At 42.7% G+C, this 72089-nt stretch overlaps 1 protein-coding gene and 1 long non-coding RNA gene across 3 annotated transcripts; both read left to right on the forward strand.

Moving 5' to 3' along the window:
- Positions 1-7868: 7868 nt before the first annotated feature.
- On the forward strand, positions 7869-38506 carry LOC112252759 (stromal cell-derived factor 1). Its single transcript, XM_024424301.2, has 4 exons — positions 7869-8024; positions 14878-14995; positions 15982-16065; positions 35608-38506. The coding sequence occupies exons 1-4, from the start codon at positions 7958-7960 to the stop codon at positions 35633-35635; spliced, it is 297 nt and encodes a 98-aa protein (XP_024280069.1). The 5' UTR covers positions 7869-7957; the 3' UTR covers positions 35636-38506.
- Positions 20690-29415, forward strand: LOC112252760. 2 transcript variants are annotated; one of them, XR_002953887.2, is made up of 8 exons: positions 20690-21243; positions 21513-21570; positions 22141-22233; positions 22381-22442; positions 22626-22714; positions 25395-25458; positions 25596-25725; positions 25952-29415. It is a non-coding gene; the product is annotated as an uncharacterized LOC112252760 (long non-coding RNA). The 2 variants fall into 2 exon arrangements; XR_002953886.2 differs by having other exon boundaries at positions 22141-22224.
- Positions 38507-72089: the final 33583 nt, after the last annotated feature.

Here is a 72089-nt window from a genome sequence, read left to right on the forward strand (position 1 = left end):
CTTTCGGTGTCTACTACAGTCACATCAGAGCAACAGCTGATAAACACAAGGTTGTGTTCCCGTGCCACAGTAAACACCAGAACACGAGGGTCCTGTCATACCGCTGCAACACTTACTGAGCCTAAACAATGCCTTTGACCACTGTAGTGGTGGTCCATATGGTGGTGCGTGTGTTTGTGTATTGTTCTGTAAGGTTAGGTCGCATTACTTTCCAGAGGATGCAGAGAGGAAGAGAGACAAAGACACAGCAGAGCCACTATGGAGCCCTGTAAGAGCCCCCACTGGGCCAGTTGCCTGAGTGCTCCCTAACACAGGGCTGCTCTATGGAAACTGGCCTCCCTGCTACATTATGTGCAGTCATCCATAAATCAGTCATCTGAATCACATGGGCACTTTAATTAAGAAAATACAGACAGGTATGATAAGGAATGGTTTGAAATGGTTAAGCATGAGACATTCTCTCTTTATTTGTCAGGAAATACAGAACGTTTTGATGTGATATGAAGTGCGTGTGGTAAGATTGACCTCAATGGATGTTTCAAATATTTAGGCGAAGTAGTCATTTCTGAGATGAAATACAAGGAATCCACATGTCTGTTTGATGTGTGTGTGTGTGTGGGGGGGTGTCTGTGTGTGTGTGTGTGTCATTTGTCTGTCGATTAACGATTGGTTGGCAGTGTTTAAGCTACAAGAGGGCAGTAAATCTGTGTGTGTGTGTCTGCTAAGTCATTTGTTACAGTTTTCTTCAAAGACATGACAGATGCTGTACCTCTGCCCCGCTGTCAAACATACAGAGATTTACTTCCATCTGATGCACACACACACACACACACACACACACACACACACACACACACACACACACACACACACACACACACACACACACACACACACACACACACACACACACACACACACACACACACACACACACAACACACACTCTTGTATACATAAACTTGTGGGGACACATAATTCAGTCCCATTCAAAATCCTATTTTCCCTAATCCTAACTCTAACCCTAACCTTAACCCCAAAACCTAACTTCAACCATAACCCTAAACCTAAGCCTAGCTCCTAACCCTAATTCTGATCTTAACCCTAAACCCCCTAGAAATAGCATTTGAAATTGTGGGTGTAACCGGTGTCAAATGGCTTGTTAGTTAGCGGGTTAAGCGCTAATAACGTTTCAATTGGTGACGTCACTCGCTCCGAGACCTTGAAGTAGTTGTTCCCCTTGCTCTGCAAGAGCTGTGGCTTTTGTGGAGTGATGGGTAACGGTGCTTCGAGGGTGACTGTTGTCGATGTGTGTAGAGGGTCCCTGGTTCGAGCCCAGGTAGGGGCGAGAAGAGGGATGGAAGCAAAACTTTTACATGGGAACTAACAAAATGTCCCCAGTTGGTCAAAATTTTGTTCTGGTCCACACAAGTATAGTTAAACAATCCACACACACACACACACACACACTCAAAGGAGATGTGTCTGTCATGTAATTTGAAAGCACCGTAAATAACGACTCACACTAAGAGGAAGAGTTGGACCCCTGGAGTGAGAAATACCACAGAACACACATACCGACCGCAAGACACACTGACACCCCATCAAACACACACCCTGATCTCTAGACAGTGACACGTGGTGCAGATAAAACACAGACCTGTAGCGTTACTCATCTGCTCAGAGTTAAGCACAGTGTGGCAAACACGTGCAGATACGCACACGCATACCCACACAAACACACGCACACACACACCTCATTGAAACATCTGTCCTCGCTAGTAATACAAATACGTACAAATATATCCTGTCCATGAGTTTACAAGTTTAATGATGAGCTCTTGTTCCATCTTTCATCACTCTCTCCTTTTCCTCTTCTCCCGTCATCTGTTCATCTCTCTCTACTGTTCCGAAAAGCTTGTTTTATGTAAGCTTCTGGTGAACCTGGCTAACTACCAGAGACACGGCACTGACTGATGTACACATCTTGTGCCAACCTGTGTGAACGCATCATTTGTAAACCTCTATCAACATTCTCACAGAACCTTAGGGCACTAGTCTCACATCAGGGTGTGTGTGTGACACTTGTGTCACATTAGACAATGCCAGCATGATTTCCTGGCATCGGGTCGGGTATCCACCCACTCTGCCCAGAGAGGCGATGACATTTCACTTTCTTATGCTATAAAATACATTTTACCAAGACAAATATGATTCTTCAAGTTCTGAATCGGTAACATATCATAAACATTATATAAAAAAATTCTGAATTTCGTAATCTAATACATCCAATAATAATTACAGAGTTTAGTTAACAGAGCGGTGCTGCTTTCTCGCACGACTTTTGAGGATTTTACATGTTGTAGCGGCCTTCTGCAAAGTTGTTTCCGCGGGTCGCAAAAACCAAAACTAAAATGACATGAGCTGAGTTAAATTTAAAATACTTTGAAAATAAAAATATTGCGGTATGCACAGTGCTCTGTTGACATTTCACATAGATACACTTGTATTTGTGGAAAAATCTTCGAAAAAGGACAGGACTTTCGTATTACTATGAATAGCGTATACTAAAATATGGAAATACTACATCTCAAAATCGATATCTATCTTACCTCAATATTGTCTTACGTCCTCCAGATATTTGGACAAAATATCTAATTGCGAATGTTTGTCCAGATATTGCAATTGCGATTAGGAATTGCGATTTTCAAAACTTGGTAATTCTACCAGACATGGTGAAAGATGAGTTCAACGGTGAGCATGTCAGTTAGCCTTTATTCTCTCACAGAATCAAGCCAAGCTGACGTAATGCTATTTTCCTGATTTTTGAAGAAGAAAAAAATCTGTCCCTTTCTCTGTTTTAGTCATCCTAATGTTGGCCACACTACAAGTGTAAAAACTTCAATAACTTTTGAACAGATTATGATAGAGACATGAGGTTTGGACCATTTGTTTTCGTAGAGGAGTATCAACACCCACTGGTCAAAATATGCATTTTGTATTAGACACCCTACTGAATGTTTTGTTTTGAGAAGTAATTATACCTCTAGTTACAGCACAGAAAGAATGCTCTGTAACAGTTGAGTTAGGAGACAGTGCCAAAGTTGATAATGTAACTTATACCAAATACCAAATACATTTAAACAGAAGTCCATTCACCTTTAGGATTACAATAAATTCTAATTGCTTGGAAGATGTTGAAAGATTTAGATGTGCCATTGGGAAATGTTTTCATATTTCCTCCTCATAATTTAATGAACATGTCAAGGTTTTAGAGTTCAGAACCAGCTGCATTGGGTTGAGTGGAATGTGTTAGCTTAGCTTAGCTTAGTGTGTGTGTGTTAGAGGTCGACCGATTATGATTGTTCAACGCCGATACCGATAATGATTATTGGGGGACCAAAAAAGCCGATACCGATTAATCAGACGATTTTATTATTTATTTATTTGTAATAATGACAATTACAACAATACTGAATGAACACTTATTTTAACTTAATATAATACATCAATAAAATCAATTTAGCCTCAAGTAAATAATGAAACATGTTCAATTTGGTTTAAATAATGCAAAAACAAAGTGTTGGAGAAGAAAGTAAAAGTGCAATATGTGCTATGTAAGAAAGCTGATGTTTCAGTTCCTTGCTCAGAACATGAGAACATATGAAAGCTGGTGGTTCCTTTTAACATGAGTGTTCAATATTCCCAGGTAAGAAGTTTTAGGTTATAGTTATTATAGGAATTATAGGACTATTTGCCTCTATACCATTTGTATTTCATTAACCTTTGACTATTGGATGTTCTTATAGGCACTTTAGTATTGACAGTGTAACAGTATAGCTTCCGTCCCTCTCCTCGCTCCTCCCTGGGCTCGAACCAGCAACACAACGACAACAGCCACCATCGAATCAGCGTTACCCATGCAGAGCAAGGGGAACAATTACTAGAAGGCTCAGAGCGAGTGACGTTTGAAACACTATTAGCGCGCTCTAACTAGCTAGCCATTTCACCTCGGTTACACCAGCCTCATCTCAGGAGTTGATAAGTCATAAATAGCGCAATGCTTGACGCACAACAAAGAGCTGCTGGCAAAACGCACAAAAGTGCTGTTTGAATGAATGTTTACACGCCTGCTTCTGCCTACCACCGCTCAGTCAGATATTTAGATATTTGTATGCTTGTATGCTTAGTCAGATTATATGCAACGCAGGACACGCTAGATAATATCTAGTAATATCATCAACCATGTGTAGGAAACTAGTGATTATGATTGATTGTTTTTTAAAAGATAAGTTTAATGCTAGCTAGCAACTTACCTTGGCTTACTGCATTTGCGTAACAGGCAGTCTCCTTGTGGAGTGCAACGAGAGAGAGGCAGGTCATTATTGCGTTGGACTAGTTAACTGTAAGGTTGCAAGATTGGATCCCCGAGCTGACAAGGTGAAAATCTGTCGTTCTGCCCCTGAACGAGACAGTTAACCCACCGTTCCTAGGCCGTCATTGAAAATAAGAATGTGTTTGTTACGTTCCCCAGATTATGTGTTGTAGTTTGTGTATTTGCATGTGTTTATTTCAGGAAATGGCTTCCTGAAATCCCTCAAGCAGCTGATTGGCCGACTCCAGGGCTAATTGGAGTGCCGACCCCGCCCCCTCGTCAAGACACAGCTGTCTCCAATTACCCATTCCTTCAGAAGCTATATAAAAGCCAGTGTTCTGTTCAGGAGGGAGAGATTTTCTGGGAGGTCATTGCAGAGAGATTGTTTGTGATAGAGAGATTGTTTGTGATAGAGAGATTGTTTGTGATAGAGAGATTGTTTGTGATAGAGAGATTGTTTGTGATAGAGAGATTGTTTGTGATAGAGAGATTGTTTGTGATAGAGAGATTGTTTGTGATAGAGAGATTTTGTGATAGAGAGTTTTTGCTAGAGAGTTTTTGCTAGAGAGTTTTTGCTAGAGAGTTTTTGCTAGAGAGTTTTTGCTAGAGAGTTTTTGCTAGAGTTTTTGCTAGAGAGTTTTTGCTAGAGGTTGATTTGCTGGGAGGTCATTGCAGAGAGATTTTGCTAGAGGTTGATTTTGCTGGGAGTTCATTGCTGGGAAGTGGTATGTTCTGTGAGTTTGTTGCTCAGATAGAGCTTATTTGATGTCCTTTGTTTCTTAGTTTGTTTGTTTGAAATTGTTTAATATTCTGTTTCATTTGTTCCCAGGGGGGAAGGGGAAGGCACCTAGGGAGTGCTTAGGCAAGAGGCCCGCGGGCATACATATACCCGTAGTATATTCATTGTCTATGCACAATAGGTAAGACCTGGGCGGACCACCCCCTGTATTTTGGTTAGGGCACCAGGTGGTGCTAAATTAGGTAAGTAGTCGGTAGGCAGGTAAGATAGGAGGGGAGGGGGGGGGCTTTGAGATTTACTTTCTTTGCTTTGGTTCCGTCCAGCCCCTTTTCCCCATATTACCGTGTAAAGGAATAAAGTCCTTGTAAACGGTGCCACATTCTGCCTGTTGTCATTCTTACTTGCACCTACAGTCCATACCTTTTTCACTTCACGGAGAGTTTAGTTGTAGCAGGGTGTTGTGTTCCTTCTTCATAGAGGTGTGAGTAACAGTGTTCTTAACTGACTTGCCTAGTTAAATAAAGGTAGAATTGCCTAGTTAAATAAAGGTAGAATTGCCTAGTTAAATAAAGGTAGAATTGCCTAGTTAAATAAAGGTATACAAAATAATAATTTATCGGCAAATCGGCGCCCAAAAATACAGATTTCTGATTGTTATGAAAACTTTAAATGGCCCTAATTAATCAGCCATTCCGATTATTCGGTCGACCTCCAGTGTGTGTGCTTAAATTTACGAATTTGCTTAGAATGACAATACACGTTAATGTATTTAGAGAGAGACGTTAGGTCACTAACAGACACTAGTCATTATATGATAAACACTGTCACTCCAAAGAGACACAACAACAGCCCATGGACTCAGGACAGATAATGGCAAGCCCCTATCTGACATCACAGAAGTGTTCAGGTCTAGTTAGAAGCCATCAATTGCTCCTCCAATGACTGTTTCATCAGTGGTCAGACATAAAAACTAAAAAGTGGTCAAACCACAAAGACATCACACACACATCACACTAACTGCACACACAGCATCTTCACACTTTACACCGCACACGCACTGCACCCACTGGCTTTCACACATATCACAGTCCCTCTTGCTCAGCTCTCGCCTTTCCGCCTTTCCGTCTCCACTCACAGACAAACGCACATTAAAAAGACATACTCTCTCCCCCTCTCTCTCGCTCAGTGTCCATCTGTGTGAGATAAGTCAACATGAGAATGCGTGATATTGCTCTCTCTGTATTCAGATCTCAGTGTACACAGCACTCCATGGCCTCCCTGGTTCAATTTCACAGCCCCAAAAAATCTAGTGCCGATTCAGACAGGAAACCCGAGTATTGGCATCAGCTGATTTTGGAGCAATTAGATTAATCACTCTACCACTCATCATCACTCTTCATCACCATCATCATTCATCACTATTGCAGACTATTTAGTCAATCAGGTTCTGCACACACATTCCCTAATGGCTACCGTGCGCAAGCTATGCGCTGGTGTTCCTGGTGACATGATATTGCTGTGACATGCGCTACTCATCATGCATGTCTGTTTTCTGCTTCCCACCACCCACCCCAGCCTTCACCTGTTTGGTCTCTGCTTTAGTTTTGGTCAGGGGGATTTGTACAGCGTACCTTGCTCACTGCCTGGAGTTATGATGCACGAAAGAGCAGAGCCTAATGCCAAGACTAATGTATTGCATGTATTGTAATATTTTTCTAATAAATGGTTAAACTAAAACATAGTGTTTCCTTTCTGACCCTCCACACTCACACACTGTACATACTGTTGTCTCCATGGTACCACTGAGAGTTCTGGGGTTAAGGGAACTCAAACACACAAATACATGTGCACGCGCGCGCGCGCGCACACACACACACACACACACACACACACACACACACACACACACACACACACACACACACACACACACACACACACACACACACACACACACACACACACAAAGATACACACACACACACACACACACACACACACTTGCTCTGGTGGGCTAAAGCCAAATGTCTGGAAGTGGACTTCACATCTGCATCCTGTTAAACTCACTAATAAAACACCTCCAAACACAACACAAGAAACACACACATTCTCACCTCAATCCTAACTGGAAGTAGTTCCAGGCTGAGGTAAAGACAATTGTTTAGGGATTCACTTAAACTGAGAATAGCCCAGATATTTCCTTTCTAACATGATCATGTGTTCTTTCTGTGGTTACTATATATTCTCTGTCTATTCACTGGCACACGTGTTGTAATATAAGTCTGGGGCTTGGTGTGTTTTCCATCTCCATGTTTTGTATGTTAGTTAAATTGGGGTGATGCAGGCCTCTGGGAGAAGTTAACACACCGTGACCAAATATAAACGTGTACAAATTAATCCTGCCATTGCTCTGAACGCAGCAACCATATAAAAGTCAGAGCAGAATGCATAGCTAATTTTTGAGTCACTTTTTTTATTCTCCGTATCCCACTAGGCTTAACAAATGCACTGTCCCACTAAACACTATCAATTCCAGTTCCCAAAGTCAAAGATACAGAATTTGCCATCATGCCACCAGCCTGAGGTTAAGGCAGAGGAAGTTTGCCCAGATTTCCGTACCACTTTGATTTAGATCCAGAGATCTAGAGGAAACTCGGTTTTCAGGGGGTCATATATCAAATCCACATTCATTTCCACTTAATTTGTTCATCGTCAGACACTCCCACTTTCCCGTTGTCCCCATTGCACCATACATAAATGCAACAATCCGACACACTCGCCCACTGTCACAGTGTGCTCTGGACTCTACACTGAACGGATTACCGGTATCGTTATCGTAAATCATGGATTTGAAACTCTTGGCGGTTATGTCTGTGCTTGCTGTGGCGACATACGTTCCTTTCGCACAAGGTAGGCTACTTTGGATGAGTTTAGCTATGATATCTGTTATTCGTTATTCAAATAAAGCATTGTGTGGAGGTTTTCTATAGCCCCGCAGGGCGGTTCTGTGTGTGTCCATGTTCTGCGGCTGTTTTAGTGAGACGTGCAGCTGCTGATTTCTGCTAAATTTGTCACTCATAATAATAATAATAATACGTTGTTCAATCGGTCTGCCTAGTTTTACACCATGCTTGAGCTACATCGAATTCGATAATGCATGTTATGGGGGTGTTCACAAACGCGCTTTGGTAATGAAATGTTCCTTATGTTATAAAATACATTTTACATATACAAATATGGTTATTCGTGTTCTGAATAGTTCAGTGTGGTCTTTCTCTAACATTGCATTAACAGTGTATCCCAAAAAGTCGGATTTCGTAACATATTACAACCGTGCAACTTTATTACAGCAACTTCTTACGTGTTGTGGTGGTTGTCTTCAAAGTTTCACGTGTCGCAAAAAAATCTAAATTAGCATGACATGAGCTGAACTAAATGTATTTGAAGTCTTTGAAAATAAAAAGCTTGCTGTACGCTCAATGCTCCGTTGACATTTCACAGAGATATGCTTGTTTTTGTGGGAGATCTTCAAAAAAGAACAGGAATTTCGCATTAATATGAAATGTATATACTAAAATATGAAAATACTACATGTCATGTCTCAAAATCGATATCTATCTTGCCTCTATATTGTTTTATGTCCTGCGGATTCTAGAAAAAAAGGACAAATTTAACAGGAAAGTAAGCCTGCCAAGTAGCCTTTATTCTCGCACAGCCTCCAGCTAGGGCTCCACGATTGGACAAAATATGTAATTACGATTTTTTTTTGGCCAGATATCGCAATTGCGATTATGAATTGGGATTTTCAAAAACTTGTGTGAAAATGTTGTAATTCCTTCAGACAAGTGTCAGGGTAGAGAACATCACTTCTAAAATTAGATCATATGAATGAATACATGCTGTGCTAACTGTGCTATACACAACCAAATTAAACAAATAATTTCTAACATTGTTATAGGCTACATATGATAATATATAGAATTATTATACTTACATACTAACAAACATACATTTTTAACTTGATCATCAAAATATAGAGTGCTATAAGCGCAGCAGTTGTTCATTAATGAATGAATAACATTATGAGTTCCTATTTCCTATTTTACCATTATGAGATCTTAAATAACCTAAGTGAATTATTTATTCAGGCAGCCATAGGCTGCAGATGCAATAGGAAGCTTATGATTGTGTAATTATGTAATTTCAATCATTATAATTGACATTTTAAGTCAAAGTGCCTTACAAACATTTAACACGGAGCCTACCAATTTCAAGATGCAGCCTCTGTCCAAAACATTGGAATCTGGTCCAGTTATTTAACGGGACATATTTCAACTTCACCCTTCATTTTATTGTACATTGTTGGGATAGCTACTTGGGAGAAATATGTCCAAGATGGAATCTTGTATCTCCTGTCCAGCTTGTTTATCATTCTTTTGACGCCCTCTTTGCAGACTGTGTAATAAGGACCATGTCTTTGGCTATGTGATAGGTATTAACCTCTGTGATTTCTAAATGTCTATCGGATGTTTCTCCCTACCTTACACTTGAAAACGCATTTGCAATCAATGCTTGTTTAAGGCAGGTGGTTGGTCGTGGCAGAGGGACTTTGCTGCTGTCTGGCGTTTTTTTTTTATACCATGCAATCTTCTTAATGTAGGGGATGGTTATTCTTCTTCAAATGATTGAATACATTTGCCTCATGTTGCCTCTTGTTGTTACCACAAATTACATGCTGACCAGCGTGAGCATTGCAAAAATAAATGTACATACATGTTATTCAGTCATTGCACCCACACTGCTCCTGCACGTCAGCGTGGCCATGCTCTAAAATATAACTATTTGTGATGCTCGATGTGCCTCAAGTCCTGCCTCTCCCATCTCCTCATTGGTTTTTAGGAGCATATACCCATGTGCCATCTCCTCATTGGTTTTTAGGAGCATATACCCACATAGGTAATTGAAAGATGAACTGAGGTCCACACTCCAGTCGGTTGTGGTAATGCACCTTTTAAAGTTGGTTGCCAACCACCATATAAAGTCCAAAGGAGAAGAAGAAGTCTGAAGGAGGAAAGATTACTAGAAACAAACTCGGTTCACCCATTTATCTGTGGATTAATTGTCGGAGTAGAGGACCTTGTGCATTTCAGGTAAAATAACAACCCAATGTTTATATCCCAGGAGAAATTAGCTAGCAACAACAAGTTAGCTAGCTAAATTGCCATACATGTTTTATGCTTTTTGCCCTGTCCCCGAATTAATATAGTTGGTTTAGAGTTTGTTTTGATATTTCAACCTGCGTGTCCTGATCTGTCTGATGTGAGTGGACAAAATGAACATGCGCGCGATGGCGCACACAGACAAACACGCTCGTGCGCCAATAATAAATGCAATTGCAAAAAGTCAAATCACTTTTATCTACAAAATTAACATGATTTACCAATTGGTCAAAATATGCATTTTTATTAGACACCCTAGCATGTATTTGATTTGTAGTGGCCCTAGCACAATTATTTTTTTCCTGATCACGTGGTGCAATTAATAATAGAATGTCAACTATTTTATGTTATTTATTACATCTAGTTTAAAATCATTGAAAGAGTGCTTACGGTTAAACATGCTTTATTTGGATGATTCATTGGCTAGTTCCACATTCACTTTCAAATAGCATATGAAAATAATTTTATTTTCAAATAAACTGTTCAAATGAATGGCCCTTTTGAATTTATCTTTAGTGCCATATTCCCCATGAGCAGCAATAACAAGTAGCCTTGGCATTTATAAAGCATTTATAGTCTACTCGTTGTGCGTAAAGCAACACCACAAGGGCACGACAACTCCAGCAGTGCGTGCATGCGGGTCTATTTATAAACATGGTTTCCATTGAGGATTTCCTACACTGGACCACCAATAATCTGCCAATTTTTTTCATGTAATTACATTAAGATATAAGCTATAGTCATAAAAATTAACAAGTTGATTTAAAAACCTGTGTTTAACCCTTTATTATGGTTGGTGTCTTGACGGATTTGTTTACAATCGTGTGGCATAAAAAGTGTCAGTTGTCGATATATCATATATTAAGCATTAATGGTTATATTTTACAATAACTCAAACCCTGTAAGAATCCTAGATCTAGCTGTCGGAGGTAACATTTCATGTCTCCTTATGTTATGGGGGGGGAAACAACCCTAATAAATTTCCAAATTATTTAAAAATGGAATGCTTAAAAGCAAAAGAGTCACTTTACCTTGATGCTTAAAACCTAAATAAAAACTGTTCTTAACGTGGTTCTTCAATAATTAGTGTAATACTTGTTGGATGCGCATTTGGTGTCCAGGTGATTAGTTACGCCGTGATATTTTCACACATCGTTATCTGATCCAGGAAGGCTGTATGTCAGTCAAGTGACCAACAGCTGTTGTGATATCGCATGCGATGCATTTACAGTCCAAGTGCTGGACAAAAAGGTGTTTGGATATTTTGGCGTCTCATTCGTTATGCCGGTGAAGACAGTTGTGCCTGGATCCACGTTGGATTTAATATCCCTAGCGAATATTATTCAAATTTTTTTGTTATAACTTTGGGATATTAGATCAGTCAATCAGTCACCAGCATTTCGACCAGAAATGAGATTGCCTTAAAATGTGGAGGTGTATGTTTCATGCTGACACCATGACATCTCTCAAGGAACTACACTGACCTTTATGCAACCTGGAAACCGCATATCTGAGAATAAAATGTACGTATACACTGACTCGGTGACAGAGTTCATTTAGAAAGTGCATAGATGATGTTGTTCCCACTGTGATGATTGTAACTTATCCTAACAGAAAACCATGGATAGATAGCAACATTCTCACAAAAAGTTGACTGGGAACATATGGATGAGTACAAACAGTCCAGCTATGCCCTCGGTAAGGCAATCAAACAGTCAAAACGTCAGTAGAGAGACAGTGGAGTCAAAATTCTTAAGCTCAGACACGAGAAGTATGTGGCAGGGATTCCAGACAATAACAGATTCTAAACGTTGCGGACACTGACGCCTTGCTCCCAGACAAGCTAAACACCTTCTTCGCCCATTTTGAGGAAAACACAGTGCCGCCGAAGCAGGCCACCGCCTGCGAGCACGAGGCCTGCAAGCTCTCGTTCTCCATGGCCAACCTGAGTAAGATATTTAAGCGTGTTAACCCTCGCAAGGCTGCCGGCCCAGACGACATCCCTGGCCATGTCCTCAGATCATGTGCAGACCAGCTGGCTGGAGTGTTTGCGGTCATATTCTATCTCTCCCTATCCCAGTCTGCTGTCCCAACTTGCTTCAAGGTGTCCACCATTGTTCCTGTACCCAAGATAGCGAAGGTAATTGAACTAAAATCATGTCATCAAGAGGTGCTTTGAGAGGCTAGTTAAGGCTCATATCACCTCCACCTTACACAATACCCTAGACCCACTACAATCTGCATACCGCCTCAACAGATCCACGGATGACGCAATCACCATCACATTGCACACTGCCCTATACCATCTGGACAAGAGGAATACCTATGCAAGAATGCTGTTCATTAACTACAGCTTAACCTTCTCCATAGTGCCTTTCAAGCTCATCACTAAGATCGGGGCCCTGGGTCTGAGCCCGCCCTTTGCAACTGGGTCCTGAACTTCCAGACGGGCCAACCCCAGGTGGTGAAGGTACGCAACAACACCTTCTCTACGCTGATCCGCAACACGTGCTCAGGCCCCTCTTGTACACCCTTTTTCACCCATGACTGCTTGAGTCTCCAACTCAATCATCAAGTTTGCAGACGACACAACAGTGGTAGGCCTGATTACCAACAATGGCGAGACAGCCTACAGGAGTGGAGATGGTAAACGTCTGCAAATTCCTCAGTCCAACAGTGCAGCACTACCTAACAATACACACAAATCCAAAAAGAAAAGAATGAAAAAAATATAGAAATTTTAGAACGAGTAATGTCAGAGTCCAGAATATATATACACTGAATGTACTAAACATTAGGAACACGTTCTCTTTCCAAAACATAGACTGACCAAGTGAATCCAGGTGAAAGCTATGATCCCTTATTGATGTCACCTGTTAAATTCACTTCAATCAGCGTAGAGACAGGTTAAAGAAGGATGTTTAAGCCTTGAGACAATTGAGACATGGATTGTGTATGTGTGCCATTCAGAGTGTAAATGGGCAAGACAAAATATTTAAGTGCCTTTGAACGGGGTATGGTAGTAGGTGCCAGGTGTACCAGTTTGAATGTGCCAAGAACTGCAACGCTGCTGGGTTTTTCACGCTCAACAGTTTCCTGTGTGTATCAAGAATGGTCCACCACCCAAAGGACATCCAGCCAACTTGACACAACTGTGGGATGCATTGGAGTCAACATGGGCCAGCATCCCTGTTCAACACTTTCGACACCTTGTAGAATTAACGCCCCAACTAATTGAGGATGTACATATCTAACTCAACTACTCCAGTATCCCTGCACACAGTACATTTGGCACTGGCACTGACCATATATATATAAAGTGCATTCGGAAACTATTCAGACCCCTTGACTTTCTCCACATTTTGTTACATTACAGCCTTCTTCTAAAATGGATTAAATTGTTTTTCCACCCTGCATCAATATACACACAATAGCCCATAATGACAAAACAAAAACAGGTTTGTAGAATTCCCCCCCCCAAAAAAAGAAAGGGGAAAAAAACACATTTACAGGGTGACTTTTATAAAATGTTCTACTTCTATGCAAATGTTGTTGATCATTACAATAAAATAAGTCCCAAATGGAAAGGAAACACATTGTTTGTCATCTGTAGCCCCATGAAATCAGCCAAAATAAGCTCAATAAGTTCATGCATGCACACACTCCTATTTATTATACAATCACCTGTATTGTGAACAGGCCTAGGCTACATAGAGATGTACTTTTCTAATAAACGCTTACCATTGTTATTATGCAGTTAGATTGGTGAAAACAAAGTCAAATTGAAAATGTTAAAAAAATTATAATGTGATGATAATGAACTGTCTCAAATGATGCCCAACGATTATGATGCCCAAACTCAAATGATGCCCAACGATTAACCAGAGCAGTAGCTGAGTTTAAAAGGCTTCCAAACTTGCAGTGAGCACAAGCCAAAACAGACCGAAGACATGGCAAATACTCAACCATTAAAGGTTTGAGACTCCAATCTGTCCCCTGTACACATGTAATTGTGGGGACACTACCACTTATCAGTTAAATTGGTACAGCACTCACGGGTGCAACAAATTGAGCCTCTTACAAGGCACATCTCAAAATATGTTAATGAGCCAGAAACAACAATATCGTGCCGCCAGTAGTGGTTAAAAGGTTTTAGGAGCTCCATAAATACTGTAGGGTACTGTATTCAATTTACTATAAATAAATAATACGGTACGTTGCTTTTAGTTTTATTGTATAACACTGTAAAATGCAGTGCATTATATAGCATCAATTCTGTAAAACACATTTAAGGTATTTTACAGTGCATTCTACAGTGTTTTACTGTTGAAATTACCGAAAAGTCTTACAGTGTAGGATAATATCAAAGTTGTTCCTGTTCTACTTGACAGTGGGGGCCTTGCTCCTCTCTGACAGTATTTTTCACTTGGCCTTATGTTCTCTCCTGGTTTCTGACAAAATGAGGTGGGGTTTTCATGTTCTCCACTTGTCTCTTAATGATACTGTATATTATATTCATGTTCTCTGTTCTACCCCCTCTTCAGCTAAGCCTATCAGTATGATGGAGAGGTGCTGGTGTCGTTCTACAGTTAACACCGTCCCCCAGCGCAACATCCGAGAACTGAAGTTCCTACACACACCCAACTGCCCCTTCCAAGTGATGTGAGTACCTCGCCAACACAAACATGCACCGGTTATAGGCAAGATCATGCACTAAAAGGGGTGACAGGTCTCTCCTTCTGGTCGGACATTTCACACCATCAATCTCATGGAGCTGACAGCCAGTGAAAGGAGCTCCTGAGGCGCACACACACACACGCACACACACACAAATGCACACACACACTCTCTCACACACACACTCTCGCTCTGTCTTCTCTCTCTCACACACACACACACACACACACTCTCTCGCTCTCTCTTCCACACACACACGCATACACACTCAATCGCTCTCTCTCTCTCACACACACACACACACACACACACACACACACACACACACACACACACACACACACACACACACACACACACACACACACTCCCAGGACCTTTAAAAGTGGTGACAGGTCTCTCCTTCTTTTTTGGACATTCCACACCATCAATCCCATGGAGCTGACGGCCAGTGAACGGAGCCCCTGAGGGGCGCACACACAGACACACACACACTTCTGATAGCCTTCTCATTGTCTATTCTGTAAGCCATGCACACATAATTAGACACATCCATAGGAAGCGTATCATGAAAAATAGTGTGTGTGGGGGGTTGGGAATTGGATGCAGTTTTGTTTTCAACAGGAAAACATTAATAGCAGCTCTAAATAATTGGCCTGTCTTTCCTCTTACTCCTAACTGATAGGGTCTGATACTGCTCAACATTATGAGATCTGTGTGTGTGTGTGTGTGTGTGTGTGTGTGTGTGTGTGTGTGTGTGTGTGTGTGTGTGTGTGTGTGTGTGTGTGTGTGTGTGTGTGTGTGTGTGTGTGTTGTGTGTGTGTGTGTGTTTGTGTATTTGTGTGTGTGTGTGCATGTGCGTGATTAATTAGGTATTCCAGTGTGCTGGAATGGAACAGGGCACCAGAAGCTATCAATCTCATTCTTTCTTCTTTCTCAATTAATCTTATCCCTCTATTTTCTCTTTGCAGTGCCAAGCTGAAGAACCACAAGGAGGTGTGTATCAACCCCGAGACCAAGTGGCTGCAGCAGTACCTGAAGAATGCCCTCAACAAGTAAGGGACCCTTTAAGAGAATCTACAACCTAAAACACATTCATGTCTACACAGAAACATGGTATCATTCTCCTCAGAAAATGACATTTTCTCTATTCTCCACTTCAACAGGACATACAGTACAGTAGTAAAGTAGTACACGCTCAGGGCCAAATCTGAACTTGATCTGCATGTGTGCATAATTTCATACACGTCTGCCAGTGACATTCATAGGCATGATTTAGGAGAAAGTCAAGGTTATGCGTACAGAAATTAAATGATAAGAATAAGCCTGGATAGCGCTACAAAAAAAGTGATATATTTTTATTTAACTAAATCAGATTGACTGGGCATATTCAGGATAGCCTGAACACAGATGCAACATAACATTTATGAGTAGCACTTTAGTATACAGTGCTGAAATAAGAGTTTAACGTCCGGAAAGTACCAGGAAACAACAGCGACGTAAGTCAGAAACAACCAGGTAAGAACGTGGTAATTACTCATTAAAAGTTAGTTTGTTGCTGCTAAATATTGATATAAAGAGTGATGAATCCATTTGTATTTGTCACATGCGCACAATACAACAAGTGTAGACCTTACTGTGAAATGCTAACTTACAAGTCGTTAACTTACATGTCATCCAGTTAAGAGAAATAAGAGTTAAGAAAATATTAACTAAATAAACTAAAGTGAAAAAAATTAAAAAGTTCCACAACAAATAACAATAACGAGGATATATCCAGGGGGTACCGGTACCGAGTCAATGTGCGGGGGTACAGGCTAGTCAAGGTAATTGAGGCAACATGTACATGTACAGTGCATTCGGAAAGTATTCAGACCCCTTGTCTTTTTCCACATTTTGTTATTATTCTAAAATGTATTAAATATTTTTTCTCCCCTCATGAGTCTACACACAATAGCCCATAATGACAAAGCAAAACAGATTTTTAGACAGATTTTTAGAAATGTATAAAAAAACACTGTAAATAACTTATTTACATAAGTATTCAGACCCTTTACTCAGTACTTTGTTGAAGCACCTTTGGCTGGAATTATAGCCTCGAGTCTTCTTGGGTATGACGCTACAAGCTTGGCAAACCTGTATTTGGGCAGTTTCTCCCGTTCTTCTCTGCAGAGTCTCTCAAGCTCTGTCAGGTTGGATGGGGAGCGTCGCTGCACAGGTATTTTCAGGTCTCTCCAGAGATGTTCTGTCGGGTTCATGTCCGGGCTCTGGCTGGGCCACTCAAGGACATTCAGAGACTTGTCCCGAAGCCACTCCTGCGTAGTCTTGGCTGTGTGCTTATGGTCATTGTCCTGTTGGAAGGTGAACCTTCACCCCAGTCTGAGGTCCTGGGAGATCTGGAGCAGGATTTCATCAAGGATCTCTCTGTTCTTTGCTCCTTTCATCTTTCCCTCGATCCTGATTAGTCTCCCAGTCCATGCCGCTAAAAAACATCCTCACAGCATGATGCTGCCACCATCATGCTTTACCATAGGGATGGTGCTAGGTTTCCTTCAGATGTGATGCTTGCCATTCAGGCCAAAAAGTTAAATATTGGTTTCATCAGACCAGAGAATCTTGTTTCTCATGGTCTGAGTCCTTGAGGTGCCTTTTGGCAAACTCCAAGCGGGCTCTCATGTTCCTTTTACTGAGGAGTGGCTTCCGTCTGGCCACTCTACCATAAAAGCCCGATTGGCAGAGTACTGCAGAGATGGTTGTCCTTCTGGAAGGTTCTCCCATCTCCACAGAGGAACTCTGGAGCTCTGTCAGAGTGACCATTGGGTTCTTGGTCAACTCCCTGACCAAGGCCCTTCTCGCCCGATTGCTCAGTCAGGCCAGCTCTAGGAAGAGTTTTGGTGGTTCCAAACTTCTTACATTTAAGATTGATGGAGGCCTCTGTGTTCCTGGGGACCTTCAAGGATGCAGACATTTTTTGGTACCCTTCCCCAGATCTCGACACAATCTTATCTCGGCGCTCTACTGACAAGTCCTTCGTCCTCATGGCTTGGTTTTTGCTCTGACATGCACTGTCAACTGTGGGACCTTAAATAGACAGGTGTGTGCCTTTCCAAATCATGCCCAATCATTTGAGTTTACCACAGGTGGACTCAAGTTGTAGAAACATCTCAAGGATGATCAGTGGAAACAGGATGCACCTGGGCTCAATTTCGAGTCTCATAGCAAAGGGTCTGAATACTTTGTAAATAAGGTATTTCTGTTCCAACATTTAGAAAAACCTGTTTTAACTTTCTAATTATGGGGTGTTGTGTGTAGATTGATGAGGGGGAAATAAAATAAAAATATCTATTTTAGAATCAGACTGAAATGTAACAAAATGTAGAAAAAGTCTACATTGAATACATGAATACTTTCCAAATGCACTGTAGGTAGGGGAAAATGTACAATGCATAGATAATAAACAATGAGTAGCAGTAGAATATAAAACGTCTAGGTCAATGCTAATAGTCCAGGAAACCATTTGTTTAACTTTTCAGCAGTCTTATGTTTTGGGGGTAGAAGCTGTTAAGGAACCTTTTGGAGCTAGACTTGGCGCTCCGGTAGTGCTTGCCATGCGGCAGCAGAGAGAACAGTCTATAACTAGGGTGGCTGGAGTCTTTGACAATTTTTAGGGACTTCTTTTGACACCTCCTGGTATAGAGGTCCTGGATGGCAGGAAGCTTGGTCCCGGTGATGTACCCTCTGTAGCGCCTTGTGGTCTGCTGCCGAGCAGTTGCCATACCATGCAACCGGTCAGGATGCTCTCGATGGTGCAGCTGTAGAGCGTTTTGAGGATCTGAGGACCCATGCCAAATCATTTTCAGTCTCCTGAGGGGGAATAGGCATTGTCGTGCCCTCTTCACTGTCTTGGTGTGTATGGACCATGATAGTGTCATGACATGACTACCATTAATGTGTTGATGGCTATTTTATCAAATCAATTAACTGTGTTGAATTAATACATTATAAAATGAATCATGTAACAATGACCTCATTAGTAACTTGGGGCACCATGGAAAAAGTTTGTTTTATGAGTTACTGTTTCCCGGATTAACTCAAGAATATATTAGAATATATCATTATCATACCAGTCATCCATTAATCATTATTTCCTCATATCAGTCTCATTCTAACATTGTAAAATTCTTGGATATCTGCAGGAACCCGAGTCTAAATAGTGATTCAGAGATGCACAAATTGGTTGAATTATTTATTTACTAACTAAATAATCACAGACATACACAAACAGTATAATAGTTGAATTGATTTCTAACATAATGCAATGAAAAGTCCCTAGTGGACTAACTCGATATGATGGCTTGTTACACCGTGAAAGGGGTGGGGACAGAAAGAGTGGGAGAGACAGAGAGTTGGAAAAATATGCTCATGGGAATGTGAATACATTTCACATGAATGACTGCTCATTCGAAAATAATTGCAATGTCTATATTTATGCTTGTATGTTTTTGACGTTGCTCTCTGTTGACATCGCCCGGTCCGTCTATGGGGAGTCGTTCGACAGAAGTCTCTGGTTTGTCCACCAGAGGTAACAATGTCTTTTGTAGTTGTAGTAGGCTTTCTTTGTCTCTGAGTGTTCGTTAGACTGGATCCTTCAGATATACACACGCGGTGGTCTTTGGGTCGAGTTTACTAGACTAACAGTACTTAAACAGCTGCAGACTGAATGTTCCGATGTAGTCTTTATCTTCTTCACTCGCGTGGAGAGTTTCTAAACATTTCGTAACGTTCAGCTCACGCTGTTGGTCACGCTGGTCTATATTTAAATTGCAACCATTTCAACGTTTTCAGCCCGCGCTGCAATAATGTAATTTTTAACCATTTCAACGTGTAGCCACCGCTCCATGCTTTCTGGTCTGTATGTTAATTCTTCAGCAAGTCCTTTTAAGCACTCGCCTTGGAGGGCGGTTCCATCATGTTGCCACAAAATCACATTTAATCTTTTCACAAATAGTTTCATATTTAATCAAATAAAGTTGGTGAAGACGAATGTTCTGAATGGACTCTAAAATTGGAGTGGAGGATATGTGTGTGAATGATAAGGAATCGCTTCTTGTTGGGATGCTTTTGTTGAGTAAGGGTGCATATGTGGGAGACCCGTTTGAGGTGTCGAAAATGGTGAAGTATGCACTGGGAAAAGTGGAGTTTGTCAGAGTGATCTGGAATTGTTTAATTTGGATGAATTGTATTTATGAAGAACAGAGATTGCAGTGAGCCTTAAAATAATCTGAACAGGGCCTCCTGAGTGGCGCAGCGGTCTAAAGCACTGCATCGCAGTGCTAGAGGCGTCACTACACACCCTGGTTCTGTGCCGCAGCCAGCTGCGACCGGGAGACCCATGAGGCGGCGCGCAATTGGCCCAGCGTCGTCCGGGTTAGGGGAGGGTTTGGCCGGCCAGCCGGGTTGTCCTTGTTCCACTGCTTTAGAGACTTCTGTGGCGGGCCGGAAGCATGCACGCTGACTTCAGTCGCCAGTTGTACGGTGTTTCCTTCGACACATTGGTGCGACTGGCTTCCGGGTTAAGTGAGCAGTGTGTCAAGAAGCAGTGTGGCTTGGCAGGGCTATGTTTCGGAGGACGCATGGCTCTCGACTTTCGCCTCTCCCAAGTCCGTACGGGAGTTTCAGCGATGGGACAAGACTGTCACTAGCAATTGGATATCACGAAATTGGGGAGAAAAAGGGGTAAAAAGTAAAATATATATATAACATCCGGACAATAGAAGTTTTGTGTTTTAAACTTCGGAGTAGATCACCCATCAAAGGAGTAATGTAAGGGGTAACGACGGATGTTCAGGTTCAATACCTGAAGAGAATTCCTAGTGTGGTTGGTGCCCGCCGTCAGACCCGCAGGGTGAATGGAGAAATAAGAAAAAGGTCTGCCGGCCCACGTATGTGAAGCTTAGTTTTGTAAGATACACTGTAAGAGCTTTCATCCCCAAACCATTGCAGTGTAAGAATTGTAAAGGATTTGGCAATGTTTCAAGTGTGTGCAGACGGACAGTTTAGTTTAGTTTATTTATTAATTTTCGGAGTTTGCTAGTTTTTTGCTAGTTTGTTCCATTTTTAGGAATCCTGTTTCCATCCCGCACGGTAGTTGATGGGATGCACATTAAATTGTGCGATCACCATATACCATAGAAGAAGAAGAAATGTTTTGAGAAGAATAAACATTGTGAAATGTGAGTATTATGTTTATTTATTCAACAAATTACATTAAAATGTTAATCTTTCATATGATGGTTAAATTCAATCATTAGGACATAACGCAGAGTCAGGTCTCTTGCCAAGCTAGCTACCAGGTGATCTTGTCATTTTTACGCTATGAACAACTAATTGTATATTCAGGAATGTGTCAATAATATAGGAATGCACAGTTTTAAAATCCTGAATTGGTGATCTTGCTAGGCAGCTGATGACAAATCATATTTTTCAAACTGTTTTCATTCAGGGACGAAAGAGGACAATGTATTGGCAGGGCAAAACACTCTTTCCCGACTGGTGTGAGGGTAAGAAATTGGAACATTATCTGATAAAAATAAGCAAGAAATGCTTTTAGCTGTGCTCTGCTTACTTGCTAGCTAGCCAAATCATTTGTTGTGCGTTGTTTGATTTATGTGCTGTTTTCTAGTCAATGATCATGCATGCCGTCTCTGTTTCCTCCCTCTGTCTCGTGTTCCACCATTGGGGTTAAAGGCAATGTTACAAGTTAAATAAAAGGCTAATTGTAATCATACTGTTAAGACTTTGATCTGTACAAATGATCAATTGACGCACAGGCTATGTTATGACCATGGTTCAAAATAATCTAAAGAATAAATGGTAAACCAGGTTGTAAGCTATATAGGCTACCTAACGTAAGGCATTGTTATGAAGAATATGTTTTGAAGTATGAAATTAGGGGTTAACAAGTCAGGGTAACAAGCCCCAGCTGAGACAGGTCAGGTAGCCTGACAAGGGTTTGGCTGCTCTCTGCAAACACTGTCCCCTTTTCTATATGTACATGAACACGACCCCATTCTCTGTCTCTGTTCCAGTGTATCTATATTAACCCTGTCGTCTCTATGTCATGGTTCCAGTCTATCTACAGGTGACCAGGTGGACCTCTTCACCAGGCAGGCCTTCGCTGCAGTCTTACATCACCAGCAAAGGTCTATGAAGAGGTACTTTATGTATGGACAAAGCACTCGGTATTCAATGATTGGGTCTTTACTGTATCATTACTGTATGAAGAATGTGTTGCACACGAATAGAATCATAGTGAGTATTATTAAAACATATGAATCTCTTATATTATAACAGTGTATTACCCCCCCCAGATTAAGACTGTGCTTCCAACCTGCCGCCTGGATATCTCAGCATCCACGAGGGCATCATCAAGGTAAGGGTAGGAGAGGGGAAGGGTAGGACAGAGAAGGGAAGGGAATATAATAGAATTCTGAGTGATTCACATTTAAATGTCATCCATGTAACCCATTGCCCCCGACCAGTATTGGTCTCTACTCAGCCTCAATAAAGATTTAGCTGTTTTCCTTGTTCTTTAGATACTATGTTTTTTTTTCAGCATTCTGGTCCAGTGATTAAATGGGTTGGTGGAGGGAAGCCATTATTAGGTGTCAACTCACCTGGTCCCTACTGAGTGTCCACACACAGGTCTGTACTACTCACCAAATCAGTAAGGGTGTGTCTGTGACAAATCAAATCAAATTGTATTTGTCACATGCGCCGAATACAACAGGTGAAATGTTTACTTACTACAAGCCCCTAACCAACAATGCAGTAAAAAAATAAGTAATAATAATAATAATAAGAAGAAATAAAAGTAAAGAGTAATTAAAGAGCAGCAGTAAAATAACAATAGCGAGACTATATACAGCGGGGCACCTGTACAGAGTCAATGTGCGGGGGGTACCGGTTAGTCGAGGTAATATGTACATGTAGGTAGAGTTATTAAAGTGACTATGCATCGATGATAACAACAGAGAGTAGCAGCGGTGTAAAAGAGGGAGGGCAATGCAAATAGTCTGGGTAGCAATTTGATTAGATGTTCAGGAGTCTTATGTCATGGGGTAGAAGCTGTTTAGAAGCCTCTTGGACCTAGACTTGGCGTTCCGGTACCGCTTCCCGTGCGGTAGCAGAGTGACCAGCCTATGACTAGGGTGGCTGTAGTCTTCACGACTGTCTTGGTGTGCTTGGACCATGTTAGTTTGTGGGTGATGTGGACACCAAGGAACTTCAAGCTCTCAACCTGCGCCACTGCAGCCCCGTCGATGAGAATGGGGGCGTGCTTGGTCCTCTTTTTCCTGTAGTCCACAATCATCTCCTTAGTCTTGGTTACGTTGAGGGAGAGGTTGTTGTCCTGACACAACACAGCCAGGTCTCTGACCTCCCTATAGACTGTCTCGTCGTGGTCGGTGATCAGGCCTGCCTGTAATCCATGGCTTCTGGTTGGGGTATTACGTCACTGTGGGGACAACGTCATTGATGCACTTATTGATGAAGCCAATGACTGATGTGGTGTACTCCTCAATGCCATTGGAGGAATCCCGGAATATATTCCAGTCTGTGCTAGCAAAACAGTCCTGTAGTTTAGCATCTGTTTCATCTGACCACTTTTTTATTGATCGAGTCACTGGTGCTTCCTGCTTTAATTTTTGCTTATAAGTTGGAATCAGGAGGATAGAATTATGGTCAGATTTGCCAAATAGAGGGCGAGGGAAAGCTTTGTATGCATCTCTGTGTGTGGAGTAAAGGTGGTCCAGAGTTGTTTTCCCTCTGGTTGAACATTTAACAACCAACAATGCAGTTTTAAGAAAATACCCCCCCAAAAAAGGGTAAGAGATATAAATAACAAATAGTTAAAGAGCAGCAGTAAATAACAATAGCGGGGCCATATACAGGGGGTACCGGTCAATGTACAGAGGCACTGGTGTCGAGGTAATATGTAGATGTAGGTGGAGTTATTAAAGTGACTATGCATAGATAATAACAGAAAGGAGCGGCAGCTTGGGGGGGGGCAATGCAATTAGTCTGGGTAGCCATTTGATTAGATGTTCAGGAGTCTTATGGTTTGGGGGCTGTCTAGAAGCCTCTTGGATCTAGACTTGGTGCTCCAGTACCGATTGCCGTGCGGTAGCAGGGAGAACAGTCTATGACTAGGGTGGCTGGAGTCTTTGACAATTCTTAGGGCCTTCCTCTGACACCGCCTGGTGTAGAGGTCCTGGATGGCAGGAAGCTTGGCCCAGGTGATGTACTGGGCCATGCGCTCTACCCTCTGGAGTACCTTGAGGTCGGAGGCCGAGCAGTTGCCATACCAGGTAGTGATGCAACCCGTCAGGATGCTCTCGATGGTGCAATTGTAAAACCTTTTGAGGATCTGAGGCCCTATGCCAAATATTTTCTGTCTCCTGATGGGGAATAGGTTTTGTTGTGCCCTCTTCACAACTGTCTTGGTGTGCTTGGACAATGATAGTTTGTTGGTGATGTGGACGCCAAGGAACTTGAAGCTCTCAACCTGTTCCACTACAGCCCCGTTGATGAGAATGGGGGTGTGCTCGGTCCTCCTTTTCCTGTAGTCCACAATCATCTCCTTTGTCTTGATTATGTTGAGGGAGCAGTTGTTGTTCTTGCACCCCACGTTAAGCTCTCTGACCTCCTTCCTATAGGCTGTCTCATCGTTGTCGGTGATCAGGCCTACCACTGTTGTGTCAGCCATGACCAGCCTTTCAAAGCATTTCATGACTTGACAGTTAATGCAGTTTTTGTATTCTGATCATGTAGTTCTGATCATGGAATTTCAAACACATTATGTGTCGACACCTACATTTACCGTATCCACATTGTGTCCGGATCTCTTCTTTCCGTGCTATATTCAAATGCCAGTAAGCATTCTGCACACAGTGGCATTGGCAATTATAACAACACAGCAACAAAAATGTTTTGTATTTTATTAGGATCCCCATTAACTGTTGTGAAAGCAGCATCTACTCTTCCTGGGGTCCACACAAAACATGAAACATGACATATCACAGAGCATTAACAGACAAAAACAGCTCAAGGATAGAAATACAGCACATAAATGTAAAAACAGCACACGTAGCCTACATATCAATACATACACACAATATCTCGATTAAATAGGGGAGAGGCACTGTGCCGTGAGGTGTTCCTTTATCTGTTTTTTTTTTATAAACCAGATTTGCTGTTCACTTGAGCAATATGAGATGGAAGAGAGTTCCATGCAATAATGGCTCTATATAATACTGTACACTTTTCTTGATATTTTAAATAGGTTGAAAGCTAAGATTAATACTGGCTGTTCCTCTGTTTCCAGAGTGATGGTTCATATTGTAGCTCACGAGTAGGGACTGGAACATCACTTCAGGTCCTATGTGAAGGTACAGTACAATCTCTACACTAAACTAGCCGTACACCTATAGACATATACCACCTCATCACTCGTGCTGATCTCATATTTATCATTGAGAGCTTTTAAGTGACCGTGGCTCTCTCTGCCCCTGGTGTCTCTCTCCAGTTTGTGTTCAAGCCAGAGCCGAACTCAGCCAGTGGGGTCCCTAACCCTCAGAGTGTCCATGAGGAGCTGGCTAAAGCCATGACAGCCAACCTCAACCCCTCCACTTACTTCCTCACCAGCAACAAACTGCGTAAGGAACTCTGTTTTACTTTCTTTCTAGTATTATTTTTGATTATGCAGATTACAAGCATTTCGCTACACCCGCAATATCATCTGCTAAATATGTGTATGTGACCAATAACATTTTGATTTGATCAACTTGATTTGATTACAGTAAATCACTGCTGCCTTTGTTCCTTATGTGAGTGTGTGTGTTTAAGTTCATGTGTAAAGTGTGTCGTCCCTATTTGTTGCAGTACTCATGGTACTTCGTAGAAGCCCTGGTGAAGTCTATGGCCCAGCATAGGACCCAGAGTGGTAAATTCAACCTGTCTAGCAAACCAATTTTCTCTGCCTCCTTCCACCACACAGTAGAGAAAAATGCTGAGGCCTCACATCAGCAAGAACTACAAGGACAAACTGGACGCTGCCCGAAACGCCAACCACAGTCTGGCAGTCTTGGAGTGCCATAGACAGCCAACAAAAAAGTTGTTGGTTTCATTAAAAAAATTGCCACATTTAGTTCTATGGTAATGCTATTTTCTTGCTATGAGGACTGATGACTTATTGTATGCTACACGAAGCAAAATAAATACGTGCACCCTATACTATCAGGGTAGATTATTGGTGTTTCTTGTGCTATGTAGAAACTATTTGCTAGTCATTTAAATAAAAAAGTAATAGTAATTTACACAATAACAGGGAAACAGAGCATTGCTTTAGAATACAGTGTCAAGACCCCATAGGTACACTGAAACTATGGGGAAACTGTACAGAAAGTAAGCTACACTGAAACAATGGTCATAGTAATTTACACGGTAACGGGAACAGGGCATTGCTTTAGAATACAGTCTCAAGGCCCCGCAGGTACACTGATACTATGGGGAAACTATCCAGGAAGAAACAGTAAGGCACACAAACTGATGAAAGTAGTAAGGAATCTAATAGTAATTTACAGGGGAACAGAGCGTTGCTTTATAATACAGTGTCTTGGCCCCATAGGTACACTGAAACAATCTGGTGAAACTACGCCTACGCATGAAGTAACAAATAAGGTACATAATATGTACTTAAGTACAGTGCTGAAATAACTGTATAATGATAGGAAAGTAATCGGAAACAAGACAAAAGGCAGCTACAAGCAAAGACCTAAAAGGGACGTTTTTAGGATGGTCCACATAAAGCATAAGTGAAAGTTCCAAGTACATTCTTAATAAGTATACCCTCTATTATTGATAGTTCTTTATGTTCCTACATAACAACCAGGATAATTCATCACTCTTTATATCAGTACTTAGCAGCTACAAACAAAATATTAATGGATAATTGGTGTTCATGCCTGGTTGTTGCCATCTTATTTCATTGTTTTTTTCCAGGTACTTTCCAGACATTACCCTCTTATTCAGCTATCCTTGTGACCTAAGCCACCCTGCTATTTCCTGTTTCCTGTGTTCCTCTGCCCTCAAATTGGAGGAGAGCTGAGTAAATGTAACCCAATCAGCTTCAAGCTTTCAGCCTCTCTAGTAATAGTATTTTATGTTCTCTTCCTGTGTAGGGGGATTATTTGATAAAACAATGAATTTGTTCTAACTGCCATTAGCCCATAGAAACACGTTCAATATTCATACATGGTAAAACAGATTGTAAAGTCAAAAGTATGTTTTGGGGGGGGCGCTAGTGACAAACCCATGGAGTAGGCCAATTGTATTTATTTAATAGTTTCTTTGTGCTTTGACCCGCTAAAGAACTAGAAAACGCAGCCTTTGAATGACGTGCGTTACTTTGCCCAACTTTTATTTTACTTTTACTTTTCCTACCCGGCTCTGTGTAACATACACTGGCATCGAAGGCTATGGCCGTCCTAAAGGAGAACATTCTACCGTGGTCAGATGAAGCAAATGGCTGAATGTTCACCTATTTGGCAATTAGGGTAATGGACGGATGTGTTTACCTCTGCAGACTCAGTCTCTCTTTTGTAGATACTGTATAGTGTTGCCAGTGGTGTCAGTTGATATTGTTATTATTAGGCAACGTTAGTGCCTTAGTTCTGGTGAGCTAATTGTCCTTTTGTTTTAATGTTTCATTTTATTACCATGAAGCTGCTCGTTTCTATTTTTCTCGACGGTACTCGTATCCAGGGTAGATAAAGCACAGTTCTATTATTAGGTCACGTAATTTCATTAAAGACGTTGCTGATAACTTTGTGGTATTGCTGTAAGATGTGATTTATAAAATGTTTTATTCTTTCTTTTAAAACAGCCTAGTTTTGGGTTGTAAATAAGTATTTCTTATTTATTTATTTTTGCGCAACTTGTTTTAAATCTTTCACTATTTCAGTGGGGCTCTCTACCCGATAGGTTTAAAGTTCCCCACCACAAACACATTAGGTGTGGATATCTTTTCACTACTGCCGTTTTAAAGGAGGGTGGATCGGCCAATCATATAATTAAAATTTTCATTCTAAAATTAGAGGAGCAGCCATTTTAATTAGTTAAAAAATACCGTTCCAAATGTCAAGTGTAGAGTCAGACTCAGCAGGCCGTGTCATTATTCTAGTAGGAATACTGTATAATACACCTGGTATCTTGGCTAACATTTATGCACCAAATTGGGATAACATTTCATTCTTCACAAATGTATTGGACACACACCACCGAATACTTCACAGATATGGACACACACCGCCAAATACTTCACAGATATGGACACACACCGCCAAATACTTCACAGATATGGACACACACCACCAAATACTTCACAGATATGGACACACACCACCGAATACTTCACAGATATGGACACACACCGCCAAATACTTCACAGATATGGACACACACCGCCAAATACTTGGTGGCGATATGATGTGTGTACTGTCGCCCAGTCTGGATCGTAGCTCTTCTAAGGTATCATCATCATCAAACACAGTAAACACAATTCAGCTATTTCTTAAGACATATGGCATATCTGATGCGTGGGGTTTCTGCAATCCCACAGCTTAGGGAGTATTATTTTTTCTCACCAGTTCATAAGACCTTCTCACGTATAGAGTACTTTTTCCTAGACAATACTTTTCTGCCACTTATCACGGAGTGTGATTACCAAGTCATTTCGGATCCTTCTCCTCTTACTATGAAACTACTTCTACCAAATACACATTCTAATTATCGCCCTTGACAGCTTAACTCACTACTGCTATCAGTGGAAACCTTATATGCTTTTCTATCATGTCAGTTGAGCTATTTCTCGAGCTTAATCAAACCCCTAGAATGTCTCCTACGGCAGAATGGGAATCAACGAAGGCTTATCTAAGGGGCCAAATTATTTAGTACAGCGCAGGATTAAGGAAGTGCAATGTTCAACGCCTAGGGGAACCTACAAATAAAATCTTGGAATTTGGATATGACATATTCACACTATTCATCCGTAGATTTACGAAAAACAACATTTGACACTTCAGACAGAGTTTGATCTTCTTTCAACTCGACAAAGCTGAAAATCAAATTAATAAATCTCGACACAAAAATTATGAACATGGAGAGAAATCAGGGAAATTGCAAGCACACCAGCTGCGTCAGAGAACCTCAAATCAAACCAAACCTGAGATAACTGACGAGCTGGGTATCAAATGTATTGATCATTTAGAGATCATAACATTTACTCACAGTTATACACTTCGGAATCCGCTGGTAATGCTACCTTACTCGACACCCTCTTTGAGAACTTGAGCATGGGGGGGGGGTTGGGGTGGGTTTTATTTGGTAGGGGATCCGTGTGTGTTCTGCCATCTACCTGCTCTGTCTGTTATCTGTATAATCATAAAAAATGCAGAAATTAAACAAATATATATATTAATAATAATAATAATAAAAACAATTTAGAAAGGAAGTATGTTTTGAAGTGTCTGTCCTAAATCTGAGAGATATAATACTTTTTTTTAGCCATATTTATCTGCTTTTTTGTTGGCACTAAAGTACCTCCACACTTCCATTCATTTTTAAAACTGGTACCAGGTTACCTTCAGATGAGTCTTGTGAGTGTTGTAGAGCATGTACGTGTTTGTGAGACTATCTGCTTTCGATTAGTTTATAGCCCAAACCGTTCGGACACTACAGACAGAAGTTGACACATCAGAGGTACCGACTTCAGACGAGTCCCGTGAAGCTTGTGAGGGTCGTAGAGCAAAACAACCGACAGGTAACCTTTGCTACAGAAGTTTTAGTGAGAAGACCGGAATCCTGACTAGAGACGCACCCACATAATTCAAACTTCCTCAAACTTCAGCACATATCTTGCACTAATATCAGTGCATGATTTACGCTAAATGTAGCCCATGGCGATATTGACTCATTTCATCTTACTGTTCAAAGGGAATGCATGCATCCGGCTAAAACTGGTATCCCATGTGGACTGGTTCGTACATAAAACATTCTCTATTCAGGCTGCAAAGGTGTTGATTTCCACATACTTTTGGTCATGTAGTGTAGTTCACTTAAGTCAACTTTGGTATTACTATGGGGAGTCGCACCCTAGCGACTTCAGTTGAAGGAACTACAATCACGCCTGACAAGGCCAATGAAATCCGTGCCTCGCTGGAAGCCCCGCCTTCCACAGGTGATAAGCATGAGGCTTGGAGTCATACCACCGCATTGACACGTACTGCTTACAAACTCCCTGGAAGTACCTGTAGCATTCTTGAGGAAACTTGGAATTAACAATGGCAACTTTCCTTTCCGGGATGCTGGCCTTCTAGGCAGATTTGCAAAGAAAATGCCATATTTCAGAGTGGCAAATTAAAATAAAAGATTAAGATGGGAAAAAGAACACAGACACTGGACAGAGGAACTCTGCCTAGAAGGCCAGCATCCCGGAGTCGCCTCTTCACTGTTGACATTGAGACTGGTGTTTTGCGGGTACTATTTTATGAACTGCCAGTTGAGGACTTGTGAGGCGTCTGTTTCTCAAACTAGACACTCATGTACTTGTCCTCTTGCTCAGTTGTGGGGCCTCCCACTTCTTTTTCTACTCTGGTTAGGGCCAGTTTGCACTGTTCTGTGAAGGGAGTAGTACACAGCGTTGTACAAGATCTTCAGTTTCTTGGCAATTTCTCGCATGGAATAGCCTTCATTTCTCAGAACACGAATAGCCTGACGAGTTTCAGAAGAAAGTCTTTGTTTCTGGCCATTTTGAGCCTGTAATCGAACCCACAAATGCTGATGCTCCAGACACTTAACTAGTCCAAAGAAGGCCAGTTTTATTGCTTCTTAAATGAGCACAACAGTTTTCATCTGTGCTAACATAATTGCAATTTGGTTTACTAATGATCAATTACTCTTTTAAAGTGATAAACTTGGATTAGCTAACACAACCTGCCATTGGAACACAGGAGTGATGGTTGCTGATAATGGGCCTCTGTACGCCTATGTAGATATTCCATTTAAAAAGTCAGCTTTTTCCAGCTATAATAGTCATTTACAACATTATCAATGTCTACACTGTATTTCTGATAAATGTTATGTTATTTTAATGGACAAAAAATAGTTTTTCTTTAAAAAAACAAGGACATTTCTATATGTATATACATATAAAATATTTTTGACCACTACAGTAGTTACTTCACAATAGTATCATAATTAACAGAGTAAAAAGAAGGAAGCCTGTACATAATAAAACTAATATTGCAAAAAATGTGGCAAAGCAATTACATTTTTGTGCATCATGTTATGTGTATGCTTGTAATCGGTAAGGGATAGGGACTTCTCCAGGATAAAAAATAAACAGATTGGAGCTAAGCACAGGCAAAATCCTAGAGGAAAACCAGTCTGCTTTCCACCAGACACTGGGAGATCAATTCACCTTTCAGCAGGACCATAACCTAAAACACAAGGCCAAATCTACACTTACCAAGAAGACAGTGAATGTTCTTGAGTGGCCGAGTTAAATGTTTTACTTAAATCTATTTGAAAATCTATGGCAATACCTGCAAATAGTTGTCTAGCAATGATCAACAACCAATTTAACAGAGCTTGATGAACTTCGAAAATAATAATGGGCAAGTGTGGAAAGACTCAAAGCTGTAATCGCTGCCAAAGTTGCTTCTATAAAGTATTTAGTAAGCGGTGTGAATACCTATGTAAATGAGATATTTCTGTAGTTCATTTTCAATAAATGTGCAAACATTTCTAAAAACATGCTTTTCATATTGTCATTATGGGGTGTGTAGATGGGTAGATGTGTGTAGATGGGTGAGAAAAATAATATTTCATACATTTTGAATTCAGGCTGTAACAAAGCAAAATGTGAAATAAGTCAAGGGGTATGAATACTTTCTGAAGGCACTCTAGCTGCCAGACACAGATCAGCACGCAGACTACTGTCCTATACAAACAGAGAGGCAGACAGTGTACAGCTCTTACACACCGTTGTGGGTGTGTTGGAGAACTGGACTGCTCAACTCCTTGAGAAAGCCTTCGTTCGAGAAGAATTGGATCACTAAAAATTCGAAAGAACTCTGCAGGTGTTTCTCTGTTGTGTGGGTATTGAAAAAAGAAGGTTAGATAGACTATTTTCCCCATGCTTCTGGTGCATGGGTGCGCTCTTGGCCAAGTGTGAAGAGCTACTTGTAGTGGGTATGCAACGTATATGTCCAGAGTATCTAGTCATTCTATGGAGTTAACTGGCTACAGGGAGAGATATTTAACTGGATCCTGAGCAGTAATGGTGCGTTGATAAAATCCCTGGAAAGCCAAACCAGGAAATAAATTGCCATACTCAAATCAAATCAAATCAAATGTTATTTGTCACATACACATGGTTAGCAGATGTTAATGCGAGTGTAGCGAAATGCTTGTGCTTCTAGTTCCGACAATGCAGTAATAACCAACAAGTAATCTAGCTAAGAATTCCAAAACTACTACCTTATAGACACAAGTGTAAGGGGATAAAGAATATGTACATAAAGATATATGAGTGAGTGATGGTACAGAGCGGCATAGGCAAGATACAGTAGATGGTATTGAGTGCAGTATATACATATGAGATGAGTATGTAAACAAAGTGGCATAGTTAAAGTGGCTAGTGATACATGTATTACATAAAGATGCAGTAGATGATATAGAGTACAGTATATACATATACATATGAGATGAATAATGTAGGGTATGTAAACATTATATTAGGTAGCATTGTTTAAAGTGGCTAGTGATATATTTTACATCAATTTCCCATCAATTCCCATTATTAAAGTGGTTGGAGTTGAGTCAGTGTGTTGGCAGCAGCCACTCAATGTTAGTGGTGGCTGTTTAACAGTCTGATGGCCTTGAGATAGAAGCTGTTTTTCAGTCTCTCGGTCCCAGCTTTGAAGCACCTGTACTGACCTCGCCTTCTGGATGATAGTGGGGTGAACAGGCAGTGGCTCGGGTGGTTGTTGTCCTTGATGATCTTTATGGCCTTCCTGTGACATCGGGTGGTGTAGGTGTCCTGGAGGGCAGGTAGTTTGCCCCTGGTGATGCGTTGTGCAGACCTCACTACCCTCTGGAGAGCCTTACGGTTGTGGGTGGAGCAGTTGCCGTACCAGGCGGTGATACAGCCTGACAGGATGCTCTCAATTGTGCATCTGTAGAAGTTTGTGAGTGCTTTTGGTGACAAGCCCGAATTTCTTCAGCCTCCTGAGGTTGAAGAGGCGCTGCTGCGCCTTCTTCACGATGCTGTCTGTGTGGGTGGACCAATTCAGTTTGTCTGTGATGTGTACGCCGAGGAACTTAAAACTTACTACCCTCTCCACTACTGTTCCATCAATGGGCAGGTAGTTTGCCTGAGGCTGAATGTATCTCACTGGAGAAAGCATCCGAGCGAGCGAAACAGCGCCCCTCTGTCTCTGCATGTGAAGCCCATCTATGTAGGCAACAACATTTCCACCCCGCTGATCCTCAACACTGGGGCCCCACAAGGGTGCGTTCTGAGCCCTCTCCTGTACTCCCTGTGGTGTTCCCTCTGCTGTTTCCTGAAGTCCACAATCATCTCCTTAGTTTTGTTGACGTTGACGTTGAGGTTGAGGTTATTTTCCTGACACCACACTCCGAGGGCCCTCACCTCCGCCCTGTAGGCCGTCTCGTCGTTGTTGGTAATCAAGCCTACCACTGTTGTGTCGTCCGCAAACTTGATGATTGAGTTGGAGGCGTGCGTGGCCACGCAGTCGTGGGTGAACAGGGAGTACAGGAGAGGGCTCAGAACGCACCCTTGTGGGGCCCCAGTGTTGAGGATCAGCGGGGTGGAAATGTTGTTGCCTACCCTCACCACCTGGGGGCGGCCCGTCAGGAAGTCCAGTACCCAGTTACACAGGGCGGGGTCGAGACCCAGGGTCTCGAGTTTGATGATGAGCTTGGAGGGCACTATGGTGTTAAATGCCGAGCTGTAGTCGATGAACAGCATTCTCACATAGGTATTCCTCTTGTCCAGATGGGTTAGGGCAGTGTGCAGTGTGATTGAGATTGCATCGTCTGTGGACCTATTTGGGCGGTAAGCAAATTGGAGTGGGTCTAGGGTGTCAGGTAGGGTGGAGGTGATATGGTCCTTCACTAGTCTCTCAAAGCACTTCATGATGACGGAAGTGAGTGCTACGGGGCGGTAGTCGTTTATCTCAGTTACCTTAGCTTTCTTGGGAACAGGAACAATGGTGGCCCTCTACATCCTATGTGGTGATAATTGCGTAACCTGTCATTTCATATGCCTTGCCACCATGATAGCCAAGAACAAGATACAATTCAACCACACCTATGTTTCCTCACAAACCAGAGAGCAACATCTGTCCGTTGAAGTCTAGAAAGCACATTGCATGTAACATGTTACATGACCTACAGCATTGTCAAGTAAGTCAATGTTTCCGAAATTTTCGGAATCATAAATAACTATTGATTTACAACAGAGTATGAATTCATGGTTGGATCAGAATCACTATGATAATCATTGGCCAGTATGGAAAATTAAGTAAAACCACAAGTCAAAATCCCTATCTCCATCCATGGCTAATTTATGAAAGGGACATTTTTAGCTAGCTAGCTAGCCCCCTTAGGACAACAACATAACGCGATGCAACAATTCGTTTTTTCTGTCAATGACGTTTGGCTTTTGATGTGATTGGTGTGAAGGCAAATCCAAACTGGCTTCCCTTCACACTTTTTGGGTGCACCAGGACCATTCACAGTTTTGCTCACTCAGTTTCGCTCAACACTGTTTGGCTATTCATTTATTTTTAATATCAAGGGAGGCCAAAGACTCTTTTTTGACAGGACAGCATGAAATAGATGGGCTTCACATACAGAGACAGAGGGGCGCTGTTTCGCTCGCTCGGATGCTTTCTCCAGTGAGATACATTCAGCCTCTTGCGAGTTGAAGGAAAATTATGAAACACAGACAGGCAAAAGATAAATAATTGTATATGTTTTTTCTTGGTACATTTTTTGGGGACACCTGGCTTCCCTTGAACTCCCTGAATACGCTCCACTGATCCTGATAGAGAGACTTAAGATGGATAATCATTGTGTTGAATGTGTTTTGCACCATTAGTCTCGTTGACCCATGTGTTACTAACAGCTACAACTGTCTGGAAAATACAGAGAGTATTAATGCAGGGGACAGACACACACAAACACACAGGAGGAGTGTTTCGCTGTGGACCCCAGTAGCAGTAGTTATCACAGGGGATGTTTGGCAAAGTGAGGTAGTACATTCCAGTGTCTCTAACACTGTGCAGCAGAGACTCGGGACTAAACCAAATAGTCATTCATCTCAATATGGTGTTTAATCAAAGTGTTTTTGCTGGCGGAACAGTCAAGTGGTTGACCTGAACACACAAGGACGATATCCATATGTCTATGTTAACGGTCGTATATTCATACTGGGCATCTCTCTGTTTCAGGATGAAGAAAGCCAAGCAGACCAACTAGAGAGCCTGCAGGAAGACTGCCCAACAGAAACAGTGCCAAGTGAAGGTCTACACTCCTCTTGCACAGTCTTCACATTTTACTACCTTAAATTTTTATCTAAAAAGGATCATATATTTGTTTTTAAATCCTACAGATCTACACAACCTACATTTTCAAAGTGAAAGTTATATAAAAAAGCGAAGATGTCTTCACACCACAGAGATAATACTTGGTGGAAGCGCCTTTGTCAGCTATTACAGCTGTGAATAATTTTGAATAATATTCTACCAACTTTGCACAACTCGTAGGACAACATATTGTATGCCATTGTTTTTGTCAAAATAGCCCTAAGTCAAAACATTTGGTTGGGGATCATTTATGTACAGAAATATTCAAACATTGTCTCTGATTTTCAAGAAAACGTAAGTCAGGTCTAGACCACTCAGGAACACTCAACACCTCTTGGAAAGCAATTCTGGTGTCTTTGACATAAAACATTGTGTAATTGTCTTTCTGAAAAATACTGAGGTAGGTTTTCCTTTAACTTTTTACCTGGGGTTTGCTCCTTTCATATTTGTTTTGACTTTGATTCCTTCTTTTCACTTTGTCATACAGGCCAGTAATGTGAAGGGAATGCACTGTTGTTGATCCCTTAGTTTTTTTGTATTGTGGCGGCAGCATCATGTTATGGGTATGCTTGTCATCGGCAAGGACTGGGGAGTTTGTCAGGATCAAAATAAATATGAAAGAAGCAAAGCCCAGGTAAAATGTTAGAGGAAAACCTGAATCGGTCTTCTGAAAACCCTTGGATAGTTGTATTTTTCTGTGGGACAATTACACAATTTGCTATGCCAAACACACACTATAATGGCTTTCTAAGAGGTTTTGAATGTTCCTGAATGGTCCATTCTCTCCTGACTTAAATGTGCTTTAAAATTATGAGACAAGGTTTGAATATTGCTGTCTATCAATGATTCCCACACAAATGCACTGAGCTTGAGCATTTTTGACAAAAACAATGGATATATGTTGCCCTAAGAGTTGTGAAAGGTTGGTAGAATCTCATTCAAAATATTTACATCTGTAATCGCTGCCAAAGGTGCTTCCACCAAGTATTTACTTTGGGGTGGGAAAACACACAATCAATACATCCTCATTTTGTGTTTTTCAGTCAATTTAAATGTTTTATATCAAATGTGGAGTAGGTTGTGTAGATCAGTAGGAAACAAATCTAATGTAATCCCTTTTTAGATGTAATTTTAAGGCAAATTGTAAAGGGGTGTGTAGACTTTCACTAGCGGCTGTATGTAATGTGAGGCGTATAGCGTGTAACATCTACTCACCTGGCACGCACGCTGAACAGCACTTATCCTGTCCATCACGGAACCTTCCAACCCATGGCTTGCCAAAACCACCACCTCTGTTACCTATGCTACCATAACCACCTGTACCCCTTATAGAATCCACCCCTATTAGCGCCAAGTGAAATTATATCTGCGCATGTATGTTTTTATCTGTGATGTATATACCGTTTTTTTACTATCTTATTTGATTGGTAAAGATTTTTGGAGTTGCTTTGGGCCCTGGCTTCTCTGTCATTTAGGAATTAGAACTGTTCTTTCGGTAGGTATTGATGGGGCTGAGATATGGAGAGGAAGGAAAGGAAGAGATAATGCGGGAGGATTCATGACAGAATTCACAACTCTCAATCCAACTCTATCAGCTTGTCCTGGAGAGTGTACAAGGTTCAGCAATGCAAAAAAAACGATCCAAGAGGCATGGGGATGTTCACGTGTGCAGGGCAGCGCCACTAGAACACACTTACAGTATGTCTGCTTAAGAACACACAGGAGTGAATGGACATCCCTGTCTAGTACCGACTCAACCAATATTTTTTTGTTTTGTATCCAGCCATGCTGGATGTTGAAGTATTTTATATAAAGAGTCTTAATGTGAAGCATAGTCTGTGATGTTATTCTCTGAACAACTTTGGTAATTAGCAACATTTAGAGTCAGAACTCTGCTTATTGAGCGACCAATGAAAAAGTAGTAGTCCGTAACCGCGTCATGGTTATGGAAACATTAAAGGTAGTACGTCCAGATTTTATTAAAGGAACAGTTAATCCAGACTACCATAAAGGGAAAGTTCAGTCAGATAACTAACAACCCACGGCTTGCCAACGTCGTAGTTCAGGTTCCCCTTTAATTCTGACATTGACTAGTCCCGTACAGTATGAACTAAAATCCCGGACAACACATGCAGTGGGTTAACCAACTTAAATTTGTTGTCAAGACAGACTACCACGTCAATGTGTCATGAAACATTATGGAAATGATAAAGTTTCATATTTAGCAAACCAGACACTATGAAAAGCAAATATATCAGCAGTTTTAGTGTGCTAGCGTTAGTAGCAGTATAGTAATAGTAGATAGATTGGCTTGACTACCTATTGATGTCATATACTGTATGTTATTTTGGATACCGATGCACTTTACATCCAACATATTCATTCATTAACAATACGTAAGTTTAGAATGTTATAATGAGAACAAGAATATGATCCACACTGTTGGTCTACTACAAGTTAGTCAACTGTTGTTTTTCTAATTGTCTTTAGTGGTATAATACTTTACTTTTACTTTACTTTTTCATATAACAATCTTAAGCATGAGATACATCACATTTTCATTTTGAGTGAAAACAAATATTATAAGAAATATTATATTTTTGTAGTTTTTATACGTCAAACACAAGTTCATATGAAGGTGCTAGAATGTATAATGTCTCCAGATCTTTTCACATGAGCCATTTCCTCTGATGTAACGTCATTTCAATGTTAAACTAGATTGTTGAGTAAAATGTAATCTTTAAATAAAAAGTATTCATTTTTATGTTTGCATACTTTTTTCAATACTGTAAAAAGTAATAACATAAACTATTGGCAACACTACATCAACACATCAACACAACACAGGGGTGGCAGGTATCCCGTGGTTAGAGGGTTGGGCCTGTAACTGAAAGGTTGCTGGATCTAATCCCTGAGCTGACAAAGTAAAATTCTGTCATTCTGCCCCTGAACAAGGCAGTTAACCCACTGTTTCCGGGTAGGCCGTCATTGTAAATAAGAGTTCTTTACTGACTTGCCTGTTTAAATAAAAAAATGTTTTTTACTCAGGTTAAGTTGCCTTTATGTCATGGTTAATCTACAGCTAAAGCTATTGCAGATCAGACCCCACAAACCCTGTTACAGGAAACTAGCGTAGTGTGTGCATGGGCCCTAACCCCTGCCAAATCTACAGTTTTAATATGGGACAATTAACACACACACATGCACATGTGCACGCACACACACACAAATACACACACAAGGGAACACATACATACACACTGCGCCAAGCAGGCCTCTCTTTTCTCATGCCTCCCTCAGGCATTACAAAGGGGAAACAGAGAGGGTCTGTCTCAGAGCTGCTAACAGACTGTTTACTAATGTCTGTACATACAGACCCCTGCAGTAACAAATCATGGTACTTATAAATTAGAACACAGAATGGCTCAGATGAACCACTCAGAACTATGAAAAGAAGAACTTACGGTCTCACACAGGGTCAATGGAAAACCAGTCCCCATACAGTTAGAATTAGTCATTCAAATTGCATAGCTGCTTTCCAGTGTGTGTGTGTGTGTGTGTGTGTGTTTGGTTAATTGTTCACCCATACTGTAGCTCCCATACTTTAACAATATGCATACAGCCTTAGGGTCAGTCTGTGTTTGATGTCTCACACACACACACACCCACACACACACACACACAGTAGAGATTAAAGGAGAGAATGGTCGGAGTTATTTAGCCGTTAACTGAACCACTGGTCATTATAGGAACACATTACAGTAAACAGGTTTGACCTTTGCACTTTGCTGTGTGGGGGAACTGATGCAGAACTATAGACTCTGTGATGAGAGAGATTCTTGACGGAACAAGTAGTTGCAGACCTATCAGAAGATTAGGGCCTATCAGATGCTGTTCTATTCACTCCGTTTCTATCTTCAACAAACCAGCTTTGTAGGTCCATTCGCAGGTAAAACAGGCAGGCATTTCACAACCTTTGATGACCAACCGGCAGGTACTACTGCATGCATGCATGCATTAACCTATTACATGTTGAACTTCCATTCTCTCAGGGTAGGGGCACAATGTATGAATTTATGGTTGGAACAGAATCGCCATTATAATCATTGGCCAGTATGGAGAATTAAGTAAAACCACAAGTCCAAATCTCTATCACCATCCATGGGAAGTTTATGAAATATGCAACAATTGAAGTTTTTTCTTTCAATGACGTTTGGCTTCTGATGTGATTGGTGTGAAGCAAAATCCAAACTGGCTTCCCTTGACATTTTTTTTGTGCCAGGACCATTCACAGCTGTGCTCACTCAGTTTAGCTGATTAAAATTATTATTTTTATCAAGGGAGGCCAAATGCTGGCCAAGCACGACTCCAACACCATCATTAAGTTTGCCGACGACACACAGGCCTGATCACCGACAACAATGAGACATCCTATAGCTGTCGGTCAGAGGCGGTCAGAAACCTGGCCGTGTGGTTCCAGGACGACAACCTCTCCCTCAATGTGAGCAAGACAAAGGAGGTGATCGTGGACTACAGGAAAAAGAGAGCAGGACACGCCCCCTTTCACATCGACTGGGCTATAATGGAGCGGGTAGAGTGTGTCAAGTTCCTTGGTGTCCACTCCACCAACAAACTATCATGGTCGAAACACACCAAGACAGTTGTAAAGAGGGTACAACAACACCTTTTCCCCCTCAGGATACTGAAAAAATTTGACATGGGTCCCCAGATCCTCAAAAAGTTCAACAGCTGCACTATCAAGAGTGTCCTGATCACGACACTCAGGTTAAATTATCTGAACCAATTATATTAATTTGGGGACAGGTCGAAAAACATTAAACATTTATGGCAATTTAGCTAGTTAGCTTGCAATTGCTAGCTAATTTGTCCTATTTAGCTAGAAAATTTGTCCTGGGATATAAACATTGAGTTGTTATTTTACCTGAAATGCACAAGGTCCTCTACTCCACCAATTAATCCACACATAAAACGGTCAACCGAATCGTTACCAGTCATCTCTCCTCCTTCCAGGCTTTTTCTTCTCTTAACTTTATAATGCAATTGGCAACTTTCATAAATTAGGTGCATTACCGCCACTGACCTATTTTATCTTTCAGTCACCCACGTGGGTATAATCAATGAGGAGATGGCACGTGGGTACCTGCTTCTATAAACCAATGAGGAGATGGGAGAGGCAGGACTTGCAGCGCGATCTGCGTCAGAAATAGAACTGACTTCCCACTTGGCAATGCAGACGCTCATTGGCGCACGCGAGCAGTGTGGGTGCAATAATTTAATATTATAGATTTCAACGCGTGGTGTAGTCAGCCTGTAAGGCGCTACAGATGGTAATGCGTATGGTCCAGAATATCACTGGGACCAAGCTTCCTGCCATTCATGACCTACAGTTGAAGTCAGAAGTTTACACACACTTAGGTTGGAGTCAATAAAACTTGTTTTTCAACCACTCCACAAATTTCTTGTTAACAAACTATAGTTTTGGGAAGTCGGTTAGGATATCTACTTTGTGCATGACACAAGTCATTTTTCCAACAATTGTTTACAGGCAGATTATTTCACTTATAATTCATTGTATCACAATTCCAGTGGGTCAGAAGTTTACATACACTAAGAGGACTGTGCCTTTAAACAGCTTGAAAAATTCCAGAAAATGACGTGATGGCTTTAGCAGCTTCTGATAGGCTAATTGGCATCATTTGAGTCAATTGGAGGTGTGCCTGTGGATGTTTTTCATGGCCTACCTTCAAACTCAGTGCCTCTTTGCTTGACATCATGGGAAAATCAAAAGAAATCAGCCAAGACATTGTAGACCTCCACAAGTCTGGTTCATCCTTGGGAGCAATTTCCAAATGACTGAAGGTACCACGTTCATCTGTACAAACAATAGTGTATGTAAACCTCTGACCCACTGGGAATGTGTTGAAGGAAATAAAAGCTGAAATAAATGATTCTCTCTGCTATTATTCTGACATTTCACATTCTTAAAATAAAGTGGAGATCCTAACTGACCTAAGACAGGGACTTTTTACGAGGATTTAATGTCAGGAATTGTGAAAAACTGAGAGTAAATGTAGTTGGCTAAGGTGTATGTAAACTTCTGACTTCAACTGTATATACTAGGCCTGTCAGAGGAAGGCCCAGAAAATGGTCAACGACTCCAGTCACCCAAGTCTCCTTAACAGCTTCTACCCCCAAGCCATAGGTGTCACGCCCTGATCTGTTTCACCTGTCCTTGTGATTGTCTCCACCTCCAGGTGTCGCTTATTTTACCCAGTGTATTTATCCCTGTTGTTTCCTGTCTCTCTGTGCCTGTTCGTCTTGTATGTTCAAGTCAACCAGCGTGTTTTCCCCGTGCTCCTGCTTTTCTATTCTCTTTTACTAGTCTTCTCAGTTTTGACCTTTGCCTGTTTTTCTGGACTCTATTCCCCGCCTGCCTGACTATTCTGCTTGCCCTGACCTCCGAGCCAGCCTGCCATTTTGTACCTCTGGAACTCTGAACTGGTTTTGATCTTTTGCCTGTCCTCGACCATTCTCTTGCCTACCCCTTTTGGATTGCTAATAAACATCTTGGACTTTAACCATCTGCCTCCTGTATCTGCATCTGGGTCTCGCCTTGTGCCCTTCTAATAGGACTGCTGAACAATTAATCAAATGGCCACCCGGACTATTTACACTACTGCTAATTGCTGTTAATAATTATCTATGCATAGTCACTTTACCCCTACCTACATTTTAAAAATTACCTTTACTAACCTGTACTCCTGCACATTGATATAGCCCCTGTATATAGCTTCGTTATTATTTTATTGTGTTACTTTAATTTTATTTTTTACTTCAGTTTATTTAGTAAATATCTTTTTAACCCTATTTCTTGAACTGCATTGTTGGTTAGGGACTTGTAAGTAAGCATTTAACGGTAAGGTCTACTACACCTGTTGTATTCGGCGCATGTGACAACTAACATTTGATTAGCACTAAATAAATAGGGAGATTTTTGTTTGGAAACACTGCCCTAAGTATATTCAGCTCCAAGCCAGCACACAGACACAGAGAGGGGTTGTGTGAAAAACTGTCACCCCATATGTATTGCAACAACCAGTACGGGGGGTCTGATGTTTCATAGAGCACTGTTTGTATAATTACCTCACATAATTTGTTAGATAATGGTGTGTAGTGAGAGTCATCCTACATGCTATTCCTCAGTCCAGCAGGACATATTTCTGAGGTAATATAAAAATTTGATTTCCCCAGTTGGTGAAAGATGTGCATCAATAGAGGTGCTGTATGTAGGCTATTCTCATTCTGTTCCTATGTGTGTAGCTTCCTGGATGTGAGGGGAGTTTCTTTTAAAATCCACAATACACACTGTGAGAGGCAAAAGTATAAGAAATAGATTGGACTTTATTTTCTATTTTCTACAGCGTAGAACAGTATCCAGGAACTAAATCTCATGGTGATACGTGCTAGGCGGAACATATAATATCCTAACTTGTCCTGCTACAGCCCAGCAGGTGTCTTCACAATTAACTGTTACGACCACCCTTGTGACCCACATCTGGGTTTGTGGAGGTGAGATGGCTGCTGCGAGATGTTTCTGAGCCAGAGGCCAGAGTTCCAAATAGTCCTTTATAAATAAAAAGAGAACAGTTGATTCCTAAACGTCCTAAAGCCACCCCATACAGACTAATCTCCGTTATCCTTTCAGTGTGATTTAACCTTCACAGTATTTCCAATAGCCTAATGTTCATTATGACTTGAACAGGTGAGAAACAGGTTGCTTTGACTGTTTTTTTTAAATGTTCAATATCAAACTGGGTCGTTACGGTTTCTACAATCTGAGTTTGAATGAATTCCATCCTTTGCTAATAATCGTCTCTCAGTTTTTAAGAGAGCAATGTCCCCCTTAGACGAGCTCAATTTTTCATCTCAGTGTGAGGTACCACTTTGGTTCCAGTTGGGAAGGTGTCTGTCTGACTCCGAGTCACCAGCAGCAGTAATATCAGGCTTACCAGGGAGTATCTGTTGCCGGGAGGCAGAATATTTTCTGAGTGTAAATATTACACTGACAATTCTCTGGTGTGTAGAGAGATGAGACACAGATGTGTGTTCAGTATTTAAGTTTCTCCTTTGTCGTTCTAATATTTTCCTCTCCTTCTGCTTGTCAGTGATTTGCTGGTGAGTTTGTGAGCGTTTAAAGTGCTAATTTTGCTGACATAACTCTCTAAGAAACGATTGTACATAATGTCCTTCCATCACATTTTCAGTTGTGTGTAAGATTGTTTTCTTTGCAATTACAATGTTTCTTAACACTTTAGATGAAACAACAGTGAATTGTTGTGCAACAAAATAATAATGTGGCCCAACCTTACAGCTGCTCTGCTTCTGTCCTTTCCTTCTTCCCACTTCCCATCTCCCCTGGCTACCCTCCAGGACAGCTTTCTCTCTCTCTCTGTCTCTCTCTGTCCATCTCTCGGTGTCTATCTGTCTCTCTCTTTCCATCTCTCTGTGTCTCTCTCTCTCTCTGTCTCTCTCTTTCCATCTCTCTGTGTGTCTCTCTCTCTCTCTCTCTCCAATCTTGTCTTTCTGAATGGAAGCTGTAATGCTATAGTAAGTGTCCATTCGGATAGTCTGATGCGGAAAACACACGCGCTCCGTCTTCACGGCACCCAAACCAAAAACGGATTTAATGAGTTGTCAGCTATGTTTAGAGCCATGTCATCGTGGATTGCTCTAGAAGAAGAAGAAACACACACCTATTAAGACGAGGTGCTGGCTAGCGGAGTAGAAACTTGAAAATAAAAGAGAGCCGCACACTCTAAGAGCTCAGATGCAAAAATGTAATACCAACGTTTCGACAGCCAAGCTGTCTTCATCAGGGTATAATCACAAACACTGCGGGATGACTCGTTTATATAGTGTCAAAAGACACCGGTGTCTGTAATCATGGCCAAGATGGGCCTAATATCATTGGTTAATAATCAAATATTAAAATGTCATACAAAGAACAGCATACAAACAACAAATGGATAGCATACGATCATAGATTAATTTAACTACACAAGTTGACAAACAATTACAATGGCAAAGTCACAATAGTCAAGTCTACGTTGAGACCGAAGGGCGCAAGGATCTTTAAATTAAAGATCCAGGCAGCCTCTCGTTTTAACAATAAATTATCAAGGTCACCCCCTCTCCTAGGGAGGGTGACATGTTCGATGCCAATGTAACGCAGAGACGAAATCGAGTGGCCTGCCTCCAAGAAGTGGGCCGCAACTGGATAAGTAAAGTTTTTACACCTAATGGTGCTATGATGCTCTGAGATACGTACTTTTAATTCGCACTTTGTTTTACCTACATAATTTTTACCACAAGGACAAGTTATAAGATAAATAACTGCCTTAGTGGAGCACGTAATAACACCTTTTATTGGGATCGATTTCCCTGTTTGTGGGTGTTTGAAGGATCTACATTTATAAGTGCCATTGCAATTGAGCACAGCCATTACATTTGTAATTTCCATCCAGTAGGGGCGCAAATAGACGTTGTTCAGGAATATCTTGGGGTGGTAAATCAGAGTTTACCAATTGGTCTCTGAGATTTCTGCCCCGCGAGAATACGACCAAGGGAAGGTCCAAAAACACATTACCGAGACTGTCATTGGATTTTAGGATGTGCCAATGTTTGTGAACAATTTGTTCAGAGCACTTTGTTCAGAGCACTTTGTTCAGAGCACTTTGAATAGCGGGTAGTTAGAACGCAAGAATGCGTCTTCTTGCGAGACTGACCTTGAAAAAGGTCATGTCTCATTTTGTTTTGAATTTTCTCAATGGCAATATTAATCTGATCATTATTGTAGCCCCTCACCCTTAAACTTTCTTTGCATCTCAGCCATATTTCTGTCAAAATCGGATTGTTTTTTGCAAATTCTTTTGATTCGACAGAATTGGCTGTAGGGCAAACTATTCTTCAAGGGAAGTGGGTGACAACTATCAGCCCTCAACAAACTGTTACGATCAGTAGGCTTCCTGTAAAGATCAGTGTATAGAACATTATCTTCACACAAGATCAGAAGATCAAGAAAACTGATTTGACGTGTATCAGATTGCATAGTAAATCTCAGATGCTCAGAACAGGAGTTAAGAAAAGCATAGAATGCCTGGAGCTGTTTTGCATCACCCCTCCATAGAACAAAAATATCATCAATATACCGTTTCCAAATAATGATGTGAGGCAAGAAAACATTTTTGAGAGGATTGAAAATAGACTGTTTCTCCATGTAACCCACATACAAATTAGCATAGTTAGGTGCCATGGGGGATCCCATAGCAGTACCTATAGCCAACGTGGAATGCTCTGCCACCAGAGGTTACTCAAACAAAAAGGAAGTTTAGCTTCACAGCGCCTCTCTTTCTAAAGATAAAATGGAACTCTACTATACATAAGTATTTATGAATAGTGTGTAAATAGTATTTTTTGTTTTGTTTCTTGGTGTCTTTCCTATATCTAACTCTTATTTCATTAATTTAATGTGTTATCTTATGTTGTTCTTGTCTATAACTGTTGTGTACTTTGTCATGTATTTGTATGTTTTATGTGGACCCCAGGCAAGGTAGCTGCTGCATGTGCAGTAGCCAATGGGTATCCTAATTGACTAAACCCTTGAAAGTGATTACGACTACACAGGCTATACGAGAGGGTTGTATACATATACGTGGGGTGCGTTTGAGAGCTCTTTGGTGGATATATTGATGTTCTTGAAAGAGCCTTTTGAGTAGGGCCTTTCTTTTTCCATATTGAAAGGTTTATATGGCAGCCATTCTGGCGTGTCATGTAGGCTCTACCCCGGGGTCTTACCTTCTGGTGGTGCGATTCCTGAAAGGAGTGTGCTGGCTCAGACCAGTGTCTAAGCCTCTGGCACTGACCTGGGACCTAGTTTTGGTCCTGGATGCTTGGAATCTTTGGACCTGAAGGTCCTTTCCTACAAGACTGCCCAGCTCATGGCCTTGGCGTCGGCCAAGCGTGTTGGGGATCTCCACTCGCTATCAGTACATCCTTCCTGTGTGGAGTTTGCGCCTGGCGACTCCAAAGTGACGTTACGTCCTAATTCATACTTGTGCTCCCACGGTTATGCCAATGTCTTACAGGTCCCTGGCTTTCGAGCTGTTCCCTTTCTCTCCTCCTCTGTATGCTTCCAGTGAACAATGGAGGTTGCATGGCCTGTATCCGCTGCGCCCTTTACGCATGTATATGGATAGGACCCAGCATATCTGTGTTTGTGACCATGTTTTTGTCTGTTTGTCGCTAATCCAGCTCGGGGTAGGGCACTTTTTTAAGCAGCGTCTTTCTCGTTGGATTGTGGAGGCCAACTCCCTGGAGTATGACAGCAAAGGAGAAGGCTTGTGTGGCGGTGTGCGTTCTTTGATATTTGTGCTGCAGCGAGTTGGGATTTCCCACAGGCCTTTGTGAGGTTTTATCGCTTGGATGTACCAGCGCATTTATACCGGGTTACCACAGTTCCCCTGTGGGATTGAGAATTGGGCTGCCTTGGTGTCCGGAAGCGCGCATATTTCACATTTATCCAGGTTGTTGTTTTGGACTTGCTGTTCTGGTGAATTCTGGAATTGCAGACTCATTGGGTCTCTGTGTGAGCCTAATTGGAGCCAGTAGGATCTATGGACTTCGGCCGCCGTGGGCGATGTTAGGCAGCGTTCTGTCTGGGTTACTACAGTTTCGCTGTGGGTTTGAGCCTCGGGCTGCCTTGATGGGTGGCACGGCGCAGAGTGCGCATTTATCATTGATACCACAGTTCACTGTGAGTTTGAGTCTTGGGCTACTGTGGCTGCGCGATGCTATGCAGTGCGAGTGTGCATTTTACCAAGTTACGACAGGTGTTCTGTTGTATTGAACTTGCGGTTCCTTGTATGAGTTCTGACATGTCAGGCTCACAAAATAAGTATCGTTCTTGGAACCGTGGAGTCTATGGACTTGAACTGCAGTGGGTCAATACACAAATCAAAATTGCAGCAGGTTCTGCAGATTATTTCACTTATAATTCATTGTATCACAATTCCAGTGGGTCAGAAGTTTACATACACTAAGAGGACTGTGCCTTTAAACAGCTTGAAAAATTCCAGAAAATGACGTGATGGCTTTAGCAGCTTCTGATAGGCTAATTGGCATCATTTGAGTCAATTGGAGGTGTGCCTGTGGATGTTTTTCATGGCCTACCTTCAAACTCAGTGCCTCTTTGCTTGACATCATGGGAAAATCAAAAGAAATCAGCCAAGACATTGTAGACCTCCACAAGTCTGGTTCATCCTTGGGAGCAATTTCCAAATGCCTGAAGGTACCACGTTCATCTGTACAAACAATAGTGTATGTAAACCTCTGACCCACTGGGAATGTGTTGAAGGAAATAAAAGCTGAAATAAATGATTCTCTCTGCTATTATTCTGACATTTCACATTCTTAAAATAAAGTGGAGATCCTAACTGACCTAAGACAGGGACTTTTTACGAGGATTTAATGTCAGGAATTGTGAAAAACTGAGAGTAAATGTAGTTGGCTAAGGTGTATGTAAACTTCTGACTTCAACTGTATATACTAGGCCTGTCAGAGGAAGGCCCAGAAAATGGTCAACGACTCCAGTCACCCAAGTCTCCTTAACAGCTTCTACCCCCAAGCCATAGGTGTCACGCCCTGATCTGTTTCACCTGTCCTTGTGATTGTCTCCACCTCCAGGTGTCGCTTATTTTACCCAGTGTATTTATCCCTGTTGTTTCCTGTCTCTCTGTGCCAGTTCGTCTTGTATGTTCAAGTCAACCAGCGTGTTTTCCCCGTGCTCCTGCTTTTCTATTCTCTTTTACTAGTCTTCTCAGTTTTGACCTTTGCCTGTTTTTCTGGACTCCATTCCCCGCCTGCCTGACTATTCTGCTTGCCCTGACCTCCGAGCCAGCCTGCCATTTTGTACCTCTGGAACTCTGAACTGGTTTTGATCTTTTGCCTGTCTTCGACCATTCTCTTGCCTACCCCTTTTGGATTGCTAATAAACATCTTGGACTTTAACCATCTGCCTCCTGTATCTGCATCTGGGTCTCGCCTTGTGCCCTTCTAATAGGACTGCTGAACAATTAATCAAATGGCCACCCGGACTATTTACACTACTGCTAATTGCTGTTAATAATTATCTATGCATAGTCACTTTACCCCTACCTACATTTTAAAAATTACCTTTACTAACCTGTACTCCTGCACATTGATATAGCCCCTGTATATAGCTTCGTTATTATTTTATTGTGTTACTTTAATTAAATTTTTTACTTCAGTTTATTTAGTAAATATCTTTTTAACCCTATTTCTTGAACTGCATTGTTGGTTAGGGACTTGTAAGTAAGCATTTAACGGTAAGGTCTACTACACCTGTTGTATTCGGCGCATGTGACAACTAAAATTTGATTAGCACTAAATAAATGAATAGGGAGATTTTTGTTTGGAAACACTGCCCTAAGTATATTCAGCTCCAAGCCAGCACACAGACACAGAGAGGGGTTGTGTGAAAATCTGACACCCCATACGTATTGCAACAACCAATACGGGGGGGGGGGGTCTGATGTTTCATAGAGCACTGTTTGTATAATTACCTCACATAATTTGTTTATGTGGGTCAATACACAAATCAAAATTGCAGCAGGTTCTGGTTCCCTATATTGGACTCTGACAGTTCAGGCTTCTCTGGAAAAAGTTGGCTTCTGTAACCCCTTTTTGGATCTGGTGAAACCTGTGTGGGCTTGGGCTGCCATGGGCCTCCTAGTTTGGTACCCTTTGAGCCGGCTTGGGGCATTATTGTATGTCCCCATAGTATGTTAGACCAAGTGACTGACTGAAAGGGAACGTACATTTATGAATATAACTACTGTTCCCTGAAGGAGGGAACGAGGCATTACACATTTTGGCCCCGCTCTGTCGGGGAGTTTGGGCTCGCTAAAGAGCGGTACTGAATTGAGGAAATGTTTGCGAGCCCAGGTATTATAGCCAGGAAGGCGGGGCTTTCGAGGGCAGGCACAGCATCCATTGGCCTGTTGGGTGTGATTTCAGTTTGCTTCATGTCAGTAGGATTGGTCGTTGACTCCCCATAGTATGTTATACCTCGTTCCCTCCTTCAGGGAACAGTAGTTATATTCATAACTGTACATTCTGTGTGTATGTGTGTGTGTCTGTTTGCATGCACGTATGTATGTGTGCGTGTGTGAGTGCAAGTGGGAATCACTTGAATATTAAGAGGTTTTTAAGTAAATATAATGGAATCTCCTCCTCCATGGCCTAGAGATTAATAACATTCTTAACTGTCCCTCTATCTCCATGGATAATTAACTTATTTCGGATCATTGGGACGCTAGCGTCCCACCTCGACAACATCCGGTGAAATTGCAGAGCGCGAAATTCAAAAAACAAAAGTAGTAATATTAAACAATCATAAAAATACAAGAGTTAAACACCATTCTTTAGCTTAGAATCTTGGGAATCGATACGCTTTGTCCGATTTACAATAGGCTTTACTTCGAAAGCATAGCATTTGATCGTCTGAGGACAGCGCCTCACCCATTTCCTGCATTAACATCAATTACCGTTGAAGATCACGTACCTTTGAAGATCTTCATCTTGTTGCAATCCAAAGGGTCCCAGTTACACAATGAATGGTCATTTTGTTTGATAAAGTCCTTCTTTGTATCACCCAAAAAGTCAGTTTATTTGGCACGCTTCATTCAATAATCCACCAGTTTCCCCTCGTTCAAAATGCATGCAAAATGAATCCCAAACATTACCAATATACTTCATCCAAACAAGTCAAACAACATTCCTAATCAATCCTCAGGTACCCTAATATGTAAATAAACAATAACATTTAAGATTGAATAAACTGTGTTCAATACCGGAGAAAAAGAATGAGGAGCGCGCACTCATTCACGTGCGCCAAAGGACTAGAGTCCTTCTGAGGGATATGTCGAAAGAATACGAATAGTTCTTTATTTTTCAAAGAACAAGCATTAAACAATTTATAAAGACTGTTGACATCTAGTGGAAGCCACAGGAACTACAATCTGCGTCCTAATTATTAGAGTTTCCCATAGAAAAGCATTGAAAAGTCCAATGACCCTCAAAAGAAAAAATCCTGGATGGATTGTCCTCTGGGTTTTGCCTGCCAAATCAGTTCTCTTATACTCACAGACATTATTTTAACAGTTTTAGAAACTATAGAGTGTTTTCTATCCAATGCTACCGTGCATATGCATATCCTAGCTTCTGGGCCTGAGTAACAGGCAGTTTACTTTGGGCACCTCAGTCATCCAAACTTCCGAATACTGCCCCCTAGCCTTAAAAAGTTAACTTCTACAGGATCGGTGTCCCTAAATTGGGACAGTTGTTGCTCAATATGCGATAATGTGCCTAGAATGACGTAAACAACAGCCAACTTTCCCGAGACATAGACATGTCTTAAATGGGCAGAAAGCTTAAATTATTGTTAATCTGGTTTGATACATTCACCTATGAAGGTAAATAATGTACTTGCTCTGATTTGTCATCCTGAGGGTCCCAGAGATAAAATGCAGCGTAGTTTTGCTTGATAAAATCTATTTTTATATTAAAACGTAGGAACTCGGTTCTACAGTTTGACCCCACTGCTGTCTCTGGCTCCACACCCACCCCGCCCGGCCATCTAGATGTGAAGTTTAGTGTCTTTTCTTAACTTTTTATGGCTGCAGGGGCAGTATTGAGTAGCTTGGATGAAAAGGTGCCCATTTTAAAAGTTGCTAATATATGCATATTATTATTAGTATTGATAGAAAACACTCTAAAGTTTCCAAAACTGTCAAAATATTGTCTGTGAGTATAACAGAACTGATATTGCAGGCGAAACCCTGAGGAAAATCAAAGCAGGAAGTGGCTTCTATTTTGAAAACTCCATGTTCCATAGCCTCCCTTTGCTCCATTTAAAGGGATATGAACCAGATTCCTTTTCCTATCGCTTCCTCAAGGTGTCAACAGTCTTCAGACATAGTTTCCGGCTTTTATTTTGAAAAATGAGCCAGAACGATAACATCGCGTCAAGTGGTCACTTGAGTTTTGCTCGTGCAACAGAGTTTGGATAGGTATTGCTTTTCCCTCTCCTACTGTGAAAGACATTTGCGGTTGATATATTATCGACTATATATTTTAAAAACAACCTGAGGTTGATTATAAAAAACGTTTGACATGTTTCTGTGGACATTATGGAAACTATTTGGAATTTGTCTGCGTTGTCGTGACCGCTCTTTCCTGTGGATTTCTGAACATAACGCGACAAACAAACGGAGGTATTTTGGATGTAATTCTTCAATGGATCAGTCTGAAACTCGCTCAGTCGCGAAGTGGTAGGTCGGACAAGCTCACAGAACGTGACGGCTGAGGGCTGAAGCGCGTAGCATGTAAAAATAATTTGTCCTCGATTGCAACACTCACTACCGAGTTCCAAACTGCCTCTGGAAGCAACTTCAGCACAATAACTGTTAGTCGGGAGCTTCATGAAATGGGTTTCCATGGCCGAGCAGCAGCACACTGCCTAAGATCACCATGCGCAATGCAAGTGTCGGCTGGAGTGGTGTAAAGCTCGCCGCCATTGAACTCTGGAGCAGTGTAAATGCATTCTCTAGGGTGATGACAGGAGAACTCTACATACCCCAGTGCTTAGTGCCAACGGTAAAGTTTGGTGGAGGATGAATAATGGTCTGGGGCTGTTATTCATGGTTAGTACTAGGCCCCTTAGTTCGAGTGAAGGTGAATCTTAACGCTACAGCATACAATGACATTCTAAACGATTCTGTGCTTCCAACTTTGTGGCACCAGTTTGGGCCCTTTCCTGTTTCAGCATGACAATGTCCCCATGCACATAGCTAGGTCTATACAGAAATGGTTTGTCAAGATTGGGGTGAAAGAACTTGGCTGGCCTGCACAGAGCCCTGACCTCAACCCCATCAAACACCTTTGGAATGCCGACTGCGAGCCAGGCCTAATCACCCAATATCAGTGCCCGACGTCACTAATGCTCGTGGCTGAATGGAAGCAAGTCCTTGCAGAAATATTCCAACATCTAGTGGAAAGCCTTCCCAGAAGAGTGGGGGCTGTTACAGCAGTAAAAGGGGGACCAACTCCATATTAATGCCCATGATTTTGGAATCAGATGTTTGACGAGTAGGTATCCACATACTTTTGGCATTGTAGTGTATGTACAGTGAGGTATCCCTCAGGGTGGTTGCCTTGGGCCGTTACTCTTCTTTATTTTTATGACTATGACTATGTACGCTGATGATTGCACACTTAACACCTATAGCAGTGAGTTCACTGAGACTCTTAGCAAGGAGTTACAGTCAGTCAGAATAGGTCTTCCGGCGCCGACAGAGATGGCCACCTCGCTTCGCGTTCCTAGGAAACTATGCAGTTTTTTGTTTTTTTTTACGTGTTATTTCTTACACTAGTACCCCAGGTCATCTTAGGTTTCATTCCATACAGCCGAGAAGAACTACTGAATATAAGATCAGCGTCAACTCACCATCAGTACGACCAAGAATATGTTTTTCGCGATGCGGATCCTTTGTTCTGCCTTACAACCAGTGCAACGGAGTGGATTACATGCAGCGACCCAAAAAAACGACTCAGAAAAAGAGGGAAACCTAGCGGTCTTCTGGTCAGACTCCGGAGACGGGCACACCGTGCACCACTCCCTAGCATTCTTCTTGCCAATGTCCAGTCTCTTGACAACAAGGTTGATGAAATCTGAGCAAGGGTAGCATTCCAGAGGGACATCAGAGACTGTAACGTTCTCTGCTTCACGGAAACATGGCTAACTGGAGAGACGCTATCCGAAGCGGTGCAGCCAGCGGGTTTCTCCACGCATCGCGCCGACAGAAACAAACATCTTTCTGGTAAGAAGAGGGGCGGGGCGTATGCCTTATGACTAACGTGACAGGGTGTGATGAAAGAAACATACAGGAACTCAAATCCTTCTGTTCACCTGATTTAGAATTCCTCACAATCAAATGTAGACCGCATTATCTACCAAGAGAATTCTCTTCGATTATAATCACAGCCGTATATATCCCCCCCAAGCAGACACATCGATGGCTCTGAACGAACTTTATTTAACTCTCTGCAAACTGGAAACGATTTATCCGGAGGCTGCATTCATTGTAGCTGGGGATTTTAACAAGGCTAATCTGAAAACAAGACTCCCTAAATTTTATCAGCATATCGATTGCGCAACCAGGGGTGGAAAGACCCTGGATCATTGTTACTCTAACTTCCGCGACGCATATAAGGCCCTGCCCCGCCCCCTTTCGGAAAAGCTGACCACGACTCCATTTTGTTGATCCCTGCCTACAGACAGAAACTAAAACAAGAAGCTCCCACGCTGAGGTCTGTCCAACGCTGGTCTGACCAAGCTGACTCCACACTCCAAGACTGCTTCCATCACGTGGACTGGGAGATGTTTCGCATTGCGTCAGACAACAACATTGATGAATACGTTGATTCGGTGTGCGAGTTCATTAGAACGTGCGTTGAAGATGTCGTTCCCATAGCAACGATTAAAACATTCCCTAACCAGAAACCGTGGATTGATGGCAGCATTCGTGTGAAACTGAAGGCGCGAACCACTGCTTTTAATCAGGGCAAGGTGTCTGGTAACATGACTGAATACAAACAGTGCAGCTATTCCCTACGCAAGGCTATCAAACAAGCTAAGCGCCAGTACAGAGACAAAGTAGAATCTCAATTCAACGGCTCAGACACAAGAGGCATGTGGCAGGGTCTACAGTCAATCACGGACTACAGGAAGAAACCCAGCCCAGTCACGGACCAGGATGTCTTGCTCCCAGGCAGACTAAATAACTTTTTTGCCCGCTTTGAGGACAATACAGTGCCACTGACACGGCCTGCAACGGAAACATGCGGTCTCTCCTTCACTGCAGCCGAAGTGAGTAAGACATTTAAACGTGTTAACCCTCGCAAGGCTGCAGGCCCAGACGGCATCCCCAGCCGCGCCCTCAGAGCATGCGCAGACCAGCTGGCCGGTGTGTTTACGGACATATTCAATCAATCCCTATACCAGTCTGCTGTTCCCACATGCTTCAAGAGGGCCACCATTGTTCCTGTTCCCAAGAAAGCTAAGGTAACTGAGCTAAACGACTACCGCCCCGTAGCACTCACATCCGTCATCATGAAGTGCTTTGAGAGACTAGTCAAGGACCATATCACCTCCACCCTACCTGACACCCTAGACCCACTCCAATTTGCTTACTGCCCAAATAGGTCCACAGACGATGCAATCTCAACCACACTGCACACTGCCCTAACCCATCTGGACAAGAGAAATACCTATGTGAGAATGCTGTTCATCGACTACAGCTCGGCATTCAACACCATAGTACCCTCCAAGCTCGTCATCAAGCTCGAGACCCTGGGTCTCGACCCCGCCCTGTGCAACTGGGTACTGGACTTCCTGACGGGCCGCCCCCAGGTGGTGAGGGTAGGCAACAACATCTCCTCCCCGCTGATCCTCAACACTGGGGACCCACAAGGGTGCGTTCTGAGCCCTCTCCTGTACTCCCTGTTCACCCACGACTGCGTGGCCACGCACGCCTCCAACTCAATCATCAAGTTTGCGGACGACACAACAGTGGTAGGCTTGATTACCAACAACGACGAGACGGCCTACAGGGAGGAGGTGAGGGCCCTCGGAGTGTGGTGTCAGGAAAATAACCTCACACTCAACATCAACAAAACTAAGGAGATGATTGTGGACTTCAGGAAACAGCAGAGGGAACACCCCCCATCCACATCGACGGAACAGTAGTGGAGAGGGTAGCAAGTTTTAAGTTCCTCGGCATACACATCACAGACAAACTGAATTGGTCCACTCACACAGACAGCATCGTGAGGAAGGCGCAGCAGCGCCTCTTCAACCTCAGGAGGCTGAAGAAATTCGGCTTGTCACCAAAAGCACTCACAAACTTCTACAGATGCACAATCGAGAGCATCCTGGCGGGCTGTATCACCGCCTGGTATGGCAACTGCACCGCCCTCAACTGTAATGCTCTCCAGAGGGTAGTGAGGTCTGCACAACGCATCACCGGGGCAAACTACCTGCCCTCCAGGACACCTACACCACCCGATGCTACAGGAAGGCCATAAAGATCATCAAGGACATCAACCACCCGAGCCACTGCCTGTTCACCCCGCTGTCATCCAGAAGGCGAGGTCAGTACAGGTGCATCAAAGCTGGGACCGAGAGACTGAAAAACAGCTTCTATCTCAAGGCCATCAGACTGTTAAACAGCCACCACTAACATTGAGTGGCTACTGCCAACACACTGTCAATGACACTGACTCTACTCCAGCCACTTTAATAATGGGAATTGATGGGAAATGATGTAAATATATCACTAGCCACTTTAAACAATGCTACCTTATATAATGTTACTTACCCTACATTATTCATCTCATATGTATACGTAGATACATAGGACTGCATCCTTATGTAATACATGTATCACTAGCCACTTTAACTATGCCACTTGGTTTACATACTCATCTCATATGTATATACTGTACTCAATATCATCTACTGTATCTTGCCTATGCTGCTCTGTACCATCACTCATTCATATATCCTTATGTACATATTCTTTATCCCCTTACACTGTGTATAAGACAGTAGTTTTTTGGAATTGTTAGTTAGATTACTTGTTCGTTATTACTGCATTGTCGGAACTAGAAGCACAAGCATTTCGCTACACTCGCATTAACATCTGCTAACCATGTGTATGTGACAAATAAAATTTGATTTGATTTGATTTGATTTCATTAACAATGAACACATCTAAAACCAAAAGCATTGTATTTGGTTCAAAGCATTCTCTTAGACCTAAACCTCAACTGCAGTTGTGCATAAAGGGTGTGACCTCTGAACAAGTTGAAGGAGCTAAATTCCTAGGAGTAAAATTAGATGGTCAGTTATCATGGTCAAGTTATAATGACAAAGTTGGTGTGAAGATCAGGAAAGGTATGTCTGTTTTTTTAAATCTGCATTTTTGACACAAACATCAACTGTACTAGTTGATCAGGCTCTGATCTTGTCCCATCTTAATTACTGTCCAGTAATATGGTCAAGTGATGAAAAGAAAGACCTAGCAAAGCTGCAGCTGGCTCAAAACAAAGCACCATGCCTTGCCCTTATTTGCAAACACAGAACTAACATCAACAACATGCATGATAGTCTTTCATGGTTGAGGGTTGAGGAGAATTGACAACTTGTCTTCTAGTCTTGTTATGGAACATTTGTGTTGAAAATTGCCTAACAACTTGTATAAACAATTTGCATACACTTCAAAACAGACATACAGTGTGGAGAACAATTATTTGATACACTGCCGATTTCGCAGGGTTTCCTACTTACAAAGCATGTAGAGATCTGTCATTTTTATCATAGGTACACTTCAACTGTGAGAGACGGAATCTAAAACAAAAATCCAGAAAATCACATTGTATGATTTTTAAGTAATTAATTAGCATTTTATTGCGGACTCTCCTTCACTGCAGCCGACGTGAGGAAAACATTTAAACGTGTCAACCCTCGCAAGGCAGCAGGCCCAGACGGCATCCCCAGCCGCGCCCTCAGAGCATGCGCAGACCAGCTGGCTGGTGTGTTTACGGACATATTCAATCAATCCCTATCCCAGTCTGTTGTTCCCACATGCTTCAAGAGGGCCACCATTGTTCCTGTTCCCAAGAAAGCTAAGGTAACTGAGCTAAACGACTACCGCCCGTAGCACTCACTTCCGTCATCATGAAGTGCTTTGAGAGACTAGTCAAGGACCATATCACCTCCACCCTACCTGACACCCTGGACCCACTCCAATTTGCTTACCGCCCAAATAGGTCCACAGACGATGCAATCTCAACCACACTGCACACTGCCCTAACCCATCTGGACAAGAGAAATACCTATGTGAGAATGCTGTTCATCGACTACAGCTCGGCATTCAACACCATAGTACCCTCCAAGCTCGTCATCAAGCTCGAGACCCTGGGTCTCGACCCCGCCCTGTGCAACTGGGTACTGGACTTCCTGACGGGCCGCCCCCAGGTGGTGAGGGTAGGCAACAACATCTCCTCCCCGCTGATCCTCAACACTGGGGACCCACAAGGGTGCGTTCTGAGCCCTCTCCTGTACTCCCTGTTCACCCACGACTGCGTGGCCACGCACGCCTCCAACTCAATCATCAAGTTTGCGGACGACACAACAGTGGTAGGCTTGATTACCAACAACGACGAGACGGCCTACAGGGAGGAGGTGAGGGCCCTCGGAGTGTGGTGTCAGGAAAATAACCTCACACTCAACATCAACAAAACTAAGGAGATGATTGTGGACTTCAGGAAACAGCAGAGGGAACACCCCCCATCCACATCGACGGAACAGTAGTGGAGAGGGTAGCAAGTTTTAAGTTCCTCGGCATACACATCACAGACAAACTGAATTGGTCCACTCACACAGACAGCATCGTGAGGAAGGCGCAGCAGCGCCTCTTCAACCTCAGGAGGCTGAAGAAATTCGGCTTGTCACCAAAAGCACTCACAAACTTCTACAGATGCACAATCGAGAGCATCCTGGCGGGCTGTATCACCGCCTGGTATGGCAACTGCACCGCCCTCAACTGTAATGCTCTCCAGAGGGTAGTGAGGTCTGCACAACGCATCACCGGGGCAAACTACCTGCCCTCCAGGACACCTACACCACCCGATGCTACAGGAAGGCCATAAAGATCATCAAGGACATCAACCACCCGAGCCACTGCCTGTTCACCCCGCTGTCATCCAGAAGGCGAGGTCAGTACAGGTGCATCAAAGCTGGGACCGAGAGACTGAAAAACAGCTTCTATCTCAAGGCCATCAGACTGTTAAACAGCCACCACTAACATTGAGTGGCTACTGCCAACACACTGTCAATGACACTGACTCTACTCCAGCCACTTTAATAATGGGAATTGATGGGAAATGATGTAAATATATCACTAGCCACTTTAAACAATGCTACCTTATATAATGTTACTTACCCTACATTATTCATCTCATATGTATACGTAGATACATAGGACTGCATCCTTATGTAATACATGTATCACTAGCCACTTTAACTATGCCACTTGGTTTACATACTCATCTCATATGTATATACTGTACTCAATATCATCTACTGTATCTTGCCTATGCTGCTCTGTACCATCACTCATTCATATATCCTTATGTACATATTCTTTATCCCCTTACACTGTGTATAAGACAGTAGTTTTTTGGAATTGTTAGTTAGATTACTTGTTCGTTATTACTGCATTGTCGGAACTAGAAGCACAAGCATTTCGCTACACTCGCATTAACATCTGCTAACCATGTGTATGTGACAAATAAAATTTGATTTGATTTGATTTGATTTCATTAACAATGAACACATCTAAAACCAAAAGCATTGTATTTGGTTCAAAGCATTCTCTTAGACCTAAACCTCAACTGCAGTTGTGCATAAAGGGTGTGACCACTGAACAAGTTGAAGGAGCTAAATTCCTAGGAGTAAAATTAGATGGTCAGTTATCATGGTCAAGTTATAATGACAAAGTTGGTGTGAAGATCAGGAAAGGTATGTCTGTTTTTTTTAAATCTGCATTTTTGACACAAACATCAACTGTACTAGTTGATCAGGCTCTGATCTTGTCCCATCTTAATTACTGTCCAGTAATATGGTCAAGTGATGAAAAGAAAGACCTAGCAAAGCTGCAGCTGGCTCAAAACAAAGCACCATGCCTTGCCCTTATTTGCAAACACAGAACTAACATCAACAACATGCATGATAGTCTTTCATGGTTGAGGGTTGAGGAGAATTGACAACTTGTCTTCTAGTCTTGTTATGGAACATTTGTGTTGAAAATTGCCTAACAACTTGTATAAACAATTTGCATACACTTCAAAACAGACATACAGTGTGGAGAACAATTATTTGATACACTGCCGATTTCGCAGGGTTTCCTACTTACAAAGCATGTAGAGATCTGTCATTTTTATCATAGGTACACTTCAACTGTGAGAGACGGAATCTAAAACAAAAATCCAGAAAATCACATTGTATGATTTTTAAGTAATTAATTAGCATTTTATTGCGGACTCTCCTTCACTGCAGCCGACGTGAGGAAAACATTTAAACGTGTCAACCCTCGCAAGGCAGCAGGCCCAGACGGCATCCCCAGCCGCGCCCTCAGAGCATGCGCAGACCAGCTGGCTGGTGTGTTTACGGACATATTCAATCAATCCCTATCCCAGTCTGTTGTTCCCACATGCTTCAAGAGGGCCACCATTGTTCCTGTTCCCAAGAAAGCTAAGGTAACTGAGCTAAACGACTACCGCCCCGTAGCACTCACTTCCGTCATCATGAAGTGCTTTGAGAGACTAGTCAAGGACCATATCACCTCCACCCTACCTGACACCCTGGACCCACTCCATTTGCTTACCGCCCAAATTCCACAGACGATGCAATCTCAACCACACTGCACACTGCCCTAACCCATCTGGACAAGAGGAATACCTATGTGAGAATGCTGTTCATCACTACAGCTCGGCATTTAACACCATAGTGCCCTCCAAGCTCGTCATCATCGAGACCCTGGGTCTCGACCCGCCCTGTGCAACTGGGTACTGGACTTCCTGACTGGTGAGGGTAGGCAACAACATCTCCACCCCGCTGATCCTCAACACTGGGGCCCCACAAGGGTGCGTTCTGAGCCCTCTCCTGTACTCCCTGTTCACCCACAACTGCGTGGCCACGCACGCCTCCAACTCAATCATCAAGTTTGCGGACGACACAACAGTGGTAAGCTTGATTACCAACAACGACGAGACGGCCTACAGGGAGGAGGTGAGGGCCCTCGGAGTGTGGTGTCAGGAAAATAACCTCACACTCAACATCAACAAAACTAAGGAGATGATTGTGGACTTCAGGAAACAGCAGAGGGAACACCCCCTATCCACATCGATGGAACAGTAGTGGAGAGGGTAGTAAGTTTTAAGTTCCTCGGCGTACACATCACAGACAAACTGAATTGGTCCACCCACACAGACAGCATCGTGAAGAAGGCGCAGCAGCGCCTCTTCAACCTCAGGAGGCTGAAGAAATTTGGCTTGTCACCAAAAGCACTCACAAACTTCTACAGATGCAAAATCGAGAGCATCCTGTCGGGCTGTATCACCGCCTGGTACGGCAACTGCTCTGCACAACGCATCACCGGGGCAAACTACCTGCCCTCCAGGACACCTACACCACCCGATGTCACAGGAAGGCCATAAAGATCATCAAGGACAACAACCACCCGAGCCACTGCCTGTTCACCCCACTATCATCTAGAAGGCGAGGTCAGTACAGGTGCATCAAAGCTGGGACCTAGAGACTGAAAAACAGCTTCTATCTCAAGGCCATCAGACTGTTAAACAGCCACCACTAACATTGAGTGGCTGCTGCCAACACACTGACTCAACTCCTGCCACTTTAATAATGGGAATTGATGGGAAATGATGTAAAATATATCACTAGCCACTTTAAAGAATGCTACCTAATATAATGTTTACATACCCTACATTATTCGTCTCATATGTATACGTGTATACTGTACTCTATATCATCTACTGCATCTTTATGTAATACATGTATCACTAGCCACTTTAACTATGCCACTTTGTTTACATACTCATCTCATATGTATATACTGTACTCAATACCATCTACTGTATCTTGCCTGTATCTTGCCTATGCCGCTCTGTATATCATTCATATATCTTTATGTACATATTCTTTATCCCCTTACACTTGTGTCTATAAGGTAGTAGTTTTGGAATTGTTAGCTAGATTACTTGTTGGTTATTACTGCATTGTCGGAACTAGAAGCACAAGCATTTCGCTACACTCGCATTAACATCTGCTAACCATGTGTATGTGACAAATTTGATTTGATTTGATTTGAAGAATTTGATACATGAGAAAAGCAGAACTTAATATTTGGTACAGAAACCTTTGTTTGCAATTACAGAGATCACACGTTTCCTGTAGTTCTTGACCAGGTTTGCACACACTGCAGCAGGGATTTTGGCCCACTCCTCCATACAGACCTTCTCCAGATCCTTCAGGTTTCGGGGCTGTCGCTGGGCAATACAGACTTTCAGCTCCCTCCAAAGATTTTCTATTGTGTTCAGGTCTGGAGACTGGCTAGGCCACTCCGGGACCTTGAGATGCTTCTTACGGAGCCACTCCTTAGTTGCCCTGACTGTGTGTTTTGGGTCGTTGTCATGCTGGAAGACCCAGCCACGACCCATCTTCAATGCTCTTACTGAGGGAAGGTTGTTGGCCAAGATCTCACGATACATGGCTCCATCCATCCTCCCCTCAATACGGTGCAGTCATCCTGTCCCCTTTGCCGAAAAGCATCCCCAAAGAATGATGTTTCCACCTCCATGCTTCACGGTTGGGATGATGTTCTTGGGGTTGTACTCATCCTTCTTCTTCCTCCAAACACGGTGAGTGGAGTTTAGACCAAAAAGCTCTATTTTTGTCTCATCAGACCATATAACCTTCTCCCATTCCTCCTCTGGATCATCCAGATGGTCATTGGCAAACTTCAGACGGGCCTGGACATGCGCTGGCTAGAGCAGGGGGACTTTGCGTGCGCTGCAGGATTTTAATCCATGACGGCGTAGTGTGTTACCAATGGTTTTCTTTGAGACTGTGGTCCCAGCTCTCTTCAGGTCATTGACCAGGTCCTGCCGTGTAGTTCTGGGCTGATCCTTCACCTTCCTCATGATCATTGACGCCCCACGAGGTGAGATCATTGCTATATATCCTTATGTACATATTCTTTATCCCCTTACACTGTGTATGACAGTAGTTTTTTTTGGAATTGTTAGTTAGATTACTTGCTCGTTATTACTGCATTGTCGGAACTAGAAGCACAAGCATTTCGCTACACTCGCATTAACATCTGAACCATGTGTATGTGACAAATAAAATTTGATTTGATTTGATCTTGCATGGAGCCCCAGACTGAGGGTGATTGACCGTCATCTTGAACTTCTTCCATTTTCTAATAATTGCACCAACAGTTGTTGCCTTCTCCCCAAGCTGCTTGCCTATTGTCCTGTAGCCCATCCCAGCCAAGTGCAGGTCTACAATTTTATCCCTGATGTCCTTACACAGCTCCCTGGTCTTGGCCATTGTGGAGAGGTTGGAGTCTGTTTGATTGAGTGTGTGGACAGGTGTCTTTTATACAGGTAACGAGTTCAAACAGGTGCAGTTAATACAGGTAATGAGTGGAGAACAGGAGGGATTCTTATTAAAGAAAAACTAACAGGTCTGTGACAGCAAGAATTCTTACTGGTTGGTAGGTGATCAAATACTTATGTCATGCAATAAAATGCAAATGAATTACTTAAAAATCATACAATGTGATTTTCTGGATTTTTCTGGATTTTCGTCTCTCACAGTTGAAGTGTACCTATGATAAAAATTACAGACCTCTCCATGCTTTGTAAGTAGGAAAACCTGCAAAATCGGCAGTGTATCAAATACTTGTTCTCCCCACTGTACATGCCCCACCAGACATGACTCTATGGGTTTCTTCACAGTACCCAAACCAAAAATAGATATAATGTGTCGCTCAGTTATGTATAGAGCCATGTGTGAGCCATGTCATCGTGGAATGCTCTGCCACCAGAGGTTACTCTGGTTCTCCTCTTTCTAAAGATCTAATTTAACTACTGTATATAAGAAAATGAATAGTGTGTAAATGGTTAGTTTTTATTTAATGTAGCATTTTATGTTGTTCTTTACTTTGCCATGTATTGTACGTTTTATATGGACCGCTGCATGTGCAGAAGCAAATGGGAAACCTAATAAACGAAACAAAAACTACAATGCTTGTTTTTACCCCCATTACAACTTCCTTCACTACCATAAATACTTCAAGGCAAGCAAGCACACACATTTTCTACAGGGAATGTTATTTTCTAGTTGACACATTTTTTTCTACAGTGACCTTGTTGTCCTACAGTTGAATAGTTATAGTACACTTACCAAGGCAGCTACACTGTAGTAGTAAAAGGGAAGCCAAAAGTAAAGTATTGCAGATTTCTTACTATAAAATGTCAGGCTTCACTGTGTTTTTCAAGAGGGGATAAGTATGGTATTATTTACAGAAATTGTTGAGACAGCTGTTTGCGTTGAGTTAACTAGTAATTCAACATTATGTTGGTGTAAGAGAAGAACTACTGTCATGACTTCGCCTTGTTCGGGTTGTATTCGACTGTCGATGTCACCGGCTTTCTAGTCACCACCGATTCATGTTTCAGTTTCGTTGTGTTTTGTCTGTATTACACACACACCTGGTTTTAATTCCCATATCACATTCCTTATTTAACCCTCTGGCATAAATTTCTGTTCTGTCCGTGATTGTTTATTGTCGTTAGTGGTTGTGTTTTGTGCGAGTGTATTTTGTATGTTCCTATTTGGAATTTTGCTTGATTCGTTGAGTAAACTCAGTTGTGGTACTCAATACCTCTGTCCTGCGCCTTACTCCACTATAACTCTGCACCAAAGCGCTGACAGAATCACGGACCTATTCAAATGGAATCAGCAGGTGCAGCCAGCCCTTCTCTCCCAGTAGAGGAGTGCGTCCAGCAGCACTCGACCATGTTACACAGTCTAGGGACAGCCATGGATTGCGTGCTGCAAACAATGGACAGATGGGAGAAAGGAGACTCTCCTGTCAATCCTACATCACCACCTCCGACCGCACCTCAACCTACACCGATGTCCACCCCTCCGTCGTCAGGACCCAGTGAGATTCGGCTCTCGCTCCCGGGAGGGGATGACGGAACAGCTGCCGGGTGGCAGGGGTTCCTACTCCAGCTGGAGCTCTACCTGGCAGCTGTTCAGCCGGCCCCTTCGGGACGCGAGAGAGTGAGCGCCCTCATCTCCTGCCTGACTGAAAAGCCCTGGAGTGGGCCAACGCCATCTGGGGAAGGGAAGGCCCGACTCTGGATGACTACGAGGACTTCTCCCGCCGCTTCCATCTGGGGAAGGGAAGGCCTGACTCTGGATGACTACGAGGACTTAAGCGGGCAGTTTTGATCATCCACCTGAAGGGAGAGCGGCGGGAGAGCGATTGTTCCACCTAAGACAGGGGATGAGGAGCGCTCAAGAGTTCGCACTGGACTTCAGAACTCTGGCAGCTGGTGCAGGATGGAATGAGCGGGCCCTGATCGACCACCACAGGTGTAGTTTACGAGAGGACGTTCGTAGTAGGGAGCTAGCCTGCAGGGACACTACTCTCAACCTGGACCAGCTGGTGGACTTGTCTATCCGGCTGGATAACCTGTTTGCCTCCCGCGGACGTCTGGATCGGGGTCCGCCCATTCCATTACCCAGCACCTTGGATCCCACACCAATGGAGTTAGGAGGGGCTGCTATGATGGGGACCGGAGGGGGACCATTCCCAGCACCAGCTGTGGCCGCAGAGGGCACACTGCTGGTCGGTGTTGGGGTGGTTCTCCAGGAGGTCGAGGTAGCAGGTGGAGCACTGGTGGGTCATCCCAGGTGAGTAGGCACACAACTCACCCAGAGCCCTCTGTTGCAAACATGTGGTTACCTATAGAAGTTCTCCCCACATTCCCAGCATAAGGCGCTAGTAGATTCAGGTGCAGCTGGGAACTTTATTGACCACTCCTTAGCACATACGTTAGGGATTCCTATTGTGTCTGTTGATGTTCCCTTCCCTGTACATGCCTTAGATAGTCGTCCTTTGGGGTCGGGGCTAATTGGGGAGGTCACAGCAGTTCATTGCTATGAGAATGCAGGGGGGTCACGAGGAGAGAATTAGTCTCTTCCTGATCGACTCTCCTGCGTTCCCAGTTGTTTTGTGTCTTCTTTGGTTGGCCCTCTCATAATCCTATTATTTCGTGGCAACAGAGGGCTCTCAAGGAATGGTCCTGTCAGTGTTCAGGGAGGTGTGTAGGTGTTTCCTTAGGTGCCACTACGGTGAAAAGGCCAAACCAGGTTTCCACCATGCACATTCCCCCCGAATATGCCGATTTGGCACTCGCCTTCTGTAAAAAGAAGGTGACTCAATTACCACCCCATCGACAGGGGGATTGTGCGATAGATCTCTTGGTAGAAGCTGCACTTCCCAGGAGTCATGTGTATCCTCTGTCACAGGAGGAGACGGTGGCTATGGAGACATATGTCACCGAATCTCTGGGACAGGGATACATTCAACCTTCCACCTCACCTGTCTCCTCGAGTTTCTTTTTTGTGAAGAAGAAGAATGGAGGTTTGTGCCCGTGTATTGATTATCAAGGTTTAAATAAGATCAAGGTAAAATACAGTTACCCGCTACCGCTGAGTATGACTGAGTCATTACAAGGGGCATATGTGGTGTATATAGATGACATTCTAATATACTCCTCTACACGCGCCGAGCATGTGTCCCGGGTACGCAGGGTGCTTGGTAGACTGTTGGAACATGACCTGTACGTCAAGGCTGAGAAATGTCTGTTCTTCCAACAGTCCGTCTCCTTCCTAGGGTACCGCTTTTCAGCGTCAGTGGTAGAGATGGAGATTGACCGCATTTCAGCTGTGCGTAATTGGCCTACTCCAACCACGGTAAAGGAAGTGCAGCGGTTTTTAGGGATTGCCAACTACTAGCGGAGATTTATCAGGGGTTTTGGTCAGGTAGCGGCTCCCATTACCTCACTGCTGAAGGAGGGACCAGTGCGACTGCAGTGGACAGCTGGGGCGAACAGGGGTTTTGGTCACCTGAAGGCTCTGTTTACCTCAGCTCCCGTGTTGGCTCATCCTGATCCCTCCTTAGCGTTCATAGTTGAAGTGGACGCGTCCGAGGCGGGGATAGGGGCTGTGCTGTCTCAGCGCTCGGGTACGCCACTAAAGCTCCGCCCCTGTGAATTATTTTCGTTGAAGCTCAGCCCGGCGGAGCGAAACTATGATGTGGGGGACCGGGAGTTGTTGGCTGTTGTCAAGGCTCTGAAAGCGTGGAGACATTGGTTTGAGGGGGCTGGACACCCTTTTCTCATTTGGACTGACCACTGCAATCTGGAGTACATTCGAGCAGCGAGGAGACTGAACCCTCGCCAGGCAAGGTGGGCCATGTTTTTTACCCGTTTTGTTTTCACCCTTTCCTGCAAACCAGGTTCCCAGAACGTTAAGGCAGACGCACTGTCCCGGCAGTATGATACAGAGGAGCGGTCCACGGATCCCACTCCCATAATTCCAGCTTCTCGCCTGGTGGCACCGGTGGTATGGGAGGTGGACGCGGACATCGAGTGGGCGTCACGTGCAGAGCCCACTCCCCCTGAGTGTCCAGCTGGGCGTCTGTACGTTCCGTTTGATGTCCGCGATCGTTTGATCTGTTGGGCTCACACGTCACCCTCCTCTGGTCATCCTGGCATCGGTCGGACAGTGCGCTGCCTTGCTGGGAAGTACTGGTGGCCCACTTTAGCTAAGGACGTGAGGGTTTATGTTTCCTCCTGTTCGGTATGCGCACAGTGCAAGGTACCTAGACACCTGCCCAGAGGGAAATTGCAACCCCTTCCCGTTCCACAACGACCGTGGTCACACCTATCAGTGGATTTCGTGACGGATCTTCCCCCGTTGCAGGGTATCACCACGATCCTGGTAGTTGTGGATCGGTTTTCTAAGTCCTGCCGCCTTCTTCCTTTGCCCGGTCTCCCTACAGCTCTACAAACTGCGGAGGCCCTGTTCACCCACGTATTCCGGCACTACGGGATGCCTGAGGGTATAGTTTCTGATCGGTGTCCCCAATTCACGTCTAGAGTCTGGAGGGCATTTATGGAACGCCTGGGGGTCTCGGTCAGCCTTACCTCAGGTTTTCACCCAGAGAGTAACGGGCAGGTGGAAAGAGTCAACCAGGATGTGGGTAGGTTTCTGCAGTCCTATTGCCAGGACCGACCAGGGGAGTGGGCGGTTTACATCCCCTGGGCAGAGATGGCCCAGAACTCCCTCCGCCACTCCTCTACCAACCTATCACCATTTCAGTATGTGCTGGGTTATCAGCCGGTCCTGGCACCATGGCATCAGAGCCAGATCGAGGCTCCTGCGGTGGATGAATGGTTTCGACCACCACCGCAGTGATCGGGTCTGGCTCTCAACCCGAAACATGCCCCTTCACCTGCCCTGCCGGAAGCTGGATCCGCGGTTTGTGGGGCCATTTAAAGTCCTGAGGAGACTGAACGAGGTTTGTTATAGGTTACAACTCCCCCTGATTATCACATTAACCCCTCGTTCCATGTGTCTCTCCTCAAGCCGGTGGTGGCTGGTCCACTCCAGCAGTCTGAGGCGCGGGATGTTCCTCCGCCCCCTCTGGACATCGAGGGGGCCCCGGCATATATAGTACGAGCCATCATGGACTCAAGGCGTCGGGCGAGTGGCCTTCAGTACCTGGTGGAGTGGGAGGGGTACGGCCCGGAGGAGAGATGCTGGGTACCAGTGGAGGACATCCTAGATCCTTCATTGCTACAGGAGTTTCACCGTCTTCACCCGGATCGTCCTGCGTCCCGTCCTCCGGGTCATCCCCGAGGCCGGTGTCGGCGTGCTGCTGGAGTCACGCGTCAAAGGGGGTGGGTACCGTCACGACATCTGCCGAAGTCGGGCCTTTTCCTTGTTCGGGATGTGTTCGGTGGTCAACGTCACCGGCTTTCTAGTCACCACCAATCCATGTTTCAGTTTTGTTTTGTTTTGTCTGTATTACACACACACCTGGTTTCAATTCCCATATCACATTCCTTATTTAACCCTCTGGCATACATTTCTGTTCTGTCCGTGATTGTTTATTGTCGTTAGTGGTTGTGTTTTGTGCGAGTGTATTTTGTATGTTCCTATTTGGAATTTTTTCTTGATTCTTTGAGTAAACTCAGTTGTGTTACTCAATACCTGTGTCCTGCGCCTGACTCCGCTATAACTCTGCACCAAAGCACTAACAACTGCTTATCATCATCATATATCACCAGTTAAGATGTGAATAACACAGATATTTTCAATCTACTCCATAAACACTCAGATCATGTTAAACTTCAAAGATGTAGTCTACTATACAAAATGTTTCCGTAAACTGTCTGATATCAGATAAACAAACGGAGAGGCTCTGAAACAGACCCAAATAGAGAGAAAGAGGATCTGCCTTATTTGACAGCCATGAATGAACCATACAGAAACATTTTGAACATTTGTATGACATACAGTTCTATTAGGACACACACACACACACATAATTCCATTAATTTCAGCAATCCGTAGATTTGTTGATTCCTAGATTTGTTGATTCACATCAAACATTGTGAAAACCACGAATGTTCAGAGGCTACTTTGATAATTGGAGAACCTTCAAAAAAAGAGACGAGTGACAACTATCAAACAAAAGCAGAGCTACACTCACAGGATGAGAAAAGACTTGATGATGGTTCACAGGTCCAACATAATTTTGTACCTATAAATCCTATCCGTTACTCTGTCAAACTAACAAGTCTTTCAGAAACCATTCTAAAGAGGAGATCTTCCACCTCAGGAAGTGTATCTTCTTCTCACACACTCCTACTGAGATCATGAGGTTGAAGAGAGTTGAAGCGCAGAAAGAGATGGTGTTCTTTTAGGACCATAAGGAATGTTACTCCAGCACAGAGTCTGCTGAGTGTGTTGATAGCTCAATGGCTACCAGCTTTTTTTCCCTTTCAAAAGCTTTCACTTTCACCAAGATTCGCTGACTAGTAAACAACACTCGAACCCCACTAACAGCGATACTATATATATATATATATATATATATATATATATATATATATATATTCACTTTGGGTTTAGGGTTTTATTGTTGGAATCAAATAAAAGAAACAGACACATTCATGAACAGATGTGATTTGTAAAAAAACATGAAACAGAAGAGGAAGAGACACAACGGAGAAAATACAGAAGTTAGGGATTGCTCCTCTCAGGCGAATGAACTGTAACAGGAGGGAAGGAAGGATCGGAGGGATGAAAAGCTATTTATATTTCTGTTCTGGGAAATGGGGAAGTGATCACTGGCAGCTTGCGTTCATTTGTGTTCTTTGTGAGGGAGCTACATTAGGACCACAGAGATCAGATGGAGTATGATACATACTCACCAGGACACACAGGCATGCCTGCCTGCGCGCGTCCGCACGCACACGTGCACGCACGTGCACACGTGCACACACACACACACACACACACACACACACACACACACACACACACACACACACACACACACACACACACACACACACACACACACACACAGGTCTATACATCACCACTTGGTTAATGACCTGTCCAACATCAAAGGATAACGCACTGTATGCCACTGTAACCCATTAGAATGACATTACGGTATGTCCATGTGTTTCCCATTGGAGAGTCTCCCCACACAGTCCTTATCCCAGAGGGTCTACTCTAGTCTACAATTATCATTTAGGGCAACATAGAAGCACCAGCTAGCAGACACCTGACCAGATCCAAGAGAGAGAATGCCAATAGTCTATAGAAAGGAAGGATGCTATACTGTAGATATGTTCTTAAAATTAAACTATTGTGTGTGTGTGTGTGTGTGTGTGAGAGAGAGTGTAAGAGAGAGAGAGAGAGAGAGAGAGAGAAGGAGAGAGACATACAGTAGTTCAGTACAGTGTGAGTTACAGCGGGTCAGAAGAGTGTGGATTAATATTATAAGATTAGTAAATTACTAATGTCATGAACTTTGTTTCTGCGGCGCCAAAAGTATGAACTCCAAAAGTATGAGCTCCAAAAGTATGAGCTCCAAAAGTATTGGGATAGGGACATTTTTTGTTGTTTTGGCTCTGTACTCTTTGGATTTTAAAATAAATGGTAAATAATGTATTGTGGCATTTTGGAGTCACTTTAAATGTAAATAGAAGCACAAATACATTCTAACCTCTCACAATAACAGGGGAAGGTTAGAATTTTTGGGGGCGTATGATATTTGTACGTCTGTAACTTTTATCACTCATCATTATTCATTCAGGATTATCCGTAATCAGGCTAGCATCCACATTAATGTACAAGTGTTTAGAAACCTATTATATTGTTATTTACAATAACAGTGACTCCAAAACAAAAACCATATGTTATTTACCATTCATTCCTATTTGGCACAAATTAATCAGAAACACTACCAAACATAACAGCAAATGCATCCAAAAAATGTGTAGTTACAAGCTTGATTAATATGGGACCAAATACTTAACTTTTGACTGCTTTAGTTAGGGAATTTGTTCCAATACTTTTGTTCTCCCCTTGACTTTTTCCACATAAATGTAAATGTATTAAAAACAAAACACAGAAATACCTTATTTACATATAGTTGAAATCAGAAGTTTACATACACCTTGGCCAAACACAGTTAAACTCAGTTTTCACAATTCCAGACGTTTAATCCTATTAATAATTCCCTGTCTTAGGTCAGTTAGGATCCCCACTTTATTTTAAGAATGTGAAATGTCAGAATAATAGTAGAGAATGATTTATTTCAGCTTTTATTTCTTTCATCACATTAACATACTTACATACCCTCAATTAGTATTTGGTAGCATTGCCTTTAAATTGTTTAACTTGGGTCAAATGTTTCAGGTAGCCTTCAACAAGCTTCTCACAATAAGTTGGGTGAATTTTGGCCCATTCCTCCTGACAGAGCTGGTGTAACTGAGTCAGGTTTGTAGGCCTCCTTGCTCACACACGTTTTTTCAGTTCTGCCCACACATTTCTACACGATTGAGGTCAGAGCTTTGTGATGGCCACTCCAATACCTTGACTTTGTTGTACTTAGGTCAGTTTGCCACAAATTTGGAAGTATGCTTGGGGTCATTGTCCATTTGGAAGACTCATTTGCGACCAAGCTTTAACTTCCTGACTGATGTCTTGAGATGTTGCCTCAATATATCCATATAATTTTCCTCCCTCATGATGCAGTCTATTTTGTGAAGTAGAAACATGACGGCTGCATGGTCCCATGGTGTTTATACTTGCGTCCCTCCAGCCGCAAAGCACCCCCACAACATGATGCTGCCACCCCCAGTGCGTCACGGTTGGGATGGTGTTCTTCAGCTTGCAAGTGTCCCCCTTTTTCCTCCAAACATAACGATGGTCA

Source organism: Oncorhynchus tshawytscha, linkage group LG06 (genome assembly GCF_018296145.1).
Source record: "Oncorhynchus tshawytscha isolate Ot180627B linkage group LG06, Otsh_v2.0, whole genome shotgun sequence".
NCBI classification, from domain to species: Eukaryota; Metazoa; Chordata; class Actinopteri; order Salmoniformes; family Salmonidae; genus Oncorhynchus; species Oncorhynchus tshawytscha.

Coding starts and splice junctions, on each gene's coding strand:
- LOC112252759 (XM_024424301.2), top strand. CDS start 7,958: ATGGATTTGAAACTCTTGGCGGTTATGTCTGTGCTTGCTGTGGCGACA. Junction 14,996..15,981: donor AACTGCCCCTTCCAAGTGAT/GTGAGTACCTCG, acceptor TTCTCTTTGCAG/TGCCAAGCTGAAGAACCACA. Junction 16,066..35,607: donor CTGAAGAATGCCCTCAACAA/GTAAGGGACCCT, acceptor TCTCTGTTTCAG/GATGAAGAAAGCCAAGCAGA.